This window comes from Spermophilus citellus (genome assembly GCF_964194105.1).
Source record: "Spermophilus citellus genome assembly, chromosome: 16".
Lineage (NCBI taxonomy): Eukaryota > Metazoa > Chordata > Mammalia > Rodentia > Sciuridae > Spermophilus > Spermophilus citellus.
Window position 1 is genome coordinate 58,879,045 of NC_138196.1, and position 72,089 is coordinate 58,951,133.

General features: G+C 34.9%; 1 protein-coding gene across 1 annotated transcript; it reads right to left on the minus strand.

Annotated features, from left to right (window-relative positions):
* Positions 1 to 7,556: 7,556 nt before the first annotated feature.
* On the minus strand, positions 7,557 to 54,665 carry NEIL3 (nei like DNA glycosylase 3; the record flags this gene model as incomplete). Its single annotated transcript, XM_081269493.1, has 10 exons — positions 7,557 to 7,739; positions 9,179 to 9,353; positions 15,001 to 15,421; positions 16,882 to 17,051; positions 25,025 to 25,191; positions 26,896 to 26,970; positions 29,236 to 29,449; positions 29,731 to 29,865; positions 38,709 to 38,836; positions 54,510 to 54,665. The coding sequence occupies 10 exons, from the start codon at positions 54,663 to 54,665 to the stop codon at positions 7,557 to 7,559; spliced, it is 1,824 nt and encodes a 607-aa protein (XP_081125619.1).
* Between the last annotated feature and the right edge of the window lie 17,424 nt (positions 54,666 to 72,089).

Consider the following 72,089-nt stretch of genomic DNA (forward strand, 5'->3'; position numbering starts at 1 on the left):
TTTCCAGACATTGGGGCTTTAACCCTCTCTTTCTCTCTAAGCCCACTCTGCTTTACCTTACAACATACTGCTGTTGCCTTTGCTTTCAATAAATCTGTACTTTGCCTTGTATTTCAGTGTGTCTTGCCCAACTCTTTGTTTGGAACACCAAGGACCTGGACACCCCAGTGATAACTCAAATATTTAGAAATCACCCTCCAAAAGTTTAGCGTCATCAAAGATAGAATATTAATTCGTTCCTGAGTCATTTCCTTTAGAGTTCCAGTTCTTAGAAACTTTAAGTGGGAAGGAATCTTTGAAAGACACTGAGGTCCCTTCCCTTCTAACCACATCCACAGGAGGTTGGTCTCTGAATTTGCTTGATGACATCCCTGGCAAGAGCTCAGTACCTTACAGTGTACCTATTTTAGTTGTAAGGATGTTAGTTTTTGGAATTTTGTTTCTTTTAAAAAACAAATCTATTTTCTTTAGTTGTCTTTTTGGACATACATGGAGCAAATATAATCCTTTCTTTTTCATAGCAGTCCTTTAGATTTCTAAATATAGTTGTCATGTTCTATCTAGCATATCTTCCTTAGTGAGAAGATAGAAAAAAAGAAGAACCACACATTTAATCAAAAAATACCTATCAAGTACATTTATTAACTCAAATGCAATATTTACCATTGGTGCTGTTTAGAATGTTATTCAGAAAGACTGTGTAGGAATATGCAAATCAAATCTGAACTAAAAATACAAACGAGTTTGAATGATGCACCCTCATTAAAAGAAATTTACTGATTGATTTCTACTAATTCTATTTTATTTCCAATTTTACAGGGTTTTTTTTTGTTATTGATAATATTCTTGTTTCTATATTTTTCCCTTACAGAACTGTATTTATGTGAACATTTGAAGTATTATCAGAAGGAAGTTTCAAATAACAAGATGTAATCCAACAAAACTCTAATTTTGTTTCATGGTGACACTCCCCCCTGGTTCAAGACATAGCGAATAAACCTCCCTTCCACTTGAAGTCTCCATGTCTGATAAAAAATGGAATAGTTGAGTTTATGCAGCTGTTCATGAGCTAATTATCTGCAATCATTTCTGATTACTTAATAGGCCATGGTAGGATGTGTGTTTGCTGCTATGTTGAGTTTACACATTAGGCTTTAATGTGCTGATATGGTTAATTGTTGTGCTCACTGCTGCCTGCTAATAGACCATTCCTGAAAATGAGACCATATCTCAACAGAATTTGCTTGTTTATTTTAAATAAGTAATAACTACAAACTCAGATCCTAGATCCAGTGTTTACCATTTTAAGAATGCACTTTTTAATGCTGTATCATTTCTAATGCATTTAAATTATTCAAGTTTGAGAAAACGAGTTATTAAACTAATGAGTCAATAACCTACTCAAATACATAGATTTTAACATTTTGCCTGTTCTGTTCAGTTTCCTAAATTGTTTTCTGCCATTGATAGCAAAATAAATTCTTTTAAATAGTGCCAAACAAGCTGAATGTGATACCATAATAATGAGAAAAATAAATGCATATTAAAAACAGACAAGTATTTATTAATATGTAAACCAAGATTCTCATACTAGCATTTGGGAGTAACACAGATATGCTAGTATGGAAGGTAGGTATGGAATTGTGTAATGAGACCATTAATTTGTTTTGCTGTTTTGCATTCTGTGATAGCATTTAGTACAAAAAAAACTTCTTTGTAGTTTAAAAAATTTAGAAGGCTGTTCTTTTGTTGACTCTCTGTGTATTTGTGTTTCTATTACTGAAAATGGATGCAGAGCACCTGGACAGATATTTCCTTTTCATCCTTCCCTGTCGTTCACAAAGATCTACTTTTTTTGTCATCACTTTTTCATGCCTTCCTTCCCTTATTACTTTTATTAGAGAAGTCAATACTATTCAAATAACTAATAGATATTTAATAGATAAATATCCTAGATTTCTTTCTGCAACTTCTAGGAACAGAGATCTTTCATTCCCTGCTGGTCCCCAGGCAGGCTTTGCTGTGTCTCAGCATTGTTCTCACTTCTTTTTGAATAGATTTCAATGAACAGGTCCAGTGGGTCTGCTTGAGTCCATCACTGGGTGATACAGTGCAATGTGATCCTACAATTTGCTGCTCTGGTAACATTATATACTGTTTCCATGCACTTAGAGCCATAAGTGGCAATGAGAGAAGTATCGAGAGAATGGAATTAGAATAATTTTAATTGATGATGATTTTTACTCCTTTTTCCAACATATGACTTGTATCTAAAATGCAAAGCTTAAAGCTTTGGCTCTTTCAATTTTTCACGAAGGGCTTTTTATTTTAGTTTTTATATTTTCTGTTCTTTTTCATGTTTTCAATTTGATGTCTCACTGAAACCATAAAACTCCAGCATCTTCTTCCTAATGACTTTGTCTCAAAGTTCCGGGACTCTCTGTTCCCCAAATATATGTGCTTCCTCATGCTCCCATGCTTTTATATTGCTTCCCTCAATTGTTCCTGCTCTGGTGAAATTTAAGTACTTATTCTAAGTTTTTTTTTTTTTTTTTTTTTTTAACCATGGCTGTTTCTTCTCCAAAACATTCCACAAAGGCTGGGCACAGTAGTGCTCACCTGTGATCTCAGCAACTCAGGAGGCTTAGGCAGGAAGATTGCAAGCTTGAGGCCAGCCTCAGCAACTTAGTGAGGCCCTCAGCAACTTAAGGACACCTAATCTCAAAATAAAAAATAAAGAGGGTTGAGGACATAGCTCAGTGGTGAGTGCACCTGGGTTTGATTCATAGTGCCACAAAAACAAAAAACACCCTACAAAACTAACACATTCTTTGGAAAGAGTTGTGATAGACCATAGTAGTAGTACCACCACTAATAAAGATAATCAAATTAATTCAAACGCTTTAACTGCCAGAGATTGCAATAAACCCTTTACATGGATATTACATTTGGTCATCATAATGGTTCTGTGATATTTGTACTATGTTTGTTACTATCTAACAGATGAGATGACTAAGGTTTATCACACATTTTTTGCTGCTGTGACTAAAAGACCCAAGTAGAAAAATTGCAGAGGAGAAAAGGTTTATTAATGGCTCACAGTTTCAGAGGTCTTAGTCCATAGAAAGCCAGCTCCATTCCTTGAGGCTTGAGGTGAGGCTGAACATCATGGCTGGAGAATGTGGCAGAGGGAAGAGGCTCACATTATGATCAGAAAGCAGAAAGAGACTCCATTCTCCAGATGCAAAAATATACACCCCATAGCCACGGCCCCAAAGAACCACTTCCTCCAGCCACATCCCACCTGCCTCCAGTTGTCACTCAGTTAATCCTATCAGGGTTTAATTCAGTATTAGGTTGAGGCTATAACCTTATCATTTCTCCTCCAAACTTTCTTGCATTGTTTCACACATGAGCTTTTGGGGAACACCACATCTAAACCATAACAACACAATAGCCAAACTTTGTAAAATATTGAGTTCAAGGTCATATGGTAAAGGTCAAGTTAATGGCTAGCTGTGTAGGTCTTTGAAACAGCAGTCTTACGTCAGAGTTCATATCTCAGGGTCTGAGCAATTAACCACTCTGCATACCATCTCCCACAATTCTAGCAGAATAGTTTCTCTTTTCATTTGTTCAAATGGCCCTGTGTTTGCATCATTAGTTTAGAGTGTGTCCCAGTGTGCATTGGCTTGCTTATCTGCCAATGGGCTCCTTAAGGGGAGAGAGTGATTTATTTATTTTTATAGCCTCAGAAAACAGAACTAGCCCATCTTAGGAACTCCATTTATAGCCATGAAATGGGAATTGATTATTTCTTTACACATTTATCTTCCGGTATTTTCCTTCACATACCCTATGATATAGCTAAATAGGACTGTTTGCTATTCCCCACACATCACCCATGCTGCTGCTCTCAGATATCTGTGCTTATGCTGTGCCTACTGCCTGAAATGCCCTTCTGCATATGCAAATCTTCACCAAGGTGAAATTCCCATGGCTGTCTTTCCTGAAGCTCTTCTAGTTTATGGGTTAGACATGCTTTCATTCTTGTATCCTTTAGCACTTTGTTTATAGTGCTATTATCCATTATCACTTCAACTTTATTTGTAAGATCTTTTTACAAAAATACTTTCACTGAATTTTTCACATAGTACGTCCTCAATAGAGATCAATTGATTAAAAGCTTATTTAAACCAATTGCATTGTTTTCATACAAAATGAAGAGGTTCAAATTTATGGCACTGTGAGGAATAACTATCTAAACATGCTATTAGTGTAGATGTAATGCAGCATGATTTTCATATCTTGCTTTTCAGTGAAGGCATACCCTTTCCTTTGATTTTGACCTGTCCATTTGTAAGCAAATTTCTATAAAACGACAAAAGAAGACTTTTATTTAAATTAGAAAAATTTAACAGCTTTTTAGATATGGAGCAATTTCTTTCTCTTTCATAATAAATCAGCCATGCTCTTTTCAAAGACATTTAAGTGCATTCACGCTCAAACAGTAGTAAAGAGGTTAAAAATATTCAATAGACTGACATATTAAACCCTTACCTACTACAGAAGTCAACAAATGTATACCAACTTTCTGCTGTGTAAGGCATAATACTTGGTAGGATTATGTGGAGAATAAATTATATATAATGCTTTAGAAAGAGAACACTAAACAATACAGATAGTGGGGCTGAGGTTGTGGCTCAGCAGTGGAGTGCTTGCCTAGCACATGCAAGGCCCTGAGTTCGATCCTCAGCACCACATAAAATAAATGTTTATTGTGTCCAATTACAACTAAAAAATAAACATTAAAAAAATACAGATAGGATATATATATATATATATATATATATATGATATATAGTAGATTATATATAGTAGATTATAGCAATCATAGGCAGACTGTGGGTATAAGCCAAAGAAAAGATATGAAGTGCTGTAATGATATCCAAAGAGAAAAGAGGTTTCATTTTTTTATGGCATTGTGAGGAAAACTAAATAGAACGTTTGCTCTTTTATTTCCTATGTCAATTTTACTAATATTGGTCACATATGATAGAGATTCTTTGCTTGGCCTAACTTTAATCAGGCTTCTGAATCTTCTAATAGGCCCAACTATACATTTCTTCACTTTTGTTTTTGTTTTAGCAAAAAACTCTGCAAAGTCAGTTTAGCTAATACTTTCATCCTTTGTTATCTGATCAGCTTGGCCATACTCCACCCACCATCTTTCTCCTCCACATTTCCCCACCCACCCCATGATGTTTGATCACCCTACCCAGACTTCATTAGGAATCCTGTTAAACAGTTTTAGCAAGAATCCTCACCCTTGATGTTTCTTCTGAGTATATTCACTGTTTCCTGCACTGCTGTGGCTATAAATTCTCACTTGCTCATACTATACCCAGAGTAAGCCCAAAGTCTCTTTCACACTGTGAGAGACTAGTTCAGCAATTCCTATCAACATTTTTGCTCATGGTTTCATAAGTTCTGGTCTACGGTGTCTATTGGTTCCATTGTTTTGGGGTCAATGGCAAGGCAGTAAGTACATCATGGTAGGGAGCTCATGGTGGAGCAAAGCAGCTCACCTTATGGCAGAAGGAAGGAAAGAGAAGGAAGGGGCCAGGATCCCAGCATCCCTTTCAAGGGTATGCCTATGACCTAACTTCCTACCACTAAGCCCCACATCCCAAATGTTCCACCACCTCTCAATAGCAGCACTGGCAGGTGACCAAGCCTTAACACATGAGTCTGTGGGGGGCACTTTAGATCCACAAACTGTAGCAATACATTAACAATATAAAATTGACTTAATTCTATTAGAAATAAATTTTAAAAGATTAGAAAGATATAAATCTACTTCTCTTTTAAACATGTACAAGCAACTTCTGCTCTTAAATGTTGCTTTTATCATCTAATAACTTCCCATGAAAACACACCTGAAGGTAGAAAGGGGTTTGGCATTTTCCTTGCATCTCAGAGGAACTTAATGTTTGTTGAACAGAATAAAATGTTCTTTTTCATAGAGAAGATGTCAAATCTTGGATTTTTGTTTAAAAAAAAAACCAAAAAATTATTTTAATCATTTTAAGAAATACTGGTAATACCTGGTAAAAATATTCATTATGTAGTATTTTATTATTTCATTGTGCTCCACAGTCTTATACTAAAAAATAAAGGCTTCCTCAAAGAAGTTTCAAGAGACCAAGAGACTACTAAAGATAACTTTATTGTGATTATTACATGCATTAAATATACATTGTAAATGGAATATGCTGCCCATCTGATGGAACAGAGTACATTCATTAAGATAAAAGAAAAAAAAGTCACAGAATAGATGGAGATACACATTAAAAAAAAAAAACTCTTCTCAAATACTGCAAATACTTAATTTACATATGCCACAGGTATTTTACAACATTTCTTATTAAAAAGTTTGAAAGGATGGCTCCATAGTTTAGCTATTAGGAATTGTGCTGCTATAAACATTGATGTAGCTGTGTCCCTGTAATATGCTATTTTTAAGTCCCTTGGGTATAGACCGAGGAGAGGAATAGCTGGGTGAAATGGTGGTTCCATACCCAGTTTTCCAAGGAATCTCCATACTGCTTTCCAAATTGGCTGCACCAATTTGCAGTCTCATCAGCAATGTATGAATATAACTTTTCCCCCACATCCTTGCCAACAATTATTGTTGTTTGTTTTCATAATAGCTGCCATTCTGACTGGAGTGAGATGATATCTTAGAGTGGTTTTGATTTGCATTTCTCTGATTGCTAGAGATGATGAGCATTTTTTCATATATTTATTGATTGATTGTATGTACTAGATGTCCTTCAGTGATTAAATGGATAAAAATTGTGGCATATATACACAATGGAATTTTACTCAGCATTAAAAAAGAACAAAACCATGGCATTTGCAGGTAAATGGATGGTGTTGGAGAAGATAATGCTAAGTGAAGCCAGCCAATCCCCAAAAACCACAAATATCGAATGTTTTCTCTGATATAGGGAGGTTGACTCATAGTGGGATTGGGATGGAGAGCATGGAAGGAATAGATAAATTCTAGATAGAGAAGAAGGATGGGAGGGAAAGGGAGTAGGCAGGGGATTAGCAAGGATGGTGGAATGTGATGGACATCATTATACAAAGTATATGTATGAAGACTTGAATTGGGTGTCGACATACTTTATATACAAACAGAAATACAAAAATTGTGGTATATATGTATATTAAGAATTATAATGCAAAAAAAAAAATAGCCTTACCTTAGATTAGGTAGAGGGAAGTGAAAGAAGGGGAAGGCAGGGGATGTGGGGATAAGAAAGATGGTAGAATGAAACAGACATTATTACCGTATGTATGTATGTGACTGTATGACCAATGTGATTCTATAATATGTATACTCAGAAAAATGAGAAATTATATCCCATCTATGTATGATACAAAGTATATAAGTGCATTTTTTATGACAATAAAAAAAAGAAATCAGAATAAAGAAAAAAAAAGTTTCAAAGGATTAAGTGTCAGATATTCTACAGAAAGAGAAAATATTAGCATCCTGGAATAATTTTTGTTCCTGGACCATTTTCTGCCCACTGGAAAAAATTGCACTGTTTTTCTTTCTCAAAAGGACACACAAAAAAATTCTTTCCATTATTTGGTCCAATCTTCAGCACTGTTCTCATGATGGAGCGCCTGCCATGGTTGCAGAATGGGAAGGACAAATCTGCCCACTAGAGAAACAACAACAAAAACACAGGAGTGTAAACTTTATGAGCAAGTTACTGTGATGTACAGACCAGGCGGAGGCTCATTTGATTGGTGTCATATTGGCTTCACTCCTATTGCTATTAATTTGATTGTAAAACAGACATAAACCATTACTTGTTGCCCTTAAATAAAGTTTCTATCCTATAAGAAGCATCTCTTTTACACGTGTTTGAATCACACAGAAAATTGTCTTAATTATGAGCTTACAGTTGCTAAATATCTGAAGATATAAACTCTTTCCCTTTATTAAAAAAAAAGAATAATTGAAAACTATCAGAATCTTGTAATAAAGTAATCACTAGAGTTCCCTCTTATAGTTGAAGTTAAAAATCACAAGATCCAATATTTGTCATAACACTAATGCTAAACTTCCTGAGTCTCTTGGGAAAAGAAAGACTGCAATAGGAACATATCCAAATTAGGCAGGTTCCATTGTATTATTCTTATTTGGGCCTCAAGAGGGGTATGAAGGAATGTTATATTACTGCTAATATTATTATTATTTTTTTCCATTATATCTATTAAAAGCTTCTTGAGGAGAAAATTTATGGATTTAGGAGGATAGAGTTACATCCTGTTCAGAGGTGTAAAATCACTATCAAATTTTCCTAGGAAATTCTTAAGAAGGAAAGATATTGAAGACAGATATTTTATCTTTTAATAAGCCAACTAGAAAATTTTTGCTCCAGCACTGAAATAGGTCAGTATTTTCATTTTTCAGTTATATATCAGATGAAGTGTAACTTGGAAAAGTGTGTGCCTTTAAGTTTTAGATTCACACTATGCCTGTGAGTCTCATAATGAGAGAAATGCAGAAAGTGAGACTGACTGAAGGAAATCCAGATTAGTGTCTCCTATTCAGATTCATTTTCAAGGACACAATCATAGACTGGAAAGTCATAAGGAATACAACAAAATTATTTTAGTGCTATCATCTTTTTCTTTTTTTCCCCCTTGGTCAAACTTGTGTAGTGGTGTTCACTAAGGTTATTGTAAATTCAAGGCATATACATTGTTTTCCTCATGTACCTCTGTCCAATGAATCCAAACGTTTGATAGAACACTGACGTTAGAAAGAGCAAATTCTTATTTTGGATTATTAACCACATGAGTATATCAGTACTTGTTAGTCAATACCTTTCCATCTTTGTGAACCAAGGGCAAAATTTTTATGCTAGTGATTACAAATATGATATACTCTGATAGTCTAATAGCTATTATTTCTCTATTATTATTTCTCGGAACCTCTTTGAATTTTAAATTATTCAACATTCAGGTTTTAGACTGAATACTAATATGGCTAAAATATAAAGGTAAAACTGAAAGAGCATTGCTGTTTGTTACATTTTAATAACCAAAATTCAATGACACACATAGTAAGCTTGATAAATCTTACACCTACTTCAAAAAATCCACATTGTGTTTCTCCAGGCAGAGGACAAGCATAAAACTGTCTTCCCTTGTTTGCACCATCCTTCCTCACAACTCGCAGAACACAGCGGAGGTTGTGTTTACTGCATCGAGGGCCGCCATTATTTAAGGTACAAGGACCAGCTGTCGTATTTGTTTGGAGTTCACTGTAATGACAAGTCATGAAATAATTACAGCAAAAGTGGTAGGGGGATCATTCACACCATTCTACTTGTACCTGTTATAATTTTTTCCTATAAGCAGAGTTCTATCAAAAAGTAGGTCACCATGAACTTTAGGTAATTGCACAAACTGCCTTTTAAATTGTTTTCCAAGGTAATTCTAATTCACTTCTCAAGCTACCTATGTATCTAAAGCACAGAAATTAAATTTCTGAAGAATAAAGACAGCTGAATTGTTGTGTATCCATTACATTAAATTTTAAGTTCTCTTTCTGATATTCAGTTTTCTTTTACCCAGTATTCAGTGTGGACAGTTTTATTTCCTCTAAAATATTCTCAGGTCTAGCTGGCCCTTGCCCCATAAAGCAAGCAGAGTCACAATCTTCTCTAATTATTTTCTCATTGGTAGAAACTCTCATCAATGGCTCTGACAAGGCCAAAGAGACACTCTTTCTACTGTCCACTTTAAAGACAATTTTCTATGCTTTTCTTTGATCAAGGCTACTATAATAGTTGCAATCATATTCTAGCAAGAAACAGGCTGCCTAGAAGAGCAGAAATGTGTATTTTGTGAAGCTAGTAGGGAAGCTTTATCTCCCCCACAATTAGAATCAAGAGTATTTGGAGGTCATTCCTGTATTCGCTGAACAAAGCTGAGGAGTTGACCTTGTACTCTAGCTGTATAAGCAGAATTTTCTCTCTGAAAAAGAGCTTCGCTATTTTTAATTTTCTATGTTTTGCATATTTTACGTCATGCCTTTATAATAGACTTTTAATAAGCCAGTTGAAAAGAAAAAGTGTTCACATTGATAAAAACCAGGAGTTCGGGGTATAGCTCAGAAGTAGCGTGGATGCTTAGCATGTGCAAAGTCCTAGGTTCATTCCAGCACCCAAAACAAAACAAATAATCCAACAAAACTAAAAGTTTTTAAGGTTAAACAGTACATCCTTTCTTATTTGGGAGGAAATTTCTAAAGAAAAACAAATATCATTCTTAAATTATTTAAAAAAAAATAAAAAATCAGTTTTCTTTTTTACCTGCTTCCTAAATTGCATTTTTCAGATACCTGATTTTATAATAGTGCCTCAAGGCATCCTAATTGAAATGTTCAGAGAATATGATATTTTATTTGGAATAAAATTTGTTTAAACCTACTTTTAAAACTGATGCTTAAATATATTGCTTTAAAAATGTTTGCTGGGATGGACTTAAACGTTCTGAGAGCAGTTTTTGAAGGTGTTCCTATGGCAGTCATTTGTAAACTGAAAGTAACTATGGGTAATACTAAGGAAACCATTACAGATATTTAGCCAGTCACTACTTTGCTGGCATATTTTCCAGGGTAGGGGTGGTGGCTTATATTTGAGATGCATAATATCAAATTAGAAATAGCACAGCTGAGTTCAATCCCCAATATGGAAAGAAAAACAAACAACAACAACAACAACAAAAACAAAGCTGAGAAGTAATGAGCTTTTCTTTTCCATAACCTTCCATTTGACAAAATGCCTCCAAAAGAGGTAACATTAAAATTTTAACATGAAGAGAGGGTGAATATCTAGACAGTGTAAGAAAAGTCGAGAGATTTAAAAATCAAAGTGATTTCATAGTGTTCTTCTTTAAATTTAAAAAGAAAAACAATTAAGATTACTAGCAATGAGTGAAATGATGCTTATTAAAATATACACATGTAAAACATAGTTTTATATATAATTTTAAAGGCAGACATCTTTAACAACAATTAATTCAACATTTTCTAATCTACTTGCTTTAACCTGGAGATCTCCAGGGTTCCACACACCCAAGGAAAGGCTGACATTGTTTACTCTTAATGCTTCTCTGAGGAGAGGGGCAAAAGTGGAGGGTAGGATTGAGGAGGAAAGAGGGGCCTCAAAGTCTTACCTCTGGTTCATTTCTGTCTTCCATTTTGTTTCCTCCTTGGTATCAAGTTGAAGGAAAAACTAGTCATATGCTATCCTAGCCTTAGTACTCAGAGTGTGTTTTACTGCCCAGAAACATCAGCCTCACCTGGAGCTCCTTAGATTTACCAGAATTAACTGCCCTTATTCCAGAACCCTAAGGAATCAGAATCTACATGTTAACAAGTTTCCCAGGTGATTCATATGCACATTAAGTTTCAAGCATGGAGTTAATGTAACCAACATCCTGGATGCCACCTGCAATCACAATCACATGGGCTCTAAATATGCACAGCTAATCTTAATTTTATGATAGAAAACATTATCTAGGATAATTAAATAATCTGCTTAATTGAGGACATCTTGGTTCCTCTTTGCTTCAAGCATTATTTTAAAACTTTCTAAAATGTAGTTAAGCATTTTCATAGGTAAGTTTAGCATAGAGAATAGTTGATTTTGATGATTAAGTCTATCATTTTGAATATGGATGTCTAAATGGCATAATATATCAGGAGTGGCAAACTTTTTCTAGTAACACATTTTAGGCTGGTGGGTCTTGTGTTCTCTGTTGCAACTACTCAATTCTTTTAAAATTCATTTGCTGAATATAAAATTCATTTAAATTTATGTTGATTTTTAAAAAATCCTGTTTTATATATAATTTTAAAGGCAGACATCTTTAACAACAATTTATTCAACATTTTCTAATCTACTTGGCTTTAACCTGGAGATCTTTTTCAAATAGCATCTTTATTTATATATAAACTTCATTTATATATAAATAAAGATGCTATTGGAAAAATTTACAATTAATCAGTGCAATTGAATGTAGATGTTGTCATCTGAGATTATTTCAAGGATTAAAACAAACAGAAAATAAGTAAATGACTTATCCTGAGTTGTCTGTGATTCTGCAATCCTTAGGGAGAGAAAACTTCAAAGGATGATCTGGAATCTAGAACGAGGTGTTAGTGCTAGCACTGGTGATTAGAGATAGACCTTCCACACCACTGATGGCAGTGAGAAAATGCTAATAATCTTGACAATGTCATTTCACTCTTCTAAATCATCCTTTGCATCAGTTCAGGAAAAATTTCAACCTAGAACACATGGTGACTTTGGGAATATATCACTGTATTTTGCTCTCTATTTACAATAATTGCATCAAAGATTTAGAACTGTTTATAGTAGTTATTCTTATCTGCTTAAAAATTGGTCAATTATCTAATTTATAATCCAGGAGCTGGATAACATTCAAGTACATTTAAAGACCGATCCAAAAATATGCCTCATCAACATGGCATGCATAGTGCAGTGATGAGACTAGTAATTAAGAGAACAAAAGCCAAATTAATTACCCTGTAATTATTAACAAAAAATTTAACTTGGTCTAAATTCTGAGTGGACCACCTGCTTTAATAGTATTATGTTGTGAGCTTCTGCTAGGTGTCTTGTCCACAAGATGAACACTGTAGTTGCCAGACAAGGAGAAAAATGAAATAAATGACAGTAATTTGCAATTTATTCCTTGTAAAGTAGCTAGGTGCAGAAGGGCTGCTGGGTGAATTTATTTCATCACTTGACATTTATTCTGCTAGTTGATCTTGATTGATTGTGGAGTCTCAGTCCTGGTGTTCCTATATTCAATAGATTCACATGGCTGCAGCATTTCTAAGTAATACTGTGTACTGTGATTAATCATGTAATTCTATTACTAATGGCTTATGAAGATATCATTTAAATTTAAGGTTACATTAATGTTTTTTTTAAATCCATGATTCATTAGCTAAATTGTTTAAGATTTTTTAAAGCACTAAGGAAATAAAAATATGCCAAGATATTTCATCTGGGTACAACGAATGACACAATATTTTAAAATGATCACTTCTACTTCTTTTCACTTAAGTCACAGAACAGAAAAGCTGTTCAAAATGATTTTCTCTTACAGAATAGCTTCTCAATTCAGATATTCTTAACTAATTCCTCCATAATTTCCATCATTGAGGCACTAATAAAGGTTAAAGTGAAAAGATATTGTATTTACCCAGCAAGTTAAAAATTTGCCCACTATAGCTTAATTCAAATGTAAGTATCATGGACAGGAGTTAAATCAGTTATCATAAGAGATTATGAATGAAAGTATTTTGAAAAATAAGTCAAGAATAAATCATTGGGATTAAGTGCTATAAATTTAAAGTTGTGATAGGAAACTTGATCTGAATGCACGTATTGAGCAAAAGCTGTCTCAGAAATATTATGAAATAAGCTTTAAGAATTCCCAGACTTTGGTCTAGGAGAACCACTTATCCACTGCCCAGTGGAGGTAATCTTCCTATTAGCAAAGCACAGCAATCTTAGGAAGAGCTAGCAATCAGAATTCCACCCAGATTTACTTTAGATTCACCCCAAAATAATTCTGTCTCCCGTTGCATGCGAAGAATATCCTGCATTCACAAAATGAAAAATAAGCAATTTGGAAAACAAAATTGTGGGCAAATATCTCTTTCTGATGGAGGTATAAATTCATATCATGGTGATTAGGAATCCCAGATAAAGGGAGGAAATGAGATGGGGGAAGGAGGGCCAACAGAAGATTGTCCCAATATTAAGGAGCTGCCACTATTGAGAAAAGAGATGACACTATTTATTCAAGTTTCTGTATCTTGGTTAACAGCAATTGAAGTTTTCTGGAAATGGAGCTGGTAGTCTCATAAAACACATTCAATCAGGTAGTATTTATAAATGGGAATTACAATTTTCATTTCAGATATAAAAACAGCATGAATACTTTTTGGGACTTTTTGGATGAAATAGAGAATACCATCCCACATAGATGAGTGAGATACAATTATGTTCTTTAACAGAAACATCACTAAAGGTATCTCAGATTTCTGTTTCTAAAATAGAGGCCACTTACTAAACTTTTATAAAAGTGTCTTTTCCAGTACTACTTTTTCACTGTAGGGAAATTTAGATGGTCTTCAACTTATGATGGTTGCACTTAGAATTTTTCAATTTTTCCATGGTGTGAAAGCAGTGGGCTCTCAGGAGGAGCTATACTTCAAATTTGGAATTTTGATCTTTTTCTGGGCTGGTGATATGTAGCAAGACAATTTCTTTTGACGCTGGACATTAGCGGTGAGCCACGGCTCCCAGTCAGCTATACAACCGCGAGGGGAAACAACCAATACTCAGTGTCCTTCTGCTGCTAGGCTATGATTGATGTTTAGCAGGTATATTAACTGCATTTTTGACTTAAGACATTTTCAACTTATGCTGGGGATAGCAGGATGTAACTCACTGTCAGTTGAGAAGTATTCTATATAAAAAGATGTTAAAGGGGTTATTGTTAACTGGTATTATTATGGGCAATTTAAGCATTTTTCTTTATACTTATGATATTTTCTGAATATTCTGTATTAAGCATGCACATGGTCATGGTAAAAAAAAAACTTTTTATAGGTGTTGGAAATCTGTTTATTTCCTTTCCTTCTCTAGCATTATAAATGAGAGAAGTGAAAGCAGGCAAATTACTACAGTGGTTTTTCAGTGTTTGACTTATATTACCAAAATCAATTCAACTTTCTTAGCAATGGATGATTTTTCTGCCTTCTAAAAACTTAATGCAGTACAAATACCTCAAAGATCTCAAAAATACCTTAAACAAAGCTGAATTCAAATATCTTAAAGACAAAGGTTAGAAGCATCATACCTGTTAGAAAATCCAGGGTTGCAACTTTTGAGATCTGGTTCTGAGTGGTGGGTTGTTTTCAATTTTTTATGTGCTGGACTAAATAATTCAGACTGAGAGCAGACCAAAGGTGATATGTTTACTTTGTTAGATAGTTGAGTTATATAGTTTGTTCTCTCCTTGGAGGGGTGCTGTGTATCACTAAGACAAACGTCTGTAGGAAGAGAGTTTTGAAATTCCCCGTCTAGTACCTGGTTTTGGCTTCTTTTTCTTTCCAAAGTACTGGATTTATTGCTAAAATCAGTTAAGACAAGAGTTGTAGTTCCAAATACAGTTTTCCTGTTGATCTTTACTTCTGTATGTGTGTTTCCAAAGCTATTACAAGGATACTTAATCAAGTTGCTAAAGACAATGGTATTTTCTTCATTCTTGAGCACTGAATCTGAAAGAAGAGATAAGTAATTCTGCAGTATTCATAAAAATATAATATATTGACTATTTGAAACATCTTTTTTTCATTTGATTAGAAAATTTCGTTCACTTTATTGCAGTGAACTTATATGTAGAACTAATAAGGCAAAGTTAGGTTGGGCAAGTTATAATCGTTTTCTGGTTAGGAAGTGAAGTTTTATCTAAAATGCAAAATATTAACAACCTATAGGGACCCAGATTTGGAGTTAACAAAGATTTTTGTTTGCAGTGTTTTATATTTAATCATTTAAAGGTTATACAGCTCTCAGTTTTGTTAATATTAGACGAAGCATTAAAGCAGTAGTAATTAGGAGAAGATGTCTCATAAAGCTTTAGGTTAACAGAAGACTCTGTAGTATGGACTACCAGTAATGTTTCTGTGAATGACAAGGCCAAGTAAAAGGCTTATTTAGAATAAGTAAACATGAATCACACAGACTTAATATTTATCAAATAAAACATTTCAACAAAATATCCTGGGATTCTGGAATTTGTACTATATTCTAAATTGTAGTTAAGGATATATGTCTTTCATACTCAGAAAAAATTAACACAAAAACAGTGAGATATGTAAAGGCATTTGAGAATGTTGAAATAATGTGGAGATCTAAGACTGGATTTCTGAGGGTGCTCTGCTGAATGATACTGAAGAAGGAGGGATGGAAATAGGAGGCGCAGTCCCTTCAGCTATTAGCAAAGCTGTGCAAGGGGTGATGCCCGCCTTGCAGGCCCAGGGAACAAAACACAATATGACAGCTAACACAATGTAGAGGTCTTTAAGTCAAGAATGAACTTTCTCATCTCTAATTGAAAGAAAGAAATAACACTTTGAGAACACAATAGAAGCTGCATCAATGAGATGGTTCTTAATCACAGGTTTCCTCTGAGGTTTTACATTCTCTGAACGCATGAAATTGTGAGCTATAAAGAGTTATTTTGAAGGATTTCAATGAAATCAGTACAATTGTCTGGGTAAAGATTTTAATAACAAGGGTAGGAAGGATAAAGAAGAGAAAAAATTCAGCATTTTTCTATTCCACCTGCAAAGATATTCTTACAGAAATCCTCCCTTTCAATTTATGAAACACTTGGACTGAATAACAAACTCGAAAGTTGCTGAAATCTGCATAAAACAAAGCTTTATTGAATAATTCATTAGAAACAGTAGAGAACAGATGTGATCATCTCAGTTTTTTGAGATACAAAGGCACATACTGTTTTAGCACAAGCATGTTTTCCCTCCCTATAAAAAATATTCAACAGAATATTGGCATGGTTTACATGCAGAGGATGGCAATTCCTTTAAACCTTTGAGAAAGAAAGCATTTGACTTAGTGATGGAATATCAAGATGAAGCGAGATATGTACCTAACTTTGTATAAATGACCCTTTTGGAAATGCAATGAATTAGAAATCAAAATTCGGTCTTACCAATAGGCCTTGAGGTCAAGCAAGCATCACATGCCTTAGCAGAGGGCTTATTTATTAGTGTACAGACTGAACATGTCCATTGCTCTTCGGACTTCTGAGCCACCAAGTCAATAAGATGATCCCTTCTGCTAGATGTCCAACTGACTACAGTATTTCTTGTTGGCAGTTTGCTATAAAAATTTTAAAAATTAATTACTAACATTATCATTGCCTTATTCTTATACATTCTGGGTATTTTAGAATCAATTACAAAAGTATGAATACCCAATTCTTTCATTGCTTAGAATTCATAACTGAGAGCTAGATGTCATAACTACACCTTGAACCATGCTGATTTGCCATTTAAGTCAAAAATAAAAGTTTTTATTTAGAGCCAAAGAGCTATTTTTTGAACCAGTAGGAAGTATTTCACAAATATTTTAAGTAATACTTTTCAAGGCAAAACTAAAATGTTATTCAAGTAAATCAGAAAAAGAAATATCATGCAGAAATTAGAGCACTAAACATTTAGTGAGAAATTTTACATTACCTCATGTACCCTAAAAAGAAAATTCTAGAAACTCTAGAATTTCTTTTTGGTATCTGCTAAGCAATATATGGGTTAGTTGATCTATAATAATGAAAAGAGATATTTAACTTTGTGTTATTTTTCTTCATATAAACCACTTTATATTTTCAACTTAATTATTATTAGAATAGTACAGAAGCAATAAAACAACCCTGATTTTTTTTAACCACAAATGTAAATCATGATTTTCTAAATGGAATTCTTCATTGACTATTTATATAACAATATATGTTGTTATATAAAATGCCTTTCTACAGCTCTGATACAGTCCCACTCTCAAATGCACAGGTGTAGGTCTATAGAACACATCATGTGGTTAAGCAACCACAGCAGAATCAGGGATTTGTCTCATTATTCCAAGCATTAATATTGAAAACTCTCTTCCAGGTAAAGTCTATGTATCTTACATTTCAGAACATGAGTTCTTTGACTTTCCAAGGTGACCTTGACTTCTGTAGCATTTTCCTCCTTACATACAATTATACCAAGTTTTTAAATTCAAGCTTATCTGGTAAAATAATAAATAGCATGAGAAAATCTGAAAGATACATCTCATTATGATTCTTTTATCTTTACTTACTTTGACTTTTAATGCACTTAGTATTTCTTATTCCTATGGAACACCAGACCTTCTACAGAGTTTGCTTACCTCACCTTATCCCTGCCCTCTACTAATTTACACTGAAAGACAGTATGTTGCATTTGTTCATAATTAAGTAAACACAATTTTAATGCCCTTCAGACTTTCAGTATGCTTTCAACTTTTCATTATTTTCACCTTTTCTTACGGAAGTATTCTTTCCTATACTGCCCCATTTCTTAATCACCCACTATTAAATTCATCCCAATCTCCACTTTGGAATGTATCAGGAATCTCAAACTCACATGTGGTAGTAGGATGAATAATGGCCTCTTAATTGTATGAGGTTATATCCCAGGAAACTATAAACTGTTATTTTTTAAAGAAAAAGATCTTTTGCAGATGCAATGAAGGATCTTGACTTAGGGAAATTATCTGGACGATTCCTTAACCTATTCATAAATATCCTTATGAGAGGCAGAGGGATATGATTTGATTTACATAGGAGAAATGTAAAAATAGGCAGAAAATGTTGTGGTACAACTATAGTCAAGGACCTTGGGCAGCCACCAACAGGTCGATTCTCCTCTTGAGTCTTTAGAGGGAGCATATCCCTACACACACCTTATCATTGTCCCAATGATGCTGCTGTTAAGCTTCTCGAATGTAGAGCATGAGCAAATCAATTTCTGTTGCTTTAATTCACTAAATTTGTGGTAATCTGGCATAACAGTCACAAAAAAACTAGTACAAATAAAATTCATGGATCTTCCAATGGGTAACTCCCAGTAAATGGCATGAGCATGCCCTAATCAATCAGGCCCCAAACCTGGACGTCATCCTTAATATTTATTTATTTTATATTCCACATTCAACCCATCAGCAAATCCTATAGTCGGCTGCAGAGTCAAATTTACCATAAAGGTAATGAAGCTTATCCTTTCATGGCTTAGTGGGTTGTTCTCTACCGATCAAAAGTAGGGAACAGGAAGAATGGAACCAGTAACTCTAACTGCATGCTGGAGTCCACATCTGTTCATCATCCAGGAACAATGTGCCCTGGTCACGTCAAGGAGCAGGTAGATTCTGTCTTTATCCTTGAGTACCAGGATCTGAACAAAAAAATGCTGCTTCACTCCTTGTTCATGAGCCATCTTTACCCAGTCTGCAAGGTCCCTCAACCCACATACCACTCCAGTGCCCTACCCTTAGCCCCCAAACAGCAGGGTAGAGAAGGAAATCTGAGGCAAGAGGGAGGAAAAAAGGGCTGAAGTTCTTAAAGTAAGGTCCTCAGGCCAGCAGCGATAGCACCGCCTGGCAAGTGGGACATGCAGATTTTTGGGCCGCTCTCCAGTCCAGACCTAGTGAATCAGAAACTGTGGGGATGGCCCAGCAATCTGTATTTTGACAAGGACTCAGAGATTCTGATGCTCCCTAAAGTTTGGGAACCACAGATTCGAAGTATCCTTGCAGAAAAGAAAGAGCGCTTGAGGAAAATATTATAAGAAACATTAGAGACACATTACTTTCATTAGCTAACTGTGGGATAAAAGAAAGTTTTCTAATTCACTGATAATAAAAATTCAATATGATTGGTGGTCATGTGATAGAGCAATCAAGGAGTCTGTAGCCCAAACATGGAAGAGGGCAATTACATGCTGAGTCAGGCAGTGAAGGAATAATACTCTTATTTTTCTGAAGTTTCTGGTACTTAAAAATTGTAATCTGTTATGACTTCTTATTCTAAATAGTCACATGGGAACCTTTTTTTTTTCCCCTGTGATGTCTGTGCTAAGGAATAAATCTGGGCCTCAGGTATGCTATGCAAATGCTCTACTACTGAGCTACATCCTTAGTCCTGGACCTAACTCTATTCATATTTTTTTAATTCTTTTTCATAGAGTAGTCCCCCTAAACTGTGCAAGTTTCAAGCCTTCCTCAAATTCCAAAAATATCTTAAATACAACCACTTTTTACCAGTCATCATTCACCACCTGCACTGTTATTGAAAGCTCCTGATGTTGCTGCTTCATTCCAATAACCCTGCAGTCACTTTTTCAGAGCAGCTTGAGTGATTCCCAAGTCAGTTCATATGGCCCCTCTGCTTGAAGTCTTTCAGCGGGTTTCCCAGCTCACTCAGTCAATACTTTTCAAGTTAGTGATATTCTAAAATCTAAATGAGTTCATGCCTGTTCAAAACATTCCAAAGACTTCATGTTATACTCAAAATGAAATGGAAACTTATTTCCATGCCCAAGCAGGCTATGCATGATATCTGGTCTGTGTCTCGTTCCTTCTGCTTTGGTGAATCATCCTTGCCTTCTTCTCTCCCTTAAGTCAGAGGTTCTTGATTTCTAGGCTACCTTCTTTAAAAACTTTTCTCCTATCCCCCTATCTTTACAAGTCATTAGATCTTTTCAACAATCTCTTCCTCAGGGACTTAATCTCCTTATCCCATCTAGAATGAATTTTCCTTTTTATTATCTGTCCTCTATTGTGTTTGGTATTTCTTGAGAGCAGTGATCACTACTTATCATTGCCTCATATTATACACACATGTGGACAGGATTTGCTTAGAATGATCTCCCCTTGGAATATAGGAATCTATATATTCCACAGAAAGAGCTTTCAAGATCATCTTAATTTTCCAGCTATCAAATCAAATGGCTTATAGAGGGTACCATCCTCTCCAACTCAGTTGAATAACTCTCTCAAGCACTTCACCACTTTGTTGCTATAGCATTTATTCTTCTACCTCTTTCATGAGATCCTTTTTTTCTTTTGATCACCAAGGTAATTAAGGTAATCACAAAGAGTTATTCACAAGGATTTCTATTGGACCTTTTTGCCTCTTCTTTGTGCTTTGCAAATATTATCAGTTTCACTGTTACCTCAGATTACCCCCAAGTGGGGAATGGGAGGGACATAAAGTACAAGTGGAGGATCTTTGCATTCCTCAAGGGAGAAAAGATACTAGCATGGGTAGCAACTGATTTTTCTTTGTCCAAACAAAATAGATTTTTAAAAAATGCCAATATAAATGCTAATAAAACTAAAAGAAAGTTATGCAAAAGGTTGGTATAGAGGTTTGTACAAAAGGTTTGTATAAATATACAAAAGGTTTGTATATTTAAAGGTTTGTATAAAAAGAACTTGCTACTCAACTTCTATTTCAACTGAATCATATGCTACTTCATTCCTTCTACTCTACATTTTTACTCTTATAACACCAACACTTCCTGGGAGCTCTCCAGAATATATTTCTTCTGCTAAAATCAGGGAAAAAAAAAAACCCACAAACACAAACACCTTATTATCCTAAGGTTGAAGTTAAGAAGCTTAAGCTGGAAGCAGCATGTCCTGTTTTTACTTCTTATATATATGTAGAGCCTAGGTAAAGTCACCTTCATGGTTTCCTGTCCCTGAGGCTCTGGTTCTTCCAGCTTTTGATTTATTCTCTGAATTACCCCACTATTCATTTGATCACATGACCCTTTTCAACTATGTTCTAAAGATGACAACTATGCTGTTAAACTTTCTTCCCAAAGCAAGCTTACTCTATCAAGACTAAGCCATCACAGGTTGTTTCATTTCTTTTGTGCCCTCTCTTTGCTCCATCCCTTCAAATATCTCTGCAGGCAGGCCTGTGTTAAGATTTGGCTTGAATCCTATGTTCATATATGAATATACCACCAGTGTAACCCTACAATACATACAATCACAAGATTGGGAAGTTGTATTTCATGTATGTATAATATGTCAAAATACATTCTATCTAAAAAGAAAATAAAAAACTTTAAAAAAAAAAAGATTTGGCTTGCAAACAACACTAAATTCTCATTAACTGGCAACCAACAATCAGCACATTTCCAAACTAGATGGTTTTTAAGACCTAAATATGTCTTTTTAAAGGAACAAAATATCCTCTCCACCTATGCATAGCTCTCCAAATTCAGTGTTTTCCCTCTGCCCTTGCCCATGTGCTGTTTCTCTCCCAGGAAATCCTTTTCCTTCCTCATCTTTGATGAATTCCTACTTCCTTCAACAGGAAGCTCTAATTTTACCTCTCAGAAAGATTTCCTTGTCCTTCCCAGGTAGATTTTTGTGTTTTCTGCTCTATTCCTCCACTGTCATTAGTGTATCCATACCCATCCACAGGTTTTATTTATCTATTTAATCATTTACTTCTCACTTCAGATCTTGAGCAAGGTGGAGACTATTCAATTTTATATTGTATTCCTGTAGCTGGCATATAGTGAACCATAATAAATTAAATAATACATTTTAAAAATTATAAGAAAATTTTTAAAAGATTATAAAAAAAATTCTTATCTTCTCTGAAAGAAACAATACTTACATACATAAATTATGACAACTAGCATGTAATTAAGACTCAATAATAAATGATACAGGCATTTAAAATGTGGTATGATTAATAAAAACTGAAAATTTGGGTAGGATTTATGATGGAGTTAAGTAAACTTTTAGCAATTGAAGGATTATTTTGGTCACTGCTATTGGGCCTTCCAGACTTCTAGATAACCTAAAGTGACTTTAAAATAAAAGAAAAAAAATTTGGTTAAAATTGAAAGTATTTAATATTCATCTTAAAAAAGAGGCTGCCAGTTAATGACAATTAATTACCTTATTTAGATGATAAATAATATTTGATGATTTGGAAGAATAAGAAATTTTTTAAATCTGAAAAGCTATCAATTCATGAAAAATAAATATAGAACATTAATCACCTAGTCAAATATATAAAGGAGGTCTCTGTTTGCCAGACACTGTGTTGAATGCATGTAGCCAAATGTATACCCATATTATGAAAAATAGTTTCTTGCTCATAAAAAATAAAAAAACCCATAAACCTGTACAACAAATATAATTAATTATTTAACTATTTCAGATGTCTCTGATGGTAAAATCAGGTGAAAAAGCTGAGAGGAAGGGGATATAAAGTGACTTAGAAGCAGTTGAGAACAAGAGAAGGGGTAATGCAGAAAATAAAACAAGGAGGAGAGAGAGAGAGAGAGAGAGAGAGAGAGAGAGAGAGAGAGAGAGAGAGAGAGAGAGAAGTAGCTTCAGGTATATTTATGAAGAAAGAAGCCAGGATCTCCATGCTGTGGCGCAGAGCTCTCTACATACCGGATGCCCTCTCTCTCCTCCCCAGCTTCTGCACAGCCAAAGAATGCCATGCTTCTCTTTCAATCTGCAGTCATATCATTTTGTTCCCTTTGCTTAATTTTCCTCCTACTCAATAGAGAACATCTTCATTTGTTCTCAGTGAACTGAAAAAGTTTTAATGTTTCCCCTAACAAGAGTGTAGTAATAACCCTCCAGCCATGAACTCTAACACTTCTATGGGCCCATAAGACAATCTTCCTAGATACTCTGTTACTTCACATACCCAACACTTGCTGTATCTTTATCATTATATCCCAACTTTCTCAGACCCATAAAGTACAAATGTCTATTATTTGGTTCTGATATTACCTGCATTATTCTTCATATCAAATATGTCACTAATTTGTTGACTTTTTAAAGTTTATATAAGGTGCTTTTCCAGTGTTTTGATCTTCCTAAACATTAGACGCCGGGTAACCATCTCTCATCCTTTACTCTGCACTGGCTTCTTCATATGCATTTCCTATCTTTTCGTTTTCCATGTTAACTATATGCTACACTCAAAATTACTTAATCCCATTAACCATTCCCAGAACTACTAATGATCCCTATTATTTGATTTCATCCAACCTGTAACACTAGCCTTCAATGGAGCCTTCAAAGCCTTGGCTGATATTTTTTCATTCTCCAACATGCCTGCTTATTAATGATTCAAGTTTGGTGGCCATGCTGCCCTTTTTTGGGAGTGGTCGTTGGGATTGAACCCAGGGCCCTGTGCATGCTAGGCAAGTGCTCTACCAACTGAGCTACATCCCCAGCTCCCCATGCTGCTTTTTTAAATTAAATAATGTATACTTTCTCATTTACTTAACCAAAATTCCATTTTTTTAAAGTAAAATTCAAATTGACTTTATGAGATCTTCCAACCTCTCTGTATGTATAAACCTCGAATATCCCTGAACTCATAGCATTTCATGTACTGGTAATTTTGGTTCATAATCCCATACACAGTAGCTGTTAATCTTTCTTTTGGCATTGCCAAGGCACACTCATCTACTATCTTCTACTAAGGTGAGTGTGTGTTGGCAAAAAGGAAATAATCAGATTTTGTTGGGATTACTAGATAATGACTCTGAACTGATACTAGGAGATTCTAGGAGACCTAAAATATTACTGTGGGCCACCAGTTAGGTCAGAAGCTTTAGTCATTTTCATCTTTTTTTTAATATTTATTTTTTAGTTGTAGTTGGACACAATATCTTTATTTTATTTATTTTTATGTGGTGCTGAGGCCCTCGCACGTGCTAGGCGAACGCTCTACCTCTGAGCCATAGTCCTTTTCATTTTATAAAGGGTCTTCAAACCCATCCTGTGCTTACTACCCCAGTTCTTGAATGCATAATTATACCCAGCAAAGAATAAAATCATTACACGTTTAATAAGTGTAATGATTTTGTTTTTTGCTGAGTATAATTGTTGTTTAATTAAGAAGACAAATTCTGAAATAAGATCCTGCTTAAATTTTATGACACATTTCTAAATAAAGCAAAGACTTCTGAAGATAGTTGCATTTTTTCCCCAATTATTGACTGGGATATTCACTTTACAAATTAGATTGCACTCAAGGGTGGGATATTATCACCTGATTTAGAGGATTTCTTCCTGAATTGAGAAGTGATCCATAATCAGCTTTGGTTCCTTCTGGTTCTCTGATGACATTATTTACTATTTTCTTCCAAAGGTTCAAATACTTCTGAATTATGTACTCTTAAAAATAGCCTGATATATACTTAGTTATGTTTTCTGATTATTAACCTTTTAGTTAAATAACTGAGGCAAACAGTATCCCTTTAAATGAGGTTTCTTACCATATGTCAACATGTTGAGGATTTTCTTTTTGACACTGAGGACAGAAATATGTCATTCTGTTATTCTCCCCGAAGCGACATACAGTTATTTTGCAGTGGCAATGACCACAATTAGGACGCCTGTAAACCTTGCAGTGTTTAGAGACACCGGATCCTGTTTTACAGCACTAACAAAAATAAATAAATAAATAAAAGTTAAAAGAAAAATAAATATATCTTTAAACAGTGTTGCTAAGGAGTCAAAGATAAATTCTTTAAGTCATCTCTGAAAACAGTCTGTTAAAAATTTACATATATTTGAACATAGTTCCATATAGTCTTTTCTTTTTTCTAAGGAAAATGTATTGACAAGCTTCGGTAATGTTTGTTAAATAAGATTTGTGTGACATAATTCAATCACTTTAACCTATTAGTATTCAAAATTATTCTTTGCATATCTTTATCCTCTTATTTAAATAGGACATAAAAGTTTTATATATTAAAATGTTTTTATGATTTTTAAGATTTTTTAATTGAATATAATTATGTGGTTAGAAGAAAAAGACTAGATTAGTTTTAAATATGATTACTTTTGGAACACTGAAGCTGCTCACTCAGTTATACTAGCCAAAAACCTTATTTCTAGGGGAAAAATTAAAAAAAAAAAAAGAGTATTTTTTTTTTCCTTTTTACCTTAGAGACTCACTGGAAAAGAAAAATCAAATACCATCCTAGCAGATAATATGTTCCATTTCAGAATAAATACAATTTCAAAAGATATTTTGCTATTTTCTGTGAAGGTTTTATGCTCTTCACATACAATTAAAATAATTTTCATCAGTTGTGTGAAAATTTAAAAGCCCAGAAATAAGGTTCACCATATGAGCTGAAAATTGCACAAACAATATATATTAATTTAAACAAGGTACTGAAAATACTCAATTTAATATGGGCAGAAAATAGGCTGGTTTAAAATAGCCCTAGTTACTCAAGGCAAATATGTAAAGCAAAATGTTCATTGACACTTTAAGTCAATTAATGAAGAATGCTACAATACTTTCTTTTCTAAATATAGTAAATATAAGAATTTGAGTATAGAAAAGACTGACAGAAAAACAGATTTATTTGAAACACGTTGTTTAAAAGATAAAATGCCTTTCTTGAATTTTATGTATACATATATTTAACTTAAAATTTACATGTTAGCAAGTATTTATTTCATTCCTGGAATAGTTTTTGTGGGAGACAGAGAAATATTATTTTACAGATAAAGAAACTACACTTAAGGTTTATTTACCCAAAGTAGTCTATCTTTTTTTAAATTAATTAATTTATTTTATATATATATATATATATATATCAGCAGAATGCATTTTGATTCATGGTACACAACTGCAGCACAACTTTTAATTTCTCTGATTTTACACAATGTAGCATCACACTATATGTACAATCACACATGTACCTAGAATAATCATGTCCATTTCATTCTGCCATCTTTCTGGCCCCCATGCCTACCCCCCTTTGCCCAATCACAGTTCCTCCAGTTTTCCCATGCCCTCTCTGCCATTATGAATCAGCATCCACAAAGTAGTCTATCTTTTTATATGTTCTGTTTCACATATCCAAAAGAGTCTATGCAGAATGCATAGACTAACAGCTAACATAGCTGTTCCCAACTTAGAAGAATTCAATATAATCATGGTTAGACAAACTTGGAATGACCTCTGACCTAGTATTTTAAAATATTAATTAGGCTCATAAAATATCCCTCTCCCTTTTTGTATCTCTATACTCTTACCACTAGGTGGCTATATATAACCTTCACATTTCGATGCAATCAAAAGGGGAAACCATTGACATTTTACATAGCTGAAAGTTTCAACTCTTACCCTGTAAAAGAAAATGCTGAAGTCACGAGTCATTTTCACAAGGTGATGGGTCTGTTGATCTGTTAACTGACAAACCTTAAAATGAAAAAAAATCATTGAGTGTAATTTCATAATTTATTCACTATTGGGAAAAAAACACTTATAGTTATTTGAAAGAACTGTAAATAGATTTAAAATATATGCATATCTTCTAGAACTCTGTTTATTATATCTTTTTAGTGTCATTCACTAAACTGTAGCTTTATTTTTACTTGATAGTGGCATTGATTTATTATCCCAATGTGTTTTAATTCTAAATTCAAGTATTCATTGAATGTTCTTATCAGACATCTTCAAAGTCCCAACATTTTCTCTCAGCTACTTGCAAAGCCTTGCTGGATTTGAAAAACTGAAAATTTAAAAGGAAGAAAGAAACAAAAGAGGAAGGAAAACTAGGCATAGGAGTAGGTGACCATCAAAGTCATAACAGGTTTTAAAAAGATATGAATTTATATACATGTATTAATATCAAAGTACTTGTTGACACATGGAATAACTCAGATAGACCTTACTGGAGAATGTTTTTTGTGTGATAAAGTGGCATTAATCTCAGTGTTACCAATGCAGAATTAATTTTCATTTGGCACATGTGCTTTCAATAGTAATTCCAAAAGAAATTCTGATACCTTACTCTTGTTGTATGTGCCTGAATACACACATATGCGCGCGCGCACACACACACACACACACACACACACACACAAATTATCGGTGATTATAAAAATGAAAATTGTCTAATCAACATAATCTTCCAAAAGTATTATAAATGTTCCTCATTTTTTAAATTTAAAATTTATACATTTTAAAAATATTTACTCCTTACCATATCTTATATACATATTAAGACAAACTTTTGTATGCTTACCTGTACTATTTCAATAATTATGTCTATACTCTGAATAACTAAACTTCAGAAATGCCAGTAAGTTTTAAACCCACAGGAATTATGGGTAATGAACTTTTATTAAGTGAATGCCTGGCTGGAAGTAAGATAAAAAGCAAATTCTCAGTTCATCACAATACCCTTTGTTCTTAACATTTTCCATTGAGATCTGTGTGATTTAAAACAGCTCCTTCTGCTTAAAATTTTTTTCATTATTGCCACATTGAACTAATTTGTGCCTAGTGACAAAAAAAGAAAACTTAATCTAAAATTATCACTACCTGGTTTCTTTTAAAACTATTCCTACTGATTTGGATTTTACCAAACCATCTAGAATGTATCTGCATAAAACAAAAAGGTGACTTTGGACTTACATAAAATAGTTTAGTTAACAGAATTAATTATTATGTAAAAATAACAGTTGATAGAAATGATTTAATTAATAGAGTTACAAATAATTTAAGTAGTAACAGAACTGGATAAAGTTCTAATGCAGAATTCTTCTCTGGAAACTGAAACACATGCATTCCAATCTTTCTGACTTCTAAGTGAGAGGTTTGAGTTCCAATCTCTCTGAACTTTCACAACCTTGCTCTATTATTGATCAGCATCCTCTTTTCTATGGTTTTGGCATTTCTCTCTGCCAGTTCTTTTTTATCCCAATTTAGAAATAGGTTCAAATCTCTCCAGATATAGAAAAACAAAAACTAGGTCCATCCCTATCCTGGTATTCCCTTCTAGCAGTCTAATATTTTTCTCTTCATGTTAATCTAAGCTACTGGAAGAAACAAGAACTCTGTATTTCGTTTCCACTTGCTCACTGATCACTCATTGCTTAGTCCCTGTCATCTGAATTCCATTCTTATCATTCTACTGAAACTACATTTTCTATCTTCACCAATACATATAAGTATGAATACATGAGTATGTGTAGAGTATGTGTTGAATATGCCAGACAGAAAAAGAAAGTTGTGAGCTTAAATGATTCACCTATCCTACAAAATTCACTTTAAGCCCATCAAATGTCAACAACTGTGTCCTAGATGCATGGATACATCCCTGAACAAAGCAGACTTGTCCTAATCAGAGATTACATTCTGGTTAGTACAAGGCAGATTTGTTGAATAATAAATGTAATAAGTAAATATATTGTGTTTAAGAGAAATACATGGTGAAGAAAAAATAAAAAGCAAAGCAAGTTAAGATTGAGAGAGTGAAGCAGGAGAAGGGGATGCATACTGCAGTTTTAAGGAGGTGGTCAGATTTGGTTACAAAGAGAACTCGACATGACCCAAGACTTGAAGGACACCTGAAGTATGAGGAGAATGTGCTACTGCAACCCAAGTGTAAGTGTTCCACATGGGTCCCTTAATAGTATTTTTTTAAAAAAAGCAATTTTAAAAATACTTAAAATTTACTTTAACAGCTGGATGGAGACCACTGTCAAAGAGTGCTTCATTTTTGATGATGTTGCCTACCCCGGGCAACACTCTTTGATCCAGTAACACATCACATAGCATCCGACCTGTCTGTTTTTTAACTTCACTTTCTGCTCTTGAGAAACTAAATTTAGGTGAACATATGTCTAATTCTGCCATCATTCTTATTTTTTGTTGGCTTTCCATTGAGTTCCTATAGAAAGGAATAAAAAACACATTAATTGTTAAGACTGGCTTATAATTTTACAGTGTCATTTAAAAATGAGCTTTGATATAAACACTTTATGATAATCATGGCACAAGGGTTATTTGGGTGAACAATGAAGACCCTAACAAATTATTCTATTTGAAGCCTTCTTTATCATGAGGTTTCATCAAATATAAACTACTTAAAAACACAGGTGATGTCCCAAAGTAAACCACAAATCTAAGCTCCATAGTTTTGCAGGTAAGTATTTTTATTTTATTTTTTACCTGAGTTCTACAGATGAGTCAAAGAAACAAATCAAATCTTTGGTGAGTTGCACTTCAAAAACAGGAGAAACACCATTTTTTCTTTTACACTCAAGTGGATTAATCATGATGGAGCCTTTCATTCCAAAGTGAATCCTAAAACAAAGTCAAACCCATTTTTAAATAGAAATATATCATGCATCAAACTTTCCCTTTCATGTTTTTTGGAATAAAATAAAATAAATGTTAGTCATCATGGGCACTTTTAAAGGGCAAAATATTGTCACTAATATTATATATTTTTTCCTTATAGCGTTGTATCCTTATAAAGCTAGAAGATGTGACAGTGTTTCAACCTACACATAAGCTCCTAGAGAATAACAAGGTCCCAACAATAAGCCCAAGAAAACATACCCCTGTCCTTCTTATCAGATGAAATATCTTTTATTCATAGAACAGTCTAGCATCTCTTGGTGTTTTCTGATTCAAAGGCTTAAGATAAAGCTAAATTTAAAATGCCAATAGTTTGTGTTTATAAATTCTACAAAGCCACTAACATTCAAATTCCCTATTTCTAGCCACAGTGGATTGGAAATGTTTACCTACTGCAAAATAAGATTTACAGTTTAAGATATTTTTCTTTCCCATTGCTTTGTGCTGAGCAATGAAACAATTTCTTGCAAAATCTTGTATATAAAGAAAAGAGAAACAGAAAGGAGAGAGAGAGAGAGAGAGAGAGAGAGAGAGAACACACAAGTGAAAATGCTATTGTCTTCAATTCTTTTCATTTTCTTTTCCCTTTACATGTATTGGGAAGAAGGGATTTATAAATATTTACGGTTAACTTTAAAGTTACAATGCAGTGATGAAAAATTCATAACCTTTCAGATTTTATAGGATTGATTAGCATGTCCAGTAACATAAGAAAAAAAAAGAAGTGGTTTTGTGAGGCCTCTGATGATGAAGATCAAAAATGATTCTCAAGATGAAATACTGTGTTCTGCCTTTCAAATCCATCTTCTTGTAGCTTTGTTGAGTTAATAAATATGGTTCTTTTGGCAGCAAATGTTACTGCTCTGTGCTTCTAATTCCAAAGCACCATGTTATAGTATTGTACAAGGTTAACCAGTCTAACTTTAAAAATGTGGGTTTTAAACTCTGTGTGCCCTACTATCAATCATAAATGCATTTTACATGCCCCATAGTTCTTGACAGGAAAAATGTGTGCCTGTAAGTACTCCATAATTTAGCTTATGGAGGTTCAGCCCCAGTGAAAGGTGTGCAACTGTCATGCCCAGAAGCCATCATATCTAAAATCTTTTCAGCTGCATGCCTCATAAAGTGGATTCTAAATCACTTTCCATAATGAAACCACATCCACATCAAAAATTTCAAAGGTTAAGACCCAATTCAAATGCACGAAAAGCCTCAATAAGAACTGTAAATAAACTAAATGTGCCTTTTTCTTGTAAACCTGTTCAATTTGAGGGAAAAATGTGCATAAAAATAACTATTTTTATCTTATATTTTTATTTTATTAAATAGCCAAATGTTATAATAATGAAGCCCTGATAACAAATTTTATGTTTAGTGTTGTGTTAATTATCTTTTATCTTATACTAAGAATATATAAGTATCATGAAAATTTTCAAGACATAGTAAGTATCTACATTGTTTTAACAACTGATATATTAGTTTTTATAAACCAGTACATAGGTCCACACGACAACAATGAGATTTTTTAAGTTTCATTTGGTTTTCAGTATTTCCTATATTTAATTAACCTAGTTAAAATAAAATATTCCCAGATCCTCATAACTTCGCTGTTCCTCCATCCCATCCGAAGGTCACAGGAGACTCTGCATAATGTAACTCTGTCTACCAACTGCAGTTGTCTGGCCCAAGGATGGGTTTTAGGCCAAACCTGAACTGGTCTCTAGCCCTTCCTCTGATCCTGTGACTTTGATACAATTAAGTAATGAGCTCCTGTCTTAAACTGGATTCATCAACTCTCTTGAGAAATTTATGGATTTTAGACACATAGAGATCAGTTTCTTCTTAGTTTTGGAAAAGCTACGATGGGAGCTGTCTATGGGAATGTTTCCATGTGGGAATGGGTAGCAGAGAAGCCAAGGAAGACCTGTCTGCAGAGAGGAAGTCTACAACAGATTTTAGTGAGGAACAGACTCAAGAAATGAAGAGAGTCCTAATAGCTATTAGTCTTTGCTTCTAGTTCTCCCTCAACCCATCTGTATTATCTTCAGCTTTCAATAGATACTCCATATTCTTACAATAAGTAATTATCGAACTTGTTTGCACTGTATTTTTGTCATTTGTAGTCAAAGCTGTAACATAAAATTATGCCCAAACTAAAACTGAAATGATAGTAAGAAAATCTGAAATAGCCTCCTAAAACAAATTGATAAATAAGCCCTGATCCTATTTCAAACATCACTCTCTTCTAGGCTATCATTACCGGAATAGTCTGAACATTATGAAGTACACAAAACAGCATAAACAATAGCACTGTCACAGTTCATGTCAATAACAACCACACCTTGCAAATAAGGCAGTTGCTTAGTAAAATTAGCAAGTGGTCAGAAGTGTCCTAAAGTTAATAAAGAATGTTAAGTATAAACATATAAAACCTGTAGTAAACATTCTAAAAAGATTGTAAAAAGATAGGGTTTTAACCATGTGATGATGAAAAAAGTGAGTTTTACTTTTATTTAGGATATAGAAGTGAACATAGCTTCACCCAAACATGGAGAGGAAAACTTACATTATTTACAAAGCCAAACATTTACTAAAATCTATAACCGATATGAGGTTGCAAGTCAATCAGGTAGGCAAAATTCCAAAATGACAAGTCCCATTGTGAGGAAAGTCAGAAAACATAAATTATTATATCTATGGCAGGACATAGGAAGAAGAGAAGACCACCCTGAAAATGGGTAAGGAAACATACTGAGTGTGAGCAAGCATGACAGTTCAGAATCCCCGAGTCCCACAAGAGAGTCTGCACTCATGGCATCCATTGCTGAGATGGGCAAGAGGAGGAAGAGTCAGGGCAGGAGACCTGAAAGAGTTGCCTTTTGTGGCATGAAACCTGTCTTTATGAAGCTCTGTCTGCTTCTTGAACACTTCTCTAATACAAAGTCTTAGAAAGTCTTAAGCTGCTGTAGCAAAAGGAGAGGTAGAAAGAGAAAGCTGCCAGGACATCTCCACTGCTCATATATCAATTTACACTGATTTTACAAGTTTCAGCAGTCTGCAAAGGGGCAGAGTAGGAAACTCCTGCAACCTGGCCCAGGCAAAGATGATTCTCTGGTGAGAGTGAGGGGGCAGCAAAAGCCACCTGTCCTTAGGGGTGAGACAGGAAATCAGCATTGGCACAGAATCTTGCAATTATTGAAGAAAAATCTGCTTCCACTGAGAAAGAGGTAGGAAACCCTAGGACCCAAGAACACACACAGAGGTAAGGTAGAGTTTGTGAGAAAAGGGACAGTAACTACTAGAAAACTGCAACCCTTACACACACATGTACAGGACCTGACCAAGACTCATGCTCATCCGGAAGAAATAAGAACCTCCATGGTCACAACCATGGGCCTCTCACTGAGTAACAATCAACAGTGGTCTCCACTAAGGAAGTGGCAAGAGTAGAGAGACTCCCCATGTGACAGGAATATGCAGGATCTGTTGAGAGCTGGGAGCAGAGCAGAAATGCAGAGAAACAACACACTGAGCAGCAGAAGCAACTGGAGCTTTGAAGTCCTTGGTGAACTTCAGGAGGCAACAACAGCCCACCAAAACCCAAACCAAGTTCCACCAATTCCTTAGGAGATCCACTCAGTTTCCCAAACTAATGAGCTGACAGAAGAGGTATTCTGGGATTCAGTCTCTCCTAGAAGTAATTTCTGGGATTCTGCTCTTGTTTTTCTATACATCCTGTCTGGGATTCAAAGAATACATATATGTCTATACCACATGCACACACTGAAAACTCCAATATCAAGAGATAACACAGTCACTGGAAATAGATTAAAAAATGTCCCAAATGTTGGAACTATGAGACATGTAGTGAAAGAGTAACATTAAATTTAAATTAAGATATGCATTATAGACAATCCTATTTTATATATCAGTCATTAATATATTAGTGACTAATATATGAGATGATCTAGTATAAAGGCACATGAAGAGATGAGAAATTCCTGTCAGAGAAATAAAAAACAGAATTCCTTCAAGGAGCAGATCAGCAGACGTCACACAACAGAGGAAAACACCCAAACTTGAAAATAGATGAACAGAAATTATCCAAACAAAAAGACAGGTATTCTTTAGACATGAAAAATATCCTTAATGTTTACTCCAAAGTTTCCAATTTCCCTTTTGCTTTCTGTGGATTCAAATTCAAACCATGACTACATTCTTTATGTGAGATAGACTTCCTTTTACTTTTCTGTGTTGCAGGTCTGCTGGTGTTGGATTCTCTTATCTTTCTTTATTTTGGGGTGTGTGTGTGTGTGTGCGTGTGTGTGTGTCTGTTTGTTTGAAAGTTTTTAGTGTACCTTCATTCTTAACAGATATTTTCAGTGGGCTTAGAATTCTCAGTTGAAAGGCTTATTGTCTATTCCGCAATTTAAAGAGGTTGTTCTGTCTTTCGGAGTTTCTGATGAGAAGTCTAATGTATTTTTTAACTTTGTTCTTTTGTATATGATGTTTATTTTTATCTGGTTGCTTCCTGGATTTCTTTTGATCTTTGGTTTTTAGCACGTTGGTTGGGTATATGTGAGAGATATTTGTTTTTATTTGAAGTTCTTTTGAGTTTTTGAGTCCAGGATTGGATAAGGAAAATTTCAGGTCACTGAACTCTTCAAAAGATGTCTTCTGCCCAATTATTTCTTTCTTTTGCAATTCTAGTTAAAAGTATGTTAGACCATTTGACCTTGTTCCACATCTTCATTAATTCTGTACAATTCTTGGTCATTACTTCTTCTGTTTTCTTCCTGGGCCTCCAAATACATTAGAACATTTAATACTGTACCAATATAAGGTCTCCACACACTCTTTGAGAAAATCAGGAGGAGAAAATTCCCAATTCATTTGGAGACCAGCATTATTATAATGTCAAAATTAGACAAAGATACTGAGAAGAAAATAAATCCACAGGCCAATATTGCTCATGAAGACAACTGCAAAAGTCCTCAATAAAATAAATCCAGCAAAATATAGAAAGGGTAATATATCATAAAAGGTAGAATGTGTCCTGAGAATGCAAGTCATTTAAAATTCAAAAATCAAACAGTATAATTCAGCATATATTACAGTTTGGATGTGAGGTGTTCCCCAAAAGCTCTTGTGTGAAACAATTCAAGAAGGTTCAGAGGAGAAATGATTGGGTTATAGCCTTAACCTAATCAGTGAATTAATCCCCAATGAGATTAACTGAGTGGTAACTGGAGGCAGGTGGGGTTTGGCTGGAGGAAGTGGTTCATTAGGAGTGTGGCTATGGGGGATATATTTTGTATCTGAAGAGTGGAGACTCTCTCTCTCTGCTTCCTGATCACCATATGAGTTGCTTCCCTCTACCATAATTTTCTGCCATGATGTTCAGTCTCATCTTGAACTCTAAGGAATGAAGTCTGCTGTCTGTGGATTGAGACCTTTGAAACCATGAGCCCTCAAACTTTTCCTCCTCTACAATTATTCTGGTCAGATCTTTTAGTCACAATGGTGAAAAAGCTGACTGAAATACCATAGAAATAAATAAGAGCCATGTCCTGATCATAATAGATGCAGAAAAAAATACTTGAAAAAATGTAATATTCATTCATGATTTAAATTTTCAACAAAGCAGAAATAAAAGGAAACTTTTCCAATCTAATAAAGGACAACCATAAAAAAATCACTGAGAATAGGCAAAGTGTACAAGTGGCATACAGAAGGTATTTATTACCCTAAAGTATTTAATTTAGAATCTTTATCACACTTCAGTCCTTCCTAAAAAGTTATTTAACAGATTACAAAAAAATATATCTAAGCTGTAAAACCCTTTTATAATTAGTTTATGATAGGTCTCATAAAGACATCTTAGCAAACTAAGAATTGTTGTATCATCTCTTGCGTATCATATTAAAGGTTCATACCATTTAAACTTCAATGAACTATAAAAGACATTAAGTATAAAGTTTTTCTAGAATGGCAAAGCCTACAAAATATTTCAGGTATAGCTTCTGGTTTGAGTATGAATACTAAATTATAATCTGTTATAAATCACAAAATTACAAAAGTATTTGAGAGATATTCATTAAAAATATCTTATAAAATAATAGGCCAAAATGTAACATCTGTATCCATTTTGATTGAAAAATAACAGCTTGTTGGGCTGGGGATGTGGCTCAAGCAGTAGCGCGCCTGCCTTACATGCGTGCGGCCCGAGTTCGATCCTCAGCACCACATACAAACAAAGATGTTGTGTCTGCCGAAAAACTAAAAAATAAATATTAAAAAATTTTCTCTCTCTAAAAAAAAAAATAACAGCTTGCAGAGTTGGTAGGTCTAGATGAGTAGACATATAGATAGATATATGTTCATTGTACTGGCAATATATGTGCCCAAAGTCAATAAAGATTATATTTGGCAGTGGAATCCTGAATGCATTATTGTATACATTTTCAGTTTGTTCTAGTATTTGTTATGTTTATAACAAAAAAAAAATGAAAATGATTTTTGCCTTGCTTTAGCTGAAGAGTTACTGTTCAAAAACAGGAAAGCCGAGTGCGGTGGTGTATGCCTATAATCTCAGCAGCTTGGGAAGCTGTGGCAGGTGGACGTAGAGTTCAAATCCGGCCTCAGCAATGGCGAGGCACTAAGCTAGTCAGTGGTTAAGGGCCCCTGAGTTCAGTCCCTGGTACCTACCCTCATCCCAAAAAAGTATAGACACTACTAACACCACAACTGTGCCCATAAAATAAATGTGTATAAAATAATTTTTAGTATTCTATGGCACTATTATGAATACTTAGATACCTCATCTGTTAACAGAAGCAATCACATTCTAATTTGTATTTTTCTGAAGTATGGATTTTTACATGACAGATTTCCTTAGAGTGGACTGCACCTGTATTCTACTTTATAAACAAATGAATCCCAGAGGATTCACAGCCTGCACAGTGAAATATACATGTCTTATGATTAAAATCCATGGGCAATTTTCATCATGAATAGCTTGGAATTAAGGGAAAACTGTAAGAAATCTGTAAGCATGTTTCCTGCTACATGCTCTCTAAAATGCAGACCAGTGTTCTGGGTAGAAAATAAGTAATAAATGAACACTAAATTTCTATGTCAGGCTCACAGACCTGCAGCCTCATAAAAGGATCACATTTACTTGACAGTCATCCATTCACCTAAGAAGCATAGGTTGGGAGCACAGGTTTTAAGCTTATGTTATGCTGTGAAAGGGGATTCAGCTGATTTTATGTTGTTGAGTTTAGATTCCAACAGCTGATCTGCCACTGACCTTGAATTGTTGCATAAAATAGCTGTTAAGGTTGCAAGAAACCAGAGGCAAACCATTGCATTTTCTTTCTATCTTCATCTGGAGATAGGTACTCTCCAGGGATGGTACTCTGTTCATGTAGTTTGAGGAAGTGATTGCCCTTGTTTGGAACTTCATGGGACACTTACTGACAGCTCTGCACTGAGAAATGATTCCTTCCTTATCAGTCTGGTGGAGAACACTTGATAAAGCCTCCTTTTCATCTTACAGAAATAAATCTGCACCTACCATCAGAGAATCAATAACATATCAATGTTTTCAACTATGGTGCATGGATTCCATTGTGTCCTACTCTGTCCAGAGCTAAGGGTTTTCAATCACATCAATCTACAACAGTAGTAATGTAACCTGCAATATATCATTACTGCATGAACCAGTAGGCATATGCTGATTTTATCAATCCCAGACTAAGAAAAACTATGAAGTGACAATGTTGTCCAAGGACAGCAGCTGCTGACAACGAAGAGAGAACACCTCAAAGGAAAAGCAATTACATAAACCTTAAGTACTCTAAATATGTGGTAGATGAGATGCAATAAATAACAATCATAGAGTCACACCACCTCTTTGTAAGCTTTATTCACCTTCAGTTAAAAGTACAGGGTCTAATAACAACTCTTTTCTTTAGAGAAGGTGATAACAGTTCAATACCTTAAAAAAAAAAACACTAAAGAGGATTTAAGGAAGCAGGACCCATCTTTATAGTTTGCAATAGCTTAGGCTAAATCCAGAAAAGACAGACAGATTCAATAGACATATTAACTCATAGACCTTTTTCATTTTCCTGCAAAAATTAAGTAGGTGACCATGCATTGCAATTACATACATTTTGACACTTATCATCTTTAAGTTAATCAAGCAGTAGACTGCTTATCCTTTGCCAACACAGTAGCCATGAATTTCCATAAGAACTCTGAAACAATGGAGAACCTGTTATTTCTGAGAAAGTTTTTGAATTCAATAAGTTCCCAAGTTCTGTTGAAGGTTTCAGAAAAAGAAGGAAGACAGAAAAATACAAAAAAAATCTAGTGATACATTTAAGCCAAAGTAGGGCCTGTCACAAATATAAAATAACTGATGCTACTAAATGCAATGAACATTTGATGACAAGAGGGGAGATAGCAGTGCAGGGAATTTGGAGAATAGCAAAACAGAGATGTGCTGCACTAATGCATCTTGGGAAGCCCTGCTAGCCTATCCATTTTTTTAAAAGAAATAAATTGACTAGCCTCCAAGTAATGATGACATCACAATTTATTCTTCTTCTGCTTATTGCTTTCCAAGATAGAATCTCAACCTCTTATATTACAGCTCTCTTAAACATAGAGTACTTTCTACATGATTAAATGTGACACCTGGCAAACTGTAAGAAAAGCCTTCTACACATCCTTTAAATAAGAGTGATACGATGTATTGTACAGGTTTATCTTACCGTAAAGCTTTTGGGCCAAAGTACATAAAGAGCTCCTTCCCCAAAGTTTCCACACCACTGTAAACACATCCATTAAACAGTCGCAAAAAATTCTGTCTGGAATCCTTATTACTATTCAGTGCAACAGCCTAGAAGAAAATATACACATAAATGCACACACGTGTATGAACTCTAAACAAAATTATCATTTAATTCTTAAATGTATTTATATTGCTTCATACCCAGGTGCATTCCAATGAGAAGAATAAGTTCCAACAAGTCAAGTAATGTAATCGGCTGTTTACATACTTTTTGTCAAATTACTATGCAGTCATTTAAAGAGAGCGGCCAAAAACATTAAGTGAAAAACGGTAATTGGCAGACAATCAAAAGGAGTTGCTTCCAGGATCATATAGCTGTGTGTATATGAAAATAAAGCACAGGAAAACAATGTGAATGTTGTAAAACCAGTGAGTGAAATATAAAGTCTTCCATTTCCAGAAGGACAGCCAAATTCTCAGAAAGAGTATTTGAATAAACACTGCCAAAGTGATGTAAAATACGAAAACAAAGTATTTTTAATAGTACTGATGAATTTTGAAGCAAGTAAGGAATCATAAGGAGCTGAAAGCAAAATAAAAGTAGGAGAGAACCTTGCAAACAAGGTAAGCAGAGGCCTGAAGCCAGCTTTGCCATAAGGGCAATCATTAGACCTAAGGAATGTGACAGCTTCAGTGTCCACAGCTTTCTGCCACAGGTCTCCTGAGAAGGGTAATCTAATTGGACACCTACCCCACTTTAACCACAATGTTAAAAATGAAGGGAAATAAACTCACTTTTGCTTTTCTCCATCAGTCTTGCAAAACCAAACAATATATTGTGAGGGTTACAATATATGTACTGAATACTATAAAAAAATCAAGGAAATTATAAACATAAATATAAAATATAAGTTCTTCTATGGAGGAAGGACAGGAATGCGATTTAGCTTAGATACTGGTCATGTTCTTAATAGGGCATATGTAGACCAGTGTTCTGTATATAACTTTTTATGATTTAGCTATGTTTTATAAACATTTAATATTCATTCAAAATTTAAAACTTATAAATTTATAGCTACTATACAAAAACTTATTTATGTAAATATATCTATACAGTAACTCTTTATCCAAGGAAATCCTCATCTCTTAACTTCTTTACTCTTTTTCTCAATGGGCCTAAGAATCCTGAAGATTCTAAATGAAATCGTGGAAGGTAGGAAGGGGTGGGTGCAATGTCAAGGAGGTTATTATATAAAAGAGCTTTGGATAGAGAGCCTAGAAGAAAGTTATGACTATTCCTTAGCTTAAGGTGGAAAGATATTGCTCAGGAATTCTCAAACTTTTGATTTAAAAGCAACTGTTATTGTATGTGCTTGAGATGATATATCTAGTCTGTTCCTTATTTTATAAGTCAGCCCTTGTTTAAAAAAAAGATATGATGATAGATAGTGTTTAATTCAGAGAGATAACAGGCTGATTATATATATTTAAGGATTGAGAGTAAACATTATTCTTCCACAAACCTACTCGGGATTATAATAGTGACACCAATGCCAGAATTTTCCAGCTGCCTAAAGTTCAGGGAACTTTAAAGGGCTTTGTATCCCTCCTTTGCATAAGTACTGTAGAATTAATCACAGGTTTACAATGGCCAGTAACTATGCAAGAATAATTAAAAGTGGCAGCCTTCCATTTCTGCTCAAATCATAAGAATCTGTGGAGGAGTCTAGCATATCCTCAGAACTTCTGCCTCTGATTTCTCTTTCTCTCATGAACTTGAGAGCCCATCAATGAACATCAAGCACTGGCAAGGCAGGCTGTGTATTTGGTGAGGGAAAACATAATTCCACATCTGCCTTGCTTCTATAAATGAACCTGTTAGAGCCCTGACTTGAGAAGCAACAAGAGTCATGATGCTTTTCTGCCTCACAAGGGACTTTAAGCCACTTAACATACACTTCAAGCCAAGTATAGATTACAATAGCAGGTTTCAAGGTAGGTTTCCATGACAACCAATTAGCATGCACAAAGTTCTTATAAAACTAAACAGGACACTTATAAAATGATTATACAGAGTTGGTGCAGATCTATCATAAGTAAACTTTGCCTTGGTATAAGATTAAGTTTTATATTTTGGGGACCTTAGACTGAAGGTCTTCTACATTGATTTATGAATTAATAGCTCAGAATCTTGTTTCTCTACCACTACAATGTCAGCAACTTCTTAGCCTCCCCCAATATTATTTATTAGCAAGTGGCTTTAATCATGCCCTCAGCTTCTGTCAGGGCTCCCAGAAAAGACTGTGAGATGAATTTTACCATTTTTAGTGTGTGTAGCCACCTTCCCCCCCACCCCGCCTCCTCCACACACATACACACATTCACACTCACACATAGCTTTCCCTAGTCCTTGGTTAGAAGGGAATTAGCTACTACTTTCATTATTGTGTTTTATTTTCCTTTAGTCTTTTAGTTTTCCAATTCACATCACAAACTCAACATCTATCCCCTATCTGATTGGCTGATTAAAAAAAGTTTTCTTTCAGCTGTTACATGATCATCCAGCCCTATGCCTGACTGCCCCTCTTCCCTTCCTCCCAACATGGAAAACCACATGACTAGTTTGCTCTTACTTCTTGCTGGCTTCCTGCCCAGACCTGCTTTCCTCTACTCAGTTCTGACTTTACCATGTTTTAGGATGATCCCTGGCAAAGAGACAGATAAGGTACCCTTGAAATAAACAGTGCTGTCACAACACCTACTAAAACAGTAAATTGAGTCCCAACTGTCTCATTACTAAATTAACAGCTGATAAGACTATACATCATTTTAATAAAATCTCTAGAAGCCAATAGCTATAACAGTTCATGTTATTTACTGTGTCTACAACACAGACATTCTCTGACCACAATCTTTCCCATTAAAAATGGATCAAAACCAAGTATGGTAGCATATGCCTGTAATCCTAGTGACCTGGGAGGCTGAGACAGCCTCAGGAACTTAGCATGACCCTATCTCAAAATTAAAAATAAAAAGGGTTAGAAATATAGTTTTCAGTGGTACAGTGCCCCTGGGTCAAGCCATAGTAAATCACACAAACAATTCATGGCTATTTAATTAGATTAATTCATTTTAGAAAAATTTATTGATTTTCTACTGTGTGATAGGTTTTGTTCTAGAAGCTGAGGATGTCAATAAACAATTAAATTCATCCTACCCTTAGGAAGGTTATCTTCTAACAGGCGAAGAGAAGGCAACAAACTTAAGAACACAATATGTCAGAACATCTGAAAAGAAATCCAGATGAGAAAGAGATCAAGATTGGGGAGGGGAAACAGTGAGCAGTTTGGAAGGGCAGTCACAATTTCATTGGGAAATTGGCATTTGAGCAAGTTTTACATGAGCCGAGAGAGAGAGCCATAATTCTGAAATGGCAGAATTGGCAGTGTGAAGGACCTGGAATCCTGTGGGCCAGTGTGGCCATAGCATAGACAATAAGAGCAATATTAGAGATTTGACTTATGGGTTATGGACTCCCATGGGTTCTTGGGCTCTCTACCAGAACAACCAGATAAAGCCACATTAGCACAGGAACAATGTTTTTTTTTTTTTTATTGATTATTTAAAGCATTACATAGCTCATGATACATCATCTTTCATACATTTGACTCAAATTGTGTTTTGAACTCCCATTTTCACCCCAAATACAGATTGCAGAATCACATCTGTTACATATTCACATTTTTACATAATGCCATATTAGTGACTGTTGTATTCTGCTACCTTTCCTATCCCCTACTATCCCCCCTCCCCTCCCCTCCCCTCCCATCTTCCCTCTCTACCTCCCCTGCTGTTGTTCAATTCTCTCCCTTTTTTTCCCTCCCCCTTGCCCCTCATAACCTCTTATAATTCTATGTATCATTGAAGGTCTCCTACTATTTCCATGTGCTTTCCCTTCTCTCTCCGTTTCTCTCCCCCCATTCGTCTTTGTTTACTGTAGTCTTTTCCTCATGCTCTTCCTTCCTGTTCTGTTCTTATTTGCTCTCTTTATATCAAAGCAGACATTTGGCATTTGTTTTTTAGGGCTTGGCTAGTTTCGCTTAGCATAATCTGCTCTAATGCCATCCATTTCCCTGCAAATTCTATGATTTTGTCATTTGTTAGTGCTGCATAATACTCCATTGTGTATAGATGCCACATTTTTTTTTATCCATTCATCTATTGAGGGGCATCTAGATTGGTTCCACAGTCTAGCTATTGTGAATTGTGCCGCTATAATCATTGATGCAGCCGTATCCCTATAGAGCGCTTTTTTAAGGTCCTCAGGGAATAGTCCGAGAAGTGCGATAGCTGGGTCAAATGGTGGATCCATTCCCAGCTTTCCCAGGAATCTCCATACTGCTTTCCAAATTGGCCTCACCATTTTGCAGCCCCACCAGCAGTGTACAAGTGTACCCTTTTCCCCACATCCCTGCCAACACTTATTGTTGTTTGACTTCATAATGGCTGCCAATCTTACTGGAGTGAGATGGTATCTTAGGGTGGTTTTGATTTGCATTTCTCTGATTGCTAGAGATGGTGAGCATTTTTTCATGTACTTGTTGATTGATTGTATGTCCTCCTCTGAGAAGTGTCTGTTCAGGTCCTTGGCCCATTTGTTATCTTATTGTTTAATTTTTTGAGTTCTTTGTACATTCTGGATATTAGGGCTCTATCGGAGGTGTGGGGGATAAAAATTTGTTCCCAGGATGTAGGCTCTCTATTTACCTCTTTTATTGTTTCTCTTGCTGAGAAAAAACTTTTTAGTTTAAGTAAGTCCCATTTGTTTATTCTTGTTATTAACTCTTGGGCTATGGGTGTCCTAATAAGGAATTTGGAGCCCGACCCCACAATATGTAGATCGTAGCCAACTTTTTCTTCTATCAGACCCAGTGTCTCTGATTTGATATCTAGCTCCCTGATCCATTTTGAGTTAATTTTTGTGGATGGCGAGAGAAAGGAATTCAGTTTCATTTTGTTGCATATGGATTTCCAATTTTCACAGCACCATTTGTTGAAGATGCTATCCTTCCTCCATTGCATGCTTTTAGCCCCTTTATCAAATATAAGATAGTTGTAACTTTGTGGATTAGTCTCTGTGTCTTCTATTCTGTACCATTGGTCCACCTGCCTGTTTTGGTACCAGTACCATGCTGTTTTTGTTACTATTGCTTTGTAGTACAGTTTGACCTCTGGTATCGCTATACCTCCAGATTCACACTTCCTGCTTAGAATTGCTTTTGCTATTCTGGGTCTTTTGTTTTTCCATATGAATTTCATGATTGCTTTGTCTATTTCTACAAGAAATGCCATTGGGATTTTGATTGGCATCGCATTAAACCTGTAGAGAATTTTGGGTAATATCGCCATTTTGATGATGTTAGTTCTGCCTATCCATGAACAGGGTACATTTTTCCATCTTCTGAGATCTTCTTCTATCTCTCTCTATAGGGTTCTGTAGTTTTCATTGTATAAATCTTTCACCTCTTTTGTTAGGTTGATTCTCAGCAGCACATGGATCCTACTCAAAGATAGACCATATATTATGCCATAAGGCAACTCTTAGTAAATATAAAGGCGTGGAGATAATACCATGCACCATATCTGATCATAATGGAATGAAATTGGAAATCAATGATAAAAGAAGGAAGGAAAAATCCTACATCACATGGAAAATGAACAATATGTTATTGAATGATCAATGGGTTATAGAAGACATAAAGGAGGAGATGAAAAAATTCTTAGAATCAAATGATAACACAGACACAACAAACCGGAATCTATGGGACACAATGAAAGCAGTTTTAAGAGGGAAATTCATTTCTTGGAGTTCTTACCTCAAAAAAAGAAAAAACCAACAAATAAATGAACTCACACAACACCTTAAAAACCTAGAAAAGGAAGAGCAAAACAACAGCAAATGTAGTAGAAGACAAGAAATAATTAAAATTAGAGCAGAAATCAACGAAATTGAAACAAAAGAATCCATTGAAAAAATTGATAAAACTAAAAGTTGGTTCTTTGAAAAAATAAATAAGATAGACAAGCCCTTAGCCATGCTAAGAAAAAGAAGAAGAGAGAGAACTCAAATTACTAACATACGGGATGAAAAAGGCAATATCACAACAGACACTACAGAAATACAGAAGATAATTAGAAAGTATTTTGAAACCCTATATTCCAATAAAATAGAAGATAATGAAGATATCGATAAATTTCTTAAGGCATATGATTTGCCCAGATTGAGACAGGAAGACACACACAATTTAAACAGACCAATAACAAAAGAAGAAATAGAAGAAGCCATCAAAAGACTACCAACCAAGAAAAGCCCTGGACCGGATGGGTATACAGCGGAGTTCTACAAAACCTTCAAAGAAGAATTAATACCAATACTTTTCAAGCTATTTCAAGAAATAGAAAAAGAAGGAGCTCTTCCAAATTCATTCTATGAGGCCAACATCACTTTGATCCCAAAACCAGACAAAGATACTTCAAAGAAAGAAAACTATAGACCAATATCTCTAATGAACTTGGATGCAAAAATTCTCAATAAAATTCTGGCGAATCGAATACAAAAACATATCAGAAAACTTGTGCACCATGATCAAGTAGGATTCATTCCTGGGATGCAAGGATGGTTCAATATACGGAAATCAATAAATGCTATTCACCACATCAATAGACTTAAAGACAAGAACCACATGATCATCTCGATGGATGCAGAAAAAGCATTTGACAAAGTACAGCATCCCTTTATGTTCAAAACACTAGAAAAACTAGGGATAACAGGAACTTACCTCAACATTGTAAAAGCTATATATGCTAAACTTCAAGCTAGCATCATCCTAAACGGAGAAAAACTGAAGGCATTTCCTCTAAAATCTGGAACAAGACAGGGATGCCCTCTATCACCACTTCTATTCAATTTAGTTCTCGAAGTACTAGCCAGAGCAATTAGACAGACAAAAGAAATTAAAGGCATAAAAATAGGAAAAGAAGAAATTAAACTATCGCTATTTGCGGATGACATGATAATATACTTAACAGACCCAAAAGAGTCTACAAAGAAGCTGCTAGAGTTAATAAATGAATTCAGCAAAGTGGCAGGTTATAAAATCAACACGCATAAATCAAAGGCATTCCTGTATATCAGCAACAAAACCTCTGAAATGGAAATAAGGAAAACCACTCCATTCACAATATCCTCAAAGAAAATAAGATACTTGGGAATCAACCTAACAAAAGGAACAATGTTTTTTATTCTTATGCGGGGAGATCAATCTCAGACTGGTTCAAATGAAGGAAAATGGTACACAGCTTTTATGGTATCAATGGGTAGGCAGAAACCTGGTTTCTTGCTGATGTCACAGGTAGAAGTTGAGTTTTAGTTGCATCTGTGCTCTTCTACATGTTTCTCCATGTGTCTCAGTACCATCTTAAGTCTCTACCTGGGAGTGTGATTTCTACTTGGGGGTGTGATTTTTACTATGCTAATAAAGGTAATTACAGGTTACTTTAGTGACCATCTTATGCATGCATTTGCCCCTTAACACCTGAATTTGCTCCTTACCATCTGAGAGAGTCTCCAATATTATTCTCAGAACAGAACAAACTATTATCCTCTGTCACTGGGTCGATTTTAATGAACTTGTTCTTGGCTTTCACTTCTTATTATCTCTGCTGACCATATACATAGTCTTTGAAGGTTGAACTGATGTACTAACCTTCGGACTCCAGGTATGTTCTTAATTCCATAGCCCTAAAGTCTGGTCTACATTTTAACTTCTGATTTTTTGGCATGTTATTTTTTTTAATCTCATAAATTGAGAGCTAGATTAGCTTTCACAATAGTATAAAAGTGAGTAGCCAAAAGGATACAATCTAAGCAGTCACTTTTTCTCTGATAGTAGTCAAACAGAAGAAAAATATGATCTACATTATTATTTTATATATACTCCCTGGCTGCTGTCTAGAATTTTGGTTGAGGGGCTAAAAGCCAAGAAAATACTTAAAATACTACTGAAAAATCCAGCTAAGAGATGGAGATCTGAATCAATGGAGACAGTGAAAATTGGTCAGATTTTTAAACATATTTTGAAGATAAGACAAAAAGTACTTGCTAGTGAATTTAATGTGGGAGGAGAGAGACATGGGTTCAGAATAATCTACTTTTAGCCTGAACAGCTTAAAAGAGAAATGCCATCCAATGAGATGGGGAAGATTTGAGTAGAACATATTAGGAAGGGAAAAATAGCAGTTTTAGACATGTTAAAGTTGAGAGGTTTATTAAAAAGAACTGTCCAGGGCTGGGGTTGTGGCTAAGTGATAGTGTGCTTGCCTAGCATGCATGAAGCACTGGGCTCGATTCTCAGCACCACATACAAATAAATAAAAATAAAGATCCGTTAAAAAAAAAAAAAAGTCCAGTAAACAGATATAGGAGTCTGGAGTTTAGGGGAAGAGTCTGAGCTGAAGACATGAATTTGTTCAATGATCAGCAGAGAAATGGTATCTAAAGCTGCAACACTGGATGAGACAGGGAGTATATGTAGATAAAGAGGGTCACGGGAACTAGGTCTAGGGCTCTCCAGTGGGAGAATCAGCAAAAGAACACTATGAAGTCAGAAGGAAGGAGGAGGAAGCAGCAAAGGTGACTGAGAAGGCAGACTGCAAGGTAGAAGCAAAACTAAGAAAGTCAGTATCTTAGAAGCAAGTGAAAATCATGTTCCACGTAAGAGGGTATGTCAAGGGCTGCCAACAAATTAAGTGAGACGAAGGCTGAGACTGGACTACTGGATTTAGCAATGTAGTAATAATTAGTGACTAGAGTTTTAGAGAAGCCCTGGTGGGAAAAAGCCTGGTTGGAGAGTCCCATTATCAAAATGCCAAGGTTTAATTTATCAAGAGCAGAGTTGAAACTTCACCCATAGCTGATGCTGAGGAGTAGTTTTCAAACCTCCTGGCAGGATTAAGCCCTCAAGCCATCAAAGACTGTCTTGAAGCATTTATCTACTCTGTTAACTATCAGAAATTTTATAAAGATCTAAACATGGAAAATTTGGCCAGTTAGTAAAAGAAAATCTCAGTCGATGGTCCTTAAAACCTTTATGGTTACAAGCCACTTATTAACAAGACAAAGGAGAATAACTGTCCTTGTAAATAAATCCTGTTGTGCTTGGAAGGAATAGTCCAAAGATATAAAGGCCAATATACTTAAAATGCATGAGACCATTATATATCTTTACACAGCTGCCAGTGAAAAGTGAAATATGCTGTCCTGCCTGACAGAGCCTCAAAGAGAACCTCAAACTTAATCTTTAAAGGTATAAAATTGCCTTACCTGTTCTACCGGTGTTTCACCTATGTTCCATAATTGAAAACAACATAAATATGACATCAAAAAAGAAAAATTGAAAGTCATGAAATTAAGGGCATACAAATGCTGAAAAAGATGTTTATGGCCCAATGAATATGAATATTATAACACAGCTATTGGCAGAAGGACAAATGGAAGAATGGTTATAGGTGGAGAAATACTTGTGTTTCACTTTACCTGAATCTATCAAATCAATTCTGTGCAGCAGAAGCTCTTCAAGCCAAAGATGCTGTGTGACCTTGGCTTAAATATGTTCAAGAATTAGTTTTTTAAATACCTGATGAGGTGTTTGGGAACTGAAATGAAATGTTGGTATAACCTCATCCTTGCTTACATATATAGTTTGTAATTCTCTCTGGTTCTAGGGTTTTCCCTCCTGGGCAGATGAATAATATTGAGACATTCTACTCGTCACACTTAGCATAGCATTTTCTAAACCATGGTCATGGTATTTACTACTCTGAATTATTATTTGTGTGTGACTTGTATTTCTTCCCTATCTGTAAAAGCACATTGGGGGCTGTAACTTATGTTTAGCTAGTATCTTCAAGGGCTTTACACAATGCCTGGGGGTCAGCAAATGTATGTAGGATTAAACAGATCCCTTCTCTCTTCTCTCCTAAAACTCAGTGTAGCTTTAAAAAACAGGCTCACTGTCTCCCCCTACCATATCCATCTTGCTTGACCTGTTCTAAGACTTCACAGCAAAAAAAATTCTACTGGAACCATGCGTTTGCGTTTCGTCCTTTTAAAAAAATCTATTAACATCTCTCAGTCCCTTATTTTCACGTGATCTGCAACGGAGTAAGATTTCAATGTAAGAGGACAAAATTCTCATAATTATTGAATGCTACATGGAAGTAAAATACCGCATTTGCCAGAATTTCCCATAAATTGTTTAATGAAAAGAGATTGAGGCATGTGCAGCAAGGAGTCCCAAAGCACCCGGTGTGTGTGTGTGTGTGTGTGTGTGTGTGTGTGTGTGTGTAAGAGAGAGAGAGAGATGTTTATTTAGCACTAAACAGCTGCTTTAAAAACAATGTTTTTAATACTACATTTTTGTTTGGAGAAAAATTGAAAAATTACAGGTAAAGATTATTTAATTTAGTTGTCCATTATTCAGGAGCTTCACTTAGATACTATTATTTCTAAAATGAGTTCTACATACCACTTGGGACAAAATAAAAATTTCGCCAATCAATATACTCTTCACTTTTTTTAAAAAAAAATTCCATTTTAATGGAAAATTCTGATATATCAGTGATGGCTTGTTTCACTTATTTTGTGAGCTACTGTGTACAAACAGGGTGAGGCTTTTACAATAAACCTAAGATTTACAGGCTATTCCCTTGTCCTACTATGGAATCTAGGGTTATCACCTCATTCTACAAGCTCCTGATACCTAGACAAATTCAAAAATTAATTTCCACAAGCCTATTATCTTTTCTGTAACTATACACAATTGCCCAATATATACTTGACTTTCTCATGTTGACCCTTATAATCCTGTTACTGTATTATTTGAACATTTCAACCTTTTTATTTTCTGAAAGAGATGAAAATCTCCTTTGCCACAATTTTAAGTATGATTGAGTAGGGTTCACCTTCCCATTTTCAAGTGGCTTAATAATATGAAATCTTCAAAACAACATATATTTTCAGAGACAGCACATGATTTATTGCGCTGATTACCATTTATCCTGCCTATCCATGGGTGAACAAGGAAGATGAACTTTTCAGAGCAGAATAAGACTTTTTCATAGATAAATGTTTCAACTTTACTACAGTTACATATTTTCCCCACAGAGAAGAAAATGTTATATATTCTCATATTCTCTCCTCGTCCTTCCTCACATGATCTTTTCTCCCATAATATAACAATTTTCTTAATCAGAGATCGCTTATCTGCCAATCTAAACCATCAGAAAACCTAATTTTAAAATGGTCTCTAAGCTCCAAACTGAAGGTCATTAGGTCTGTATACTCTATAGTTTTTAAAGACCAGGTCCTTTGAGCACTTATCCAGAGACATCAACTGAGTACAGACCCTTTATAAGGGTAGAAGGTGTTCCTGAGGTAAATGGGTCTGGTGGGAAGCCCTGATGTAGCAGAGAAAGGAACAAGTTCCAGGATATTTACTTTGCAAGGCACTAAGAGTTTAATATGTCCTCTAATTTAATCCCGACCACAAAAACTAAGATGGGGCTATAAGAATTTTCAAATTGGAAGTAAAAAAGGAGTATAAATTAAAAACCAAGTTGATCAGATGTTTGTATCTCTACAGCACACTGAACAATATTGGATAAAAAGCTACAATGACCTCAGAAAATGACCTCCTTTAGATTGCTTATCTGTGAAATAATGCGATGATATGTGCTCTCTGTTATCCCCCATTTCATGATCCATTATAATTCTGGATACTGATAATGATGATTCTAAGTCACTAAGGAGAAATAATTACCAATAATCCCCCTAAGAAGGCAAAATGTATATAACGCATGCTATATACAATATTTGGAAATTCCTTTGGCTACTTAAAAAAATTAGCTTCATTTAGCTGGAAAATGAATTTCTGTGAATTAATTCATTCCTTTAAATAATGGCAGTAGAATGAGCTATGATTTTTTTCCACTTTGGAGAAGGGAAAGGTAAGAGAAAAACTTATTATGAGGTTTCATTATTTTCATGTAGTAGGCATTCCCAAAACAAAAACATATTCATAAGGAATATGAAATTTATTTTTAAATCTGTAATCATTTTGCACTATTAAAAACTTTGTTCTTCTCCATATGTTCACTTTTATTAAATCTTAATCTGTTCATGATACTCTGATGTATAAAGATGAAAATAGCTAGAATGTTAAATGCATGCATCAAATGTTAAGAAGTCATAGGAATAACCAGGAAATCATGTTTCAAATGAAATGAATGCTTATAAATAAACTGTTTCATATCCTACTTTGTGAAAGGAGATTGAAAACACATGCAGATTACACACTGATTTCACTAAAATATTGTATCCACCCAACAATTAAAATAGGAGGATTGACTCTTCAAAGCTCATTAGCCAAACACATTCATTTACATTCCAAGATTGTTTCTTGCCATACGGTTCTACAAGCTCCAGCAGAGTTTTATGCAATGTGCTTACATAGTTGCATAATTTTTATGCTGACAAGACAGTGGATCAAAACTCAGAGAATAATAGAGTACATACATGACTGGCAGATGCTAGGATCTTGTATAGCTAGGCTTTCTTCTTCAAAATGAGGATTAGTTGTCATAGGCAGAGATATATTAAAGTGTGTTTTCTATGAACTTTAAATTGGAACAAAGAGAAATGCTATAAGACAAATTGTAACTGGTCATGATGACAGTTATCTACTGTGGTACAGGGTTTGCATTTTATTGTTTGGTGGGGTTTTGGAGTGATGATTATCTGAAATTTAAATATTTGATTTTAAGTACTCAATTTGTAAGTTTTTCATGTTCACTGTAAAAAATATAGCATATAGTTGTTATTTTAAAACAATGTTTGAGAAAATGAAACATTCCAAACCAGTAGCAGAAAACATTTAATAGCTTTAATTTTTTGGCATATATGCATAGAAAACAGTCTCATCTGTTACAATAATGATCTTGCAAGAAGTTTGTGACAACCTACTATGTTTTAATGAATGGATCCAACATCCCTCTCAAATGCAAAAGACTCTTCAGATTTACAAGGGTTATTACTATCATTATTATTTGGGGTATTAGAGATTGAACCTGGAGTGCTCTCCACTGAGCTACACTTCTACCCTCTTCCCTTTTTTTTTCATTTTGGGACAGGGTCTAAGTTGCCCAGACTGATCTGGAACTTGTAGTCCTTCTGCCTCATCTTCTTGAGTAGCCTGTCACTGTGCCTGGCTATTATTTTTTAGATCAAAGTCCTAGAATGTGAAGCGATGGCAGAATACTTAGAAGTTTATCAAGACTCATAAGGATATTATTAATTCCATTTAATAGAACCAGACTTCTAATTCTAATCACAAAGATCTCTTCCAATTTGTAGATTCCTCTATTAGAGTATAAAATATAATAGCTATAAATGCAAGTCTGCAGCATAATTAAGAGTACAGGTTTTGGAGTGAGAAAGAAGATCAAACCCTGGCTCATTCCTTTACTACTCATGTGATCTTGGGCAATGGGTTTAAACTTACTCGGAGCCTCACAATTCTTCTCAGTAGAATCAGGTTAATCCTTTTAGGTATTCTTTCTCATGACTAAATGATATTTAAAAGCACCTCATGCCTTGCAACCAGAAAAATTCATAATAAATTTAAAAGGAAATGTTCTTTCTTTTTGCCTAAATTATAATGAGGTGATTATTTAAAACATTACATTAGACTCTTACAGCAGGAACCTTATCTTATTCATACTTAAATCCTCAGGAGCTAGCATAAGGCCTAACACAAAATACAAAATGTTGAATCATGTAAATTATGACATTGATAAGAATATTCATATCATATTCATTGCTAAGCATATGGCCTGTACTTTTGAAAGAGTGATTTTTTTTTTCCTCTCTCATTTAATCTTTACCATCAGCACCCAGTCCCAGTTCCTCTCCTGAATCACTGCATTGTCTGCTTTGGCTTTTCTCCAGTTTTTTTTCTTTCTTTCTTTTTTTTTTTTTTAAAGAGAGAGAGAGGTAGAGAGAGAATTTTAATATTTATTGTTTAGTTATCGGCGGGTACAACATCTTTGTATGTGGTGCTGAGGATGGAACCCGGACCACACGCATGCCAGGTGAGCGTGCTATGGCTTGAGCCTCATCCCCAGCCCCTCTAGTTTTTTTTTCTTTCTTTTCAAAGTGTAAATGAATCTTGTCACACTTCAAGGACTCCCATGGCTCTTATGACAAACACAGAGTCCCTAGTCTCATCTATAGTGTTCTCTGTGGTCTGCCTTCTACCCACCAATCAATATTATATCAAACCACCATCCCTGCTTCATTCTCCTTTTTCCATCCACACTGGTTTTCTTTTATTGCTTCATATGCTAGAAGCTCTTTTTCTTTGTTCTGAGGCCTCCCTTCAGCACAGGTGTTATCTCCCACTCACCCCTTCATGCCTCAACTTGGTTTCATTCCCAGGAAAGCCTTCCATGAACTAAGTCCTTTTAGAAGCATGTCTCTCTCCTACAGAGAACTTATCAACATATATTTCTTTATGCTGTTCTTCAATGAACATTTATGTATCTTCCCAATTAAAATACATGATACACAGGGGAAGTGTTTGTTTTCACTCTCCAACGTGCCTTCAGTATTCAAATTTTTGTTGAATGAATGATTTTTATAAACATTAATATTCTTAATAACCATTAAATTTCATCTCTACAGCACCCTGAAATTATTTTGAGAAACGTGATAATTAAAAAAAAAAAAAGTACAGAGTACTTACTGATATAGCAAGTCAGAGTAAATAGAAGGGGAACTGGAAGAAGATGCAAAATTTTTTCAAAGTTTGAAAAAGTATTTCCTCAGATTTAGAACCTCATTTTTTTTCAAGTCAGAAGCATATGCTAATTTCATAGCTGGCAACTTTTTTCTTTCTAGGACCAAAGGCTATGGGGAAGCTTTGCAGGAGAAATTGAAGTACAGCACAATATGCATGTATCCATGAAATACAATCATCCACACATCTGAAGGGCTTTAAAAGTATGATGGCTTAATCAGAATGTTTTCAGTACAGTTCTAAGTTCTTACCAAATGAATACTCCACCATCTGCAATGAATACCTGAGTGGCAAGAAGTTGTGCTACAATTTACTTTAAAAAGAAAAAAAAAAAATCATTTAAGGGATCCAGAACTGGGTTTGACTGCTCCTTCATTAGATGGCAATATTGAGTAACAAGTTAGTGCTAAATTTCCTATGTGTAATTTTATAATTATTTGTTATTTGTCACATTATGAACCAACTGCAGAATATTAGTCAGGTAAGAAGCTCGGATTTTATGTTAAAAGCTTATTATCTTAAAAATGTGAAGAAAAAGCATGAGAGGTTGCTGAATAGTATTAATAGTGGAAAAGGCAGCTGTAGACCTAAATAAACCATTTTTTCCCTGGGTTGTTAAAAAGTTACGCAAGGTGACTTTGAATAAAACACCTTCAAATCGATTCTATCCGCTCAGGCATAACAGTCTGGGCGCTCTAGCTAGGACCAACTTCTCCTTCCCATAAAGATAAACGTTGGAAAACGCGGGTCTCCAGGGAACATGGACCAGGAGAAAAAGATACGGCACTACTGATGCTGGAAACCTGGGAGGGATTTTATTCCATCTCTCTCTGCATGCTCCATGGTCAGTAATTGGAGTAGCTCACCTGTGAAGAGATCTGGACCCTTGAGGCTGCCTGTAACAATGCGGGGCTCTCCAGGTTCGGCACAGCACTTCCCCGCACATCTATCACCGCCTGGCCTGGGAGCACTCGCGCCCGAATTTTCTCTCCGTTCAGAGTACATCCTGGTCCTTCCACCATCTGTGTAGTCTGCACTTTGGCCCCTAGTTGTAGGGCCTGAAGAGAAAACAGCTGCGCAACCTTACTTCCGCGCGGGACCTGACTGCTTGGAAAGGAAGTTCAAATCTCCCGCGCGCATCCAGCCCCGGCCCGGCCCCGCCCCCGGCCGCGGCCCCGGCCCCGCCCAGGCCCAGGCCCCGCCCCGGCCCCGGCCCAAGCCCCGCCCAGGCCCCCGCCCCGCCAGGCCCCGCGGAGGGCACCCCCTCGTGGTTGGGCGCGAGACGGTCCCTTGTGGCGCATGCGCTGTAGCTCACGCCTCAGGCTCGCCCTGTGCATTTTTGAGGAAATGCCAGTGAGGTGAGTGTGTACTGTGGAACTAGGCTGAATGAACCGAAAGAACAGCGGAAATCAGGACTTGAGAACCTGCACACTTATCTTTTTTTCTTTAAGGTTTTGCCCCTGTGTTTGAACTGTCCCGTTGACACACATTTTCTGACCTGACCCTATAATCTGCCCTAAAATCCAAAGCTGTCACTGTCTGGCAGGCCTGTGTTGTTGTATACCTGTCCTAACATAAGTGGGATAAGAAGAACTGAGGGGAGTTCATAGGGCAGATAGTTTTGATTTGTTTTTTTTTCTCCTATAGGTTTATTATCTTTTAGAAAAAAAACAGCTTTATATGTCAAATATATATTTGTATCTGTTTTTAAAACCTTCATATAGTGAAGTGAGCCTTACCCAAATCCATGCATCCATTTTGTTCCTGGATGTCCTGAGGTGAATGCTGTTTAAAATTGTTTTGTAAAGGGTAAGACTATGTAAATTTGAAAGCAATGCATAGCTTTTCAGATTTACCCACAGCAAAGACGAATACACACATAAATATATGACACTACTTTCCATAGCTCCCAGGGTGCTCTTTTTGCACATAATATATTCAACAAATATTAACTGAAATTGAAAAGGTTGGACATTTTAGTCCTTAAATACCTTTTCTGTTAGTTACATATATGAGTATGTAATACATACATATATATGTATATATATAATTCTTTTGAATTAAAATTAAATGCTTTTAGAAGATCCTTCTAAAATAAATGTTATCAAAATTGGGTAATTTGTTAAATTTCTTTTTTAGTAACCTGTGTTTTCCTGAGGAAATTGGACCAACTATATGTATGTGTATGGGTATCATTTGTGTAAATTTTTATATATATTTATCATCTTGTATTGTAGTTAGAAGACATTTTTATTAATATTTTACAGATGAAGAAACCGAGTTTTTTATGATTACATGTAGGGACTAACACAAATATCAAAAGAACCCAAGTTTTCTAACTCCTTATCAGTATTCTTTTCACTAATAACATAGTTAAGTGTTGATGAAACAGAAATGTCCAAAACATTAGATAAAACAGCTTTCTTCATGTCCTCAAGTAGCCAATATACAGAATATATGTACATAATACTAAGGAAAATTATTGATGAGTGGAAGAAATTGCCAAAAGGATGTAATAGGAACTAAAAATAAGTGTGAATTTTACTTCCAAAGCTTCTCATTAGTAATAAACATAATGTTTATTCTCTCTGAGGCACAAATTCAGGCTCTGGGGTACACAGTGACACAAAGGAATCTTTGTACACATAGATATTACAATGTAGTTAGAGATACTGGTATTTTAAAATATAACAAACAAATCTCATGCTTGGTACAAAAAAAGACATAGATCGTAGGGAAATTCAGTGAAAAAATAGTAGTTTAGAATATGTTCAGAAAGAAATGGGAATTGAGTGGCTACCTTAAGATTTAGAGGTGCTAGACCAATAGAAAGGAAAATTAAGGGAAATTTTTGTAAGGCAAATATGAGAAGATATGTGATTTGAGAGACAATGATTAATGATACAGTGTCAAGCTGGGAAACAATGGTAGACAATATTGAAAACATTCCTAGGAACTATATTGCAAAAAATAAAGGGTAAGGAAAAGTAGAATTCATTTTCTTGGGACAGTAGGCAGCTGAATGAAGTTTTTGAACAAGTATAGGGATCTGAGTCATGAATTCACAAAACTTATTTACCGAATATCAAAACCAAATTTGGTAAATGACTTTTATTAAAGTTGCTAAACTGAAATTCAGAGGTCCATTCCGGCTGTGGAGAAGAACTCAAGGGTAGTTTGTATCCCTATTTGTTTATTATTCATTGAGGGTAGTTACTGATGGTAGTAGGGTAGAGTTTCCTGCAGGATGCCAAGTTGATATTGCTTCAAAAAGTCCTTCTTACAAAATGTAGTAATTATCCCAGATACTAGTGCTTCTCTGTGCCAGGCATTGCTCAAGGTGCTTTACAAATACTGACTCTTCATCCTCATAGCAATCATCTGAGGTTGAAACTATTGTTATTCTCATTTTTTCAGTGAAGGAACTGAGGCACAGAGAGCATGGGTAACTTGCTCAAGGTTATAGATACAGGAGTCAACTAAGGAAGCCACAGCCTTTGTCAAATATTTTCACTAAGATCAATCATGTTACACTGACTCTCATCCAAGTATTTTAAACATCTTAAGAAATTATGGATTAGAGGAAAAGAAAACCTTTTAGCCTTGTATGGGGATTAAAAGTCTTCCTTCAACCCAGTATATTATGACATACTTTGGATTATAAAACTTTGTTGGTACCCTTTCCTTATAAGGTCTGTGGGCAGATATTTAGTTGGAATGATAAAAGTATACTATAGGAGGAATTTCTTTAATTTCTGTGTTTTACATAAATTACCTGAATATTTTTAACAAGTACAGAGATCCAGTCTCTCACAAAGCCCTCTTAATTTGAGCTTTGGATCAAGGAAAGTGTCTTCAGTGAGCATTACATGCAGGTGTTTTCAGTAGTACTTACTAAAGCGTCTCCAGTTTCTAAACATTAAGAGAAACTTTTAACATTAGACTACCAGAAGAATAATAAAATGCACAGCAACAGAAACCATTTTAACACTTTTATTGTTTGAAACATATACCTAATGTTGGAACTTTGCAAATCCGTTGGTTTTGTTACAGTGTGAAGGCTGGGAATACCCAGGTGACAGTTTTCTACCTGCAAAGTCAAAATTGAAATTGCAAAATCAACCATGCTCTTCTGATAAGGAAACTGCTTTGACATACTTAGCCTTTCCGTAGTGTTGTAAAACCAATGATTGTTGTGTGTGTTTTAATTTTAGCTTTGTTTTGCCAAATTCTCATGAAAGGAATTGTTTTTTCTAATTTAAGTTTAAACATATTAAATAAGTAAATAGTTTCTGAGTATCAACCTTAATTTTGAATCAAATAACTGAAAAATTATTAAATACAAAACAGCTGATATAATCTCTTTGCGAGATTCTGTTCAGGAGAAAGAATGGAAGAATTAATTTCTTTTCTGTTTGAAATAGAAAGCAAGGGAGTTATTTTCTGTCATGATCTTAGAGCAACAGTCTTCATCAGCCTCAGACACTGGAGAATGTATTCAGGTTGAGGACTGAATTCCATCATTAACTCAGTCATTCAAAGGACATTTGTGGATAATAGTATATTCTAGGAAGAACACTAGACACCCTAGATGAAGAAAATGGTCAAAGTTCTATACAACTCACAGACTAATGCAAGGAAAAGAGGGAAAAAAACACCAACTAAATCTAATAGAGGTAACTTTTCAAGTGCTCTAAGTGTACATTCCCAGACATTAAAGCTAGATTTTGAGTATCTAGGTAGAAGGCAGAAAAATGTTTATAAAACAAGGAGGGTGTGAGAGCCTCTTCTTTGGGGGAACTACAAGTATATCTGGAGGACAGTAGAACAGGGACAGATGTCGGATAGAAGAATAAGCAAGACAGGGAAATAACCAAGAGACATAAGTACAGCCAGATGATGAGAAATCTGATATACCAAGAGGTGTGGTCATAATTTAAAAATAATGGGGAATGAATAAAGAATTCTATGCAATAAACCAATTCTTCCTGAGAGAGATTGGTTTTTGAAAAGATCACCAGAATAGAATGAATATTCTCAGCTTGGGGCAATTTTGCCTCTCATGTGACATTTGATTCCAACTAGGGGAAGGAAATCTGCTACTTAATCTAAAGGGCCAAGGGCAGGGATGCTGTTAAGTATCATACAGTGCACTGGACAAACCACCATAGCCAAGAATTATCAGGCCAAAAACATCAATTGACCTACATTGAGAAACCCTAATGTTATATGCTAAGCAGTGGCCTCCCAAAATGTATTTGTGTTCTAATCCCTGGAATCCTTGAACATATTTCCTTACATTATAAAAGGGACTGTGCAGGTATAATTAAATTAAGAATTTTTAAATGAGGGGGTTATCTTGCATTATGTAGTTGAGCCCAAAAGATAAGAGTCTTTTAAAGAAGGAGGCAGGATGGTCAATGGCAGAAAAGGTAATGTAAGGACAGATCAGAGTAAGCAGAGATGTGAGATGCTATAATGATACCTTTGAAAATGGTGGAAGGAGCCCTGATCTAAGAAATGTCAGAGACCTCTAGAAGCTAGAAAGGGCAAGGTGACAGAGTCTTCAATATAGCTGACAGAAGGAATCAGCCCAGCTGCCACCTTAACTTCTGTTTAGTGACCCTGATTTTGGACTTTTGACCCCCAGAACAGTTACGGAATAAATGCATTTTCTTTAGGGTACTGGATTTGTGGTAATTTTTTTACAGCAGCAATAGGAAACTAATTTATCTGGTTTGGAGGATGAATAGACAGGAAGCAAATATTGACAGGGATAAACATGAAAGAGGTTGACCAGAGAGAATTTAACAGTGTTGCCAGGCACTTATCTGAACACTGGAAACACAATATGACCAAGACAGAAAAAAAAATTATCACTCTCAAAATTTATAATCTAGCAATTTGTATGTGAGTTTTTGTTATATTCTAGAAAATAGTTATTTTTGTAATGCTAATTTTCTTTCCAAATCCATCATCATATATTAACAACCTTTTTCTGTCCTGAATAAAAATTTTTAATTTGGTTTATTTAAACATATTAGTATTTTATATTATGATTTATACTTTCTTCCAAAATCCATGGTCTTCCCAATATCATAAAATATCTTCTGACTTTTTTTCTGTGAACTTATAGTTTTATTGTGCTAGTCTGAGTTTTGTTTTCACTTATCTACTTGCTTTGTTATAGCAGTGTTATTAACTCCATCTTTGCCATGTCTTCCTTTAAAGGATAGACTTGACCATACTATTGTCAGGACAGGCTCTTTGACTACCTTTGGTCAATGAATGTGAATTCTTTTGTCTGGTGATAAGTTTGCAAGTGAGAAATAATATCTTTATTGTTAGAAGCCACTGAAACTTGGGATGGTCTGTCATGTAGCATAACTAACAAAGATTTGACAATTGCTATCATGTGCAAAGTTCACACTTTCACATAAATCTGTTTTGTCTCTTCTGTTTCATTGGTCTATATTACTTGCTTATGCAGCCCTTTAGCTATTCCAGAGTTGTATCTTTTGTACTAAATCAGTTAATACAAGTAGACTGTCTTGCTCAGTTCTGTGAGCCCTTCTAGCAAATATTGAACATTAGGAGGTAGGTCATAAGAACTCCCTTCTTGGGGCTGGCGATACAGCTCAGTTGGTACAGTGTTTGTTTTGCATGTACAACAGTCTGGGTTCAAACCCCAGGACCACACACACACACACACACACACACACACACAAAAAAAAAAAAAAAAAAAAAAAAAAGAAAAGAAAAGAAAGAAAGAAAAAGAAAAAAGAAAAAGAACTCCCTTCTTACTGCTGTTGAAAGTACATGAGGCCTGGGACTTGCAACTGGCATCTGGAGTCAGGGGCAGTCTTATAAAACCAAGTCTTAAGCTGTGGGGTACACAACTAACTCCAGATAAGTGTCAAAATTGAATTGAAATTTGAACACCCAGTTGGTGTTCAGAGATTCAGATTATTCATTGGTGTGAGAAAAACAACAACCCCCATGCCCCCATCCCCCATTTGGTGTCAGAAGTGTTCTGTGTATGAATTCAGATCACAAGAAAAGAAATTCACATATACTTCCAGTTTTCATAATTAAATAAATGTACAATTTTATTAAAACTTTCTACATCTGTTGAGATAATTTAACCTGTATTATAACAAGTGAAATTTTGATCAGTAAACCATTGTAACATTTCTGCGATAATTCCTACCTATTCATATTGTATTATTAATATATTTTTAATTTATTTGGCTAATATTTTATTTAGTACTTTTTTATCTGTATTCAAAAGTGAACTAAGACTGTTTTTTCTTTCTTTTTTAAATTGTTCTTATCCAATTTTAATATCAAGGTACTAGGCTCATAAAAAGAGCTTTTACAAGATAAATATTGTCTGCTTCTAAATGTTTGACTTATCAACCTTTAAAGGACCCTATTTTAACTTAAGTATAAGGTATTTAATTAGCAAGGACAAAAATGAGGCATACCAAATATGTTGTGGCATTTTCTTGTGGAAGCTGATTTAGTCAGTTAAATATTTTCTGTAATTCATCATAAGATAAATGAGCTTTAAAATTTCACAACAGAACTTTAAAATTCATAGTATTTGGCAATTTGGGAAGAGATTAAGAACATTAGTGTTTTTGTGTACTTGCCCCCTTTGACATTGTTGTTTTGATTGCCAGCCATTTTAGATGACAGTTTCCCCCACAATTCCTGTCAAATTATTAATGCAAAGAATTTAAATAACAATGTCAATACAAGCTATATTTTGGGGCCAAGTGGGGGTGGAATTGAAAGACTAAAAGGGGTCAGGACCCAGAAGGCAATTACTATGAAGATTAGATTTCTGGTGGGGGCCACAATTGTTACACTTAGAAGATACATGAAAATAATCATTCTTTAAAAATGAGAATTCCCACTTGAGGCAAAGGGGCAAGTGTTATCTTCCTTAATTAAGTCTGAATGTGGGGGGAAGTGCTTAATTTTCATGAATAGCTCCCCTTAAGAAATGAAGCTGAAAACAGAAATCTTACTAGATTTCAGCTAGCATTTTAGTCAGGGTCATAATCACTTTAGACCAAGGACCAAAACTGCAAGAGGTTTGCAATTTTTTTTTTTTTTTGTATTGTGGATTGAACACAGGGCCCTGTGCATGCTAAGCAAGCATTCTACCACTTAACATCACACCCCCAGTCCTGAAATCTTTTTCACGTGCACACCCATTGCCATTTTTAATGATTGCTAGTTTGATATAACAAATAGCTAGAAAGCTCTGAAGACATAAACAACCTGTGTGCTGGTTGTTAGAGACAGCAATGCATTTGCAGAAGTGGAAGCAAGGGACACAGTAGGAGGTGATAGATAGCAGGAAGGGTAGAAACTAAGTTAATTCCTTCTGGATACTACAAAGAAGAAAACATGAAGAAAAGGTCTTGTATCTAGGAATGGGCCTGGGGTTTTTAAACCAGAAATTCTTGAATCATATCATTATGCCACATTATCAACTCTGTGGACATTCTAAGTTCAGCTTGATTGTACTGAGGTATTATTTGAGGCAAGGTAGCACTGAAATTGATAGCTGTGAAATGACAGCAACAGATGGACCTTCCTAGCATGAAGTGATCAAAGGGATGTGAAAAGTTTAAGCAAAAATACTCCATCCTGAGCTTGACAGACCATATAATAGCAGGTTATATCATTAACTAGAGGTCAGATATAAATGTAGTGAGCTTGTTTCCTTCTCAATCACATTTCTATACCTGGGAGATAACTTGTCAGCTATATGTGTATCCATCTTTACCTATGTATTAGCACAAGTAGAAATCTTAAGAGGTGGCAATCAGGTCCAATCTATTGTGTTGTCTTAATGAGAATGTAGTTGTTAGAATATAGTAAAGTGGATTTATATTCCTAATAGAAGGGTCAGTTTCAGCAGCCAAAGAAACGATCACTCCTTGTTTAAACTTTGAGCATACAATTTTAATCAGTGACCAAAGTCAACAGAAAAACTCAGTCATATGTAATTTATAGATGTCTTGGCAGTTATTCCAAAAAAGAAAAACAATATTTTGAAATTTCTGATCCTATGCAGAAAGGGTTCAGGGTTCATTTGCTAAACCTCAACAAGGATTCCTTGGAATTTCTTATCTAATTATGATTAGCTTGGGCCTAATTTGAACTAGTGATTAAACCACAATGTTTTATTTTCCATTATTAATCTCTGGTGCTTGACAAGTTTATCAGACTCAAACTTTTGTAGTATTTCAAAATTCTGGACTTTTTGCCTATTTGCTAAATCTTAACACCTGGGTTTTTTCTGTTCCACTGATTTCATTTGTGAAGCAATTGGAAATGGTAGCGTGTATGTGTTTGCGTGTCTACCTGTAGGTACACACATGCTTTGGAGTCCTTAAGGGATAAGCACTTACCTTTGCAAAATATTCTAATTTAGATTAGCAAAGCGGAGAAATACTTCATCCTATTCGTGTATTAACTCTCAAATAGGGCATCCTGAGGCATATCCTAAATGCCGGCTGGAATTACTGTCTATCTTAGATGTGGAAGTTTGTGTCAGTAGACATTTATGTGACAGCTTGATTATAAATGGTTTTGATTAATTCCTCAGCACACGCATGTTAGAACTTGCTTCTGAGGTTGAGTGCTGATGTGAAAGGGATTAGCACCGCACATTGGGAATTCGAAACTCCCTCTAAGAGAAGGGTTAAGCATAACATCAACTCAGAAAAGGCCAAGGCATTTACAGAAACACATTTACAGAGATTTCAGATATGAAAATAATTTTGTACAAATTTCACCTTGGTAATGTCTTTCAAACTCTGTAGGGGGTTGAATTGTTTTACAGAAGGGCAGTCAACAATCTCCCTCAGTAAAGCCTGGACTTAATGTTTCATTTTAGAAAAAGTAGTGATATTTCAAAGAGAGAAAACCACTACTTGGGAGGATTCCTGATTACCAAAATAGTGCATAATGGGAGAAAGTTCCACACTGAGTTCTTTGCATGATAACACAGAAACTTTTAAAGTTTATTCTTTATGGAAACTCTTGTAGAAGGGTGAAATGGTAACTCTTGGGCAGAAGACTGAATCTAGTTTCTCAGAGACTTATGAATTTCCTGACTTTTAGGACTAGGGGTTATGTTCAACTTAATATATTGTAAAAAGCGACGATGGTGTCTTTAAAAAATATTTTAAAACCATTTTCTCATATATTAAGTTGGGACATGGGTAGTCAAGGTTGGTGTAGTGGCTTCATGGTATCAACATCCTGAACATAATCCCAGAAGTTTGGGAGTCTCTGAGGCAGGAGGATTGTGAGTTCAAAGCCAGCCTCAGCAATTTAGTGAGGTGCTAAGCAACTCAGTGAGACCCTGTCTCTAAATAAAATACAAAATAGGGTTGGGATGTGGCTCAGTGGTTGAATGTCCCTGAGTTCATATCTTAGTACCAAAAAAAAAAAAAAAAAAAAAAAGAACAAAAACATCCTGAATATAATTTGTTTTTTACTCTTTAATCCTAGAGTTTTCTTCATGGTTATAAGATAGAATCCTCTACCTAACCCTAGCCTCTTTTCTCTGTTTCACACAGGAGGAATAAAGGATGTTATGAGGTAGGTTATTGCCTATGTCAGGAAGGCAAGATTATATAGGAGTTCCTAACAAATTTCAGCTAATTTCATTACCCAAACCATGGCATATGGGTAACCTTTGCTGTAGTACAACCTGATAAATATGTGTTGGGTTTTGTGTTGGTTTTTGTTGTATTGCCATTAAAAATAAAATAAAAATAAAATGAGAATGGATATTGACTAGGGACTCAACATATTCTACCACTATAACTTCAATATATTATCCAGTATCCATTATGAATTTTGGCAGGCACCTGTAACATATTAATTGTTTTTAGTTTCATAATTCATACCTTCTTATCCATGTTTTGCTTGGTTAGAATTAGATTTTGTGCAAAATAGCTTTAGTGCACAGATTTGATGATATCAAGGAATAATGACATCCTGAGAGCTTGTTGCTGAGGAGTTACTTTCTCTGAAGTGCTCCAGAACAATAATGAAAATCTAATTATTACATGCAGAAAGGCTAGGAAGCCTAATGGATATGATATGTTGATACCCCAAATACCAAAGTAAAAAGTGGTAGAAGAAATGGAAAAGAAATAGACAAATCCAATGGAGATTTTAACACCTTTAATCAAGTGCATATGATTCATTTCCAAGTTAAACTATATGTTGGGAAATATTCAATAAATTTTAAAGACTGGATGTTAACAAGTGTTAACTGGTAATACAGAAATAAATTAGAAATTACTAACTTAGAAAATCCCAAACATTGGAAATTTCAGAACTCCCTTCTAAATATCAAATGAATCAAAGAAAAAAAAATCACAGAGAAAGCAGACTTAATTTGAGTAAAATTATAATGAAAATACAACCCATGTTGCTAATGCAGTACTCAAAGAATGATTCTAAAATTAGAAAAGAAAAAAGACTTAAGATTACCTACCATTTTACCTTCAGAAGGTAGAAAGAAGCAAACATATAAACTCATATATAAAAGGAAAAAAATAAAGATTAAGAGTGTAAAAGAAGAAATATAAAACAAACAATGGAAAAATTAACAAAGGGAACAGTTGATTCTCTGAAAACATTAATAAAATTGATAAAATTATAGCTATATTGACAAGGACAAAATAGTTTAAAAATATAAAAACGTTACTTTCAGGAGTAAATGAGGACCTTTTTTCAATAGTGTGGGTATTAAAGTTCTTTAAAAAACACAAGTTACCAAAACAGAAAATCTGAATAACCTCATAATAACTAAGTTGTATTTATCACCATAATTGTTCCACAAAAAGAACTTGAGTCTCAAATGACTTTAGTGGTAAATTCTGTCAAATATTTAAACATTTTTTAAAAATATTTTTTAGTTGCTGATATGCCTTTATTTATTTATATGTGATGCTGAGAATAGAACCCAGTGCCTCACACATGCCAGGCAAGTGCATTACTGGTGAGCCCAAGCCCCAGACCCAAATATTTAAGAAAGAAACAGTGTAACTCTTACAAATATTTTCACATAAAATGAAAGAGGAAATAATTTCCAGCTTTTTCTATGAGGCCTTGTATGTCAAACCTAGGATTTGATTTACCCTACTTACAATCTAATATACTAGCCTGTACTGTTTCATAAAGTCTGGCAGAAGTCTTGAGACTCCTGGATCACAGATAAAGGATTTTTATTACTTATAGGTAGCAAGCAACAAGATAATCAACATGTTTGTTTTATTCCCCTCCATCTCAAATCCTATAGGGGTGATCCAAAGGGCCCATGTGGGTGCCAACACATGCAATGAACGGCATTACAGGAGAGGGATTCTGAGCCTGGAAAATCCACTGATTTGTGTCTGTGTGGTAACCAAGAGCCCTGACTGAGAAATATGAAAAAATGGTTTTGATTCTAGTCAGTTATTGATCTCAGCACAGGATAAGTCACCTGTATTTTGGAGTCTCTAGTTCATTATCCATGAAATCAGAGGGTTTGGAAAAGGTTATTTCTCAGGCCCCATAGAACTCTATGACTTTAAATGTCTATTACCATGAACTAAAGAGGTTTGACAAATATAGCCTTAAATTATTCTATGTAATGGAATTAAGAGCATGAAATTAAAGACAGTGAGTTTGTTTGGCAAGCTTTTGATCTTAAAAAAAACCCAGTTACCCTCTATTTTATGATTCACATGTTATCTATGGATCTCTAACTTCTTGATGTTTTTATTTAATGTTTCATGTTTGCATTGCTAATCTTACAGTGTTCTTTTCTTATTTTAAAAATAATCTCTTGATAGTGAAAACAAATCAATAAACCTAAGTGTTTATGCATATGCAAGTGTGTAGCAAATATCTAGAAATATGTACACATAAATGTATGTATGTAGTACATGTATATAAATATATTGTGCATGTGTATAGACTGACAAATATTACTAGGGTAATAATGTAACTTTTTTGACAGATTTTGTATAGCTTCCTTCTGAAAAAGCTGACGTTTTCTTTATAACTACTTTTGCTATTAGAATAATGTCAGGTTACAGAGAAATATTCACTATAAGCACAAAGCTACTAGTCTTCTGAAAAAGAGATTTGTAAGCATTGAATTTTCTTAATCCAACAATAAAAATGATATTTAACTCATTAGAATTAAATGGCATCAAATAATACTTTGTTTTAAGCCTCAAGTTTTTAAAGTATAAGGAAAACAAGTACCTCTGGTCTAGTTCAGGATATTTATTATAAACTTTGAATTTATTTAGTCCAATCTAGGCATTGTTTGGCATTACACTGTGGCGTTAAGATATTTTGACTCCCACTTGCAATTAAGATATACCCTCCCTTCAGTTAGCCTAAAGATTTGAATATATTCTTTAGGTTAGCATTTCCCAAATCATGTTTCACAATTGCTCTTTGAAAATAGCATTCTACAATAAACAAATTTTTAGGAAACACTGAGTTAAATAAAGATAAAATTTATTTATTCTGTGTGTAGTAGTAAGGGTCTTACTAAGCTGTTGTTCTTTGTGGACCTCCACAGGAGAAACATGAAATTTTGTTTCCCAGTTCTCTTTGATCACTGAAAATTGTGTCAGGAAACACATTCTGGAAAAACTATTTTAGAATCATCAGCATTAAGCCTTGTGATTATTTAATGCAGTTAGCAGAATATCTACCTAATTTTTCAAAAGCTCTTAATTTGTCCTTTTTCATATTTATCTACTAAGACAATTGTGTTGCCTTGGCTGTACTGTATTTTTTTCCTCATTTAGCTAAATAAGGCAGGGAAGATAAGATTACCTAATTGAGAGCTTGAAGCCTTAGAGGCACAGCGAGGTTTAAATGGTTAAGTGGTTGAGTAGGAGATACATAGGCAAGGATCAAGGCTAGTGGAGAAAATCATCAGTGCAGACTTTTCCAGGAGGAATGTCAAGGCAAGATGAGTACATATGGCAGGGCTGACATATGTTTAATCATAGTAGGACTTGAATCACACATGGGTCTCAGCACCCAACTCCAGGGACAATCTGAGTCTTAATATTCTGCTTTGTTATTGAAGCAAAGGCTCTTCTTTTTCTAATTGGTGTTTCAAAAATGTTTTTCTCCAGTGAGGTCCAGGAAGACTTTCTTTCCTTCCTTCCTTCCTTCCCTCCCTCCCTCCCTCCCTTCCTTCTTTCCTTTCTTCCTTCCTTCCTTCCTTGACAGCATTTTCAAGGCAATCTGCCTGAGCAGGCAACACTCTCCTTTAGGTAAAATTTGAACCCAGAGTTACTTCTGGGATAAGTAAGGGTGGATTCCTGGGGTCCTTAAACTTCTCTTTATCTTGTTCTTGCTGGGAAGTCTCCTTTCACCAGATTCTTGACAAAATAAAAGCTCTTCAGGGTTTAACCAATCCCTGTCAGTTTTCTAAATCTCTTATAGTTTAAACTTATACACATTCTGCCAGTAATATATATTGTACATAACATCATGTCTTTGAGCTATAGAAAATCTGGCAAACAGTGGCATAAACACAGAAAGTGATAATTTTTCTCATGAATGGAGTATTGTGTCAATAGGTAGTTCAGAGCTGCTGTGGCTGAAAGTCATCAAGAAATCAAATTTTTTCTACCTCTCTATCTTCCTCAGTATGTAGACTTTGTGGTTGCTAGGGTCTGAATATTTGTGGCATCACCAAATTCATATTAGAAACTTCTTTCTTTCTTTCCACATTTTTTACTTGGTTCATAGTTGTACATAATGATACGATTTATTGTTACACATTCAAAAGTGCATACAATATAATAATATAATTTGACCAATATCATTACCAGAACTCACCCCTGCTACCCTTCTACCTCAATCCCTTGGTTCCTTTCCTCTACTGATCTCCCTTTGATTTTCACAATGAACCGCCCCCTTCTTTTTAATTTTTAAAAACATTTTTTTTGTTCTTTTTAGTTGCACATGACAGTAGAATGTATTTTGACATAGTGTACATAAATAGAGTATAACTTCTCATTCTTGTGGCTGTACATGATGTGGAGTTACACTGGTCGTGTATTCATATATAAACATAGCAAAGTTATGTCTGATTCATTCTTCTGTCTTTCCTATTCTCATTTGCACTTTCTTCCTTTCATTCCCCTTTCTATAATTCAAGTAATTTCTGTCCCCCCTCCTTAATATGTGTTAGCATCTGCATATCAGAACAAAGCCTTTGGTTTTTCTGGCTTATTTCACTTAGTATGATAGTCTCTAATTCCATCCATTTACTGGCAAATGCCATAATTTCATTCCTCTTTATCAGTAAGTAATGTTTCATTATGTATTTATACTACATTTTCTTTATCCATTTATCTGTTAAAGGGTCCTAGGTTGTTTCCATAGGTTATCTATTGTGAATTGAGCTGCTATAAACATTGATGTGGCTGTGTCACTATAGTATGCTGATTTTAAGTCCTTTGGGTATATGCTGAAGAGTGGGATATCTAGGTAAAATGGTGGTTCCATTCCAAGTTTTCTGAGGAATCTCCATACTGATTTCAAAAGTGGTTTTACCAATTTGCAGTCCTACCAGCAATGGATGAGTGTACCTTATTCCTTACATCCTTGCTAAGATTTATTGTTACTTGTATTCTTGATAATTGCCATTTGGACTATAGTTTTCATTTGCATTTCTCTAATTGCCAAATTATGTTGAAAAATTTTTTCGTACATTTGTTGACTGATAGTATTTCTTCTATGAAGTGCCTGTTCAATTAATTTGCCCATTAATTGATTGAGTTATTTGTTTTCTTCATGTTAAGTTTTTTGAGCCCCCACATCACTTTTCTTTTCCTTTTTCCTCTCTAGCTTTCACAAATGAGAGAAAACATACAACCCTTGGCTTTCTGAGTTTGGCTTATTTTGCTTAACAAAATGGTTCCATCCATTTTCCTGCAAATGACACAATTTCAGTTTTCTTTATGGTTGAATGAAACTTCATTGTGTATACATCCCACATTTTATTTGCAAATGTAGAAACTTAATTCCCACTCAAGAATGTTTGTTTGTTTGTTCTGCTATGTGAAGATTTTAGAAAGTACCATCTATGAGGAACAGGCCTTCACCAGACATCAAATCTACAGATATCTTAATCTTGGACTACTCAGCCTTCAGAGCTATATGCAATGAATTTCTGTTGTTTATAAATTATCCTTTCTGAAGTGTTTTGTTATAGCAGCAGCCCCATCTTTCTTGTAGTCAATACCTTATTTGAAAATAGAACCTGTATTGGGCGTATCTCATGTACATAAAACAACTTCTATGTTTTTACATTCAAGCTTTCTGATACAAATAAATTGCAGAAAATATTTTTCCTAGGAGAATTTAGTATCTCTAAGACAGAACCTTTAAGAAAAAAAAATGTAAATAAGATTTCAGAGCAGAAATTGAAAATAGTTTCATGACAGACTGTCAGCATTTTATTTGGGTCACAAAACAGGCTATTTCCTGTCTTCTCAAAGCCCTACACTTCTCAAATCACTGCCCTGTAACCCAGTGTGTGGAAACTACTCAGTCAGTGCCACAAAGGCGAGCAGCCTCCCTCCTCCAAAGTGCATGGCATTTTGTTAATGGCTCTAGACACTGATTGCAGGCCCTGGTCTTGTTCATCATTGTCATAATCACCATGGATTATATTTTTGAGTGGCCACAGGGGGCATGGCGCTGTACTCTGCATAATGTTTACTGTCCTATTTCTGCTTCCAAATCATTACAAGTTTTTGTTCACACTGAGCTTATCTCTGATTGCAAGCAATACTGTCCATTGCTGCCAGCTAACTAAAGTTAGAGGTGTTTTTTTTTTTTTTTTCTGTGAACAGTCCCTGAAGGAAACTGATGAAAAGTGATATTACCACTTTTTGGCTAAGTTGTTTTTTGTCATTAACATATTTACTCACCATACATACTACTAAGTGCTGTTTTGTTTATTATGTAGCCCAGTGATGAAATTGTGGAGTAAAAGTAAATCCTACAGGATCTGGTGGAAAAAAGCAAAAGCAAGTATATATCAGCCCTAAGAACCTAGGTTTTAACTTATCTTTCAACTACAGTGTCCTACCTTGAATAAATGTTGTAATATTTCACCATGAGGCTGCAAAATTCAACCCTCATTAGTGAACTCAGTTAAGCTTTAAGTAATCTAAAAAGACACACCTTTTATTGACAGCAGTGGTTTTATGCAAGGAGAATAGGTGCTTTCACAAGGTAAACGTAGGTACTTAAAAACTCTAACAGAATTCAGGAATAAGGTATGTTATTTTCTTCAATGTATATAATGTACTGTGTTTTCTTAATATAGTGGAACTAAAATCACATTATATTCTTGTTCACTATAGCTTATTTCCCCTGAACATATTTACATCTTTATTCAGCTTGCTTAATTTATGAGTCCTCCATCATTAATAGTTTTTTTGAATAGTTTATCCTTGCTCTTAACTCTCTGTTCTGGTAGCAGTTTCTAGTGTGATGTTGTATTTGATACATGCTTGCTTTCTTTTGTCCAAAAGCTTTCTTAATTTTCACATCAGCCTCATTTTTCTTTTGAATTATTTCTGAGTATTACTAACTGCACACTTTTTTTTCTGAGTATGTTTTAGAGTCCTCTGTCTTCTCTCTGTATTTTACAATTGCAGATGGCTTTTCTATAGCATGCTTATTTTGTCAGTGTCTATACTTGTTAAACCTTGATGTTCACACTTAAATGATTCACTAAGAACTTGAACATTTCAGAATATAATAGCTATATAACATAATTGTGCCTTCTATTTCATTTGTATGAATTTTATTTCTAGTAATTTTACCTATAATGATTTTAAACTTTATTAAAACTAAAAGAAATTAGAATACCTTTTTTGTGTGTTCTTTTTTAAAAAAAGAATTTAGTGTAAATGAACTGCTCTTTTCTTATCTGTTCTCAGTAATGGAAAGTATTTATATTAAAAACTAAAGCCCAAATATGTTTCATTAATCTCTCCTGCTTCTTATCCCACACTCCCTGGCCTTTAATCCACATTTCCCTCCTGCTGACATGAGATATACCTCATGTTTGAAGCTTTCAAAGCTTTTTTCATTAACTTCATACTGTCTTGACATTTAGGCATTGACTTTGGCAAGAAAAAATATTTAATAATGTAATATTTTGGCACATGTACTTTCCTATGATTATATGGTTATTAGAAAAAATGGTCAGTTATGTAAGTAATCTGATAGAGACCAAAACTAAAAAAACACATCCAAAAGTACTTATGAAACAAATAGATTGAATGAAGAAAAAATAGGGTTACATTAAAAAAGGAAAACAAAACTTAATATAAAGAAATAGTCAAATAGCAATATCTATT